This window comes from Eulemur rufifrons, chromosome 30 (genome assembly GCF_041146395.1).
Source record: "Eulemur rufifrons isolate Redbay chromosome 30, OSU_ERuf_1, whole genome shotgun sequence".
Lineage (NCBI taxonomy): Eukaryota > Metazoa > Chordata > Mammalia > Primates > Lemuridae > Eulemur > Eulemur rufifrons.
Genome location: NC_091012.1, coordinates 115,081,442 through 115,153,530, shown reverse-complemented (window position 1 = coordinate 115,153,530; position 72,089 = coordinate 115,081,442). Strand labels below are relative to the sequence as shown.

At 36.2% G+C, this 72,089-nt stretch overlaps 1 protein-coding gene across 1 annotated transcript; it reads right to left on the bottom strand.

Moving 5' to 3' along the window:
- Positions 1–18,659: 18,659 nt before the first annotated feature.
- Positions 18,660–43,661, bottom strand: TMEM47 (transmembrane protein 47). Its single transcript, XM_069463821.1, has 3 exons — positions 43,436–43,661; positions 28,933–29,073; positions 18,660–19,317 (listed from the first exon to the last, which is right to left on the bottom strand). Exons 1-3 carry the CDS (start codon positions 43,659–43,661, stop codon positions 19,139–19,141), a joined length of 546 nt encoding a protein of 181 aa, XP_069319922.1. The 3' UTR covers positions 18,660–19,138.
- Between the last annotated feature and the right edge of the window lie 28,428 nt (positions 43,662–72,089).

The following is a 72,089-nucleotide window of genomic DNA, read 5'->3' as shown; positions in this document are numbered from 1 at the left end:
ATAATAAAAAATACAGAATGCCTATGCATAATGGAAACAGTATTTTATAAATAAACTTTCCTGCTTTTTATGAGTTTAAATTTATAAAAATATCAAATCCTGAAATCTATACTATTAAAATGTCTAAGTGAATCTCATTCCATGGTGATGTTTTTTTCCAAAAGACTTGCAATTAAGCACAGAGCATGTAAGTGATGTTATTAATGGAATTTCCTCCTAGTCTAAAGCTATTCCATTCTTAAGGCTGCCTGAACACTTTATAAGTTACAAAAATATTTTTAAAGATTTCTTCATGGAAAAGCAACTAAAATAGGTTAGATCAAAATAAACTTCACCTTTCATCGGAAACTAAGCATGAGATATATCCATTCAGAAGGAGAATTGTTTGGCTTAGAGTCACCTGATGAGTGAGATATGAAAGTCATGTTTCTAGGTTAGCTAGGGAATTTCATTTGGGAGACTATATTCCTCTCATTTCTGTTCATTAGCATACCCAAGTAAAAACAGAAACATTGCAATTAAATAATCATCCAGTTTCCTTATAAAAACACATTATGTTTCAGATGACACCAAGAGGACATGATAAGCAATCCACAGGACATAGAAGCATAGCTTACCAGCAGAATGTTTGTCAAACCCATTGTCAACAATATTTACCAGACATGACAAAAGAGGGTAGAGGAGAAGAAAACAAATAATAATGATAGAAAAGTTCTGTTAGCAAACACCTGTATATTGCCATTTGAAAAGACATTTTCTTACCATTAGGAAGAAATGAATTCAGTAAGCATGTAATTTGTTTCCCTGTAAATATCTCCACTGATTCATTTCTCTGGATTGTTAGCCAACAGGGTCCCAGTTGCACTGTGCACTGTAGCATCTATAGTGCAGAATATGATAATCTGCATTACTAAATTAGGAAGAAAATACTAATTGAATTAAGCTGAAATTCTGCTTCTCACAATGGTAGTAAACAGGGGAAGGTCTGGTTTGAAATTGTGGGATTTGATTTGGGCCAAGTATTCTAAGCCCAAAGAGAAGTAAGTGGCTAACAACAATACAATTTTCTAAGACACATTTGGAAGTTTCAGATAAATTTAAAAATTGAGTCATGTTGGGGAAATGAAATGGGGTGAGGATGGAAAAGAGAGAACAAGATGACATTGCAAGCAATCGTACATTGGCATTTACAAATGTTGGCCTGGATTTAGAACTTTTGAAGACAGAGTTAAATTATACCAGGCCAGTCTCCTGAATGGCTTTGAGCAGTGTGGCACTTGACAAGTTCCAGAATGAGGTTTCCAAAGCATTCACAGCCTTTTCCACCAAACTAGGTCAGTGGTGTTTGGATATGAAGTTTGTTTTTTCAGGGACATTAAAGAGCCTAAAGTAATCTTTGATTTCTCTCTATATAAAATTGTCAAGGGAGAAATAAATTTAAGGTTCTAAATTGTCTAGATTGTCTAATTTTCTGAATTTAATAGACTACAAATATATTTTAACTCTATCTGTTATGCAACTGAAGATATGATTTGAAACCTCCAAAATAATGAGCATTTACTATGCTTTATGCTTTACATTAATTATCTGATTTAATCTTTACTGTGTCTCCATGAAATAAGGTATACTTTTTTATAATTCTCATTTTACAAATAAGGAAATTGAGATTTTAATTTGCTCACAGTTACTATGTTAACAAGTGGATGATTCAGGACTTAAATTTCTGATCTGCTTTACTTCGAAATATTTTAAAATAAATGTGACACAAACTGGGATATTCATCAACCTTTTTAAAAAATAAAATAAATGACATTAGAACAAGGTAGAGGAGAAAATATTAGACAACAACACAAGTAGCAAAGATTCATGAAACTTTTCTTTCAGATGTGTGTGTAGGTACACAGCATGTGCATATTGAGTTATAATAAAAAGGCATTTTTCGTTGTATCACAGTAAAAAAGGTTTAAAAAAATACTGCAGTCTACACTCTTGAATGAAAATTATCTGTGGCAATTATAATATGCAAAAAGACCCTAAAATAAAGTACTATGACTGGCAGATTTGATTGGTAACTTCCTCAGATTTAAAGGTTATCTGGGCTATTTTTCATTTTCTCCTTCATTAGATACACAAGCAGACATCTCTCAAATGGTTCTCTGGATTCTGTTGTTCAGACCCTGATCAACAACTGTGTGGCACTTAAGCATACACAGTATCTTATTTGATGCCAAACAACACTGTGAGTCGGGGGCTCATACAAATAGTAAAGACAAGGACACAATTTAAATATGTTTCCTAACATCACCAATAGAAGACAAATATGACCTTGTGGTGTCATGTCCCCTTATCCTTATACTTCCTTTAGATGGCGTATGGCAGGTGGGTGCTCCATGTACACACAGCTTTCAGGTTCAAAGCAGAAAACAGGATGCCTAAAAAGTGTGAGTCCTTAGGGCATGACTAGTGCAGATAAGTTGCTATGGCTTTTTTTACTAGTATGAAATATATTTCCTTCTTGATTTGACAGCATCAACAAAATAAATTCACATGATCATCCAAGTTATAGAACAATACATAACACAAAGTTCTGCAGTCTCAAAATAAGTAGTTTGTCAGGAATGAAGAATCCTTTAATGCTCCAACCTTAGTGGGAACAGGAAGGGGGGAAAGAAATTGAATCTATTTTGGATAAGATGTTAATTGACAGTCCAGGAAACTTAATTTAGCAGCAATATATGAAAATGAGGAACTTCAATAGTTTATTGCTCTTTATAAATATGCTCTTCTTCTGAGCTATATGAAGCATTATTTATAATTGGAAGAATAAGTTGATTTGGATGTTCATTTAATTGGCTTATCTAAATGCACATATAGGGAAATCTATTGTATTGCAACTATCTGTCTATTGATTAATCTAGTCAATTCACTGAATAGAGGCCATCTGAGAGACAGCAGACAAGACAACTCTAGGAACATCTTGATGCATAGTTTAGTGTTAAATATGTTATAGGTATATATGTAAAAAGATACATATTTATACATAATGTAGTTTTTCAACTGGCTCAAATATAATTAGATATACAAACAAGAAATAAATGTGAAAAATACCATAGCCACCATGTTTAGGGAAATACAAATGAGGTAAGAATGAAATACTGTATTTTGAACACTGTTAGTGAGAATGTAAATTAGTACAACCATTATGGAAAACAGTATGGAGGTTCCTAAGGAAACTAAAAATAGAATTACGATATTATCCAATAATAGCACTTCTGGACATTTACTTGAAAGATTTAAAACCAGTATGTCAAAGAGATGTCTGCACTCCCATGTATTTGCAGCACTAGTCACAATAGCCAAGTTATAGAATCAACCTAAGTGTCCATGGTTGAATGAATGGATAAAGAAAATGTGATGTTTATACACAATGGAAACCTATTCATCTTTAAAAAAAGAAAGAAATTCTGTCATTTGCAACAACATGGATGGAATTGGAGAACATCGTGCTAAGTGAAATAAGCCAAATACAGATAGACAAATATCACATGTTCTCATTTATATATGGAATGTAAAACAATTAAACGCATAGAAGTAGAGAATAGAATGGTGGTTACCAGAGGTGGGGAGGTAGGAGGAATAGAGAGATGATGACCAAAAGGTACAACACCTCAATTAGGAGGAATAAGTTTGATTTTTTTAAAATCAAATCAATTGCACAGTGTCATACATTTAGTTAATAACTGAGTTCTGTACATTTCAGTATTGCTGAGAGTAAATTTCTGATGTTCTTGTCACAAAAAATGTTAAATATTTGAGGTGAAAAATGTTTAATCTTTCCATGTCGTATTAAAACTATAACACCAATTTGTACCCCATAAATATATACAACTAGAATTTGCCAATATATAATAAAAAATAATTTTAAGAAAAGAATGAAAAACTGTATTTAGCCATAACTCATAAATTCTCAAGTGCTTTTGAGATGGCTTTTCAGAGAGTACTAATATAGCATTTAGCTACTACCAACTTCATTTCTATTTCTAGGAGCTAGTAACCAGGAGATGGAATGCTCCACGGTTATTGTTGGCAAAAGTCCAGGTGTTTCAGATGTCAGTATTCACTGGCAATGCATAAGTTTTATGAGATTAAAGGGTTGGAAAATTATGTCTCTCTATTATATATAAAGTCATGTCACAGAATTATTTATCTATCACCAATTATCTCAAAATGCAGTTGTAATATAAGGTAAGACAACTGGATTTACAGTCAGAAGATTATATTGAAATAAAAAGTTAAAATGTACTAGGTGGGTAACCCTGAAATTTACTTAGCCTTCAGTTTCTTCCACTGAAAATTGTAGATGATAATTCCTTTTAACAGGACGTTCTAATAGTAATTTGAGGTCGAATCATATAAAATTGCTGATATTTGGTCATTTTTATCTATAAAAATGATAACTTCATTTAGATAAACCTAATAGTAATAGCTATACACTTAATCCTTCTTTGTTATAGGCACTTTGCTATATTTTACATGTTATAGTAGATTTCAATGATAGCTTCAATTTTTACCCCTCCTTGTATTTGTGTTTTTTGTAATATACATTTTTAGTGCCTTCCCATTATGAGTGGGCTGACCTGCCCTGTCCCTTGAGTCTAGGCTCAACAATTTGATTTATTTTGGCCAATGGGATGTGTTAGCCTGTGTGAGCAAGCAGAGGCTTGAAATGAACTCGTGCAATGGAGCTTGCTTTCCTGTGCCATGAGCATATGTTCAGGATAGACTGCTGAAGAATGAACCACATGTAGAACAGAGTCAAGGACACTAAGTTATTTTAGCCTATGCCAACTTAGAGTAATGGACATCCAGCCAACTCCCAGACTTGTTAATGAGACCATACATGATTAGCATAGCCAACCTCTAGCCAACCCCAGCTATAAACTTACAGCTATATACCACTGAGGATTTATTTTTGTACATCTATTATTATGGCAGTAAGTAACAGATACAAATGATTATCTCATCTCATTCACACAATGAACTTGTAGGCACCATTATCATTCCCATTGAACAAAAGAAGACACTGAGACCCAAAGAAAAGTTCAGTAAACTGCCCTGGGTCATATTACCAGACATTAAATGATTGAGGCAGGGTTTGAAATTAGGAAGCCTAGCTCCAGAGGCCATATTCTAACCAGCACACTGAATGGCTTTGTTCTCCTGAAGATGAAATGAGATTATTTTTGAAAGTGCTTTGTCAATGTTAAAGCACACTAAAAATATAAGGCATTATTATGAGGCTGCAACTCCTTTTCAAAGATGCTGTAAAATCCCAGCTAAGTTTTTTCTTTGTTTCATAAAGAAAGAAACCCCAGGCAAGCACTAGATGATTTAAAATGCACTATTCTTTGATATGCCAGTTACATAGGGAAAACTGATAAATGGTGAAATTTAACATGCCACCTTCCTTCCGAATCAGTGATAGACCGCTGCTATTTCCTAGGCAACTACCAAGTAAACAGAAAAATAAAGCCACGGTTTTCTTGGCAAATGTCATTAAAAATAGATTAAGTTTACAGTAAATGTAATCTGTGGCATAGATCATACAGACAAAAAACCTGAAGGGGAAATGAAGGCATTAATAAGATATTTCTTAATTTTATGAAGCGTTACACACATCAGACCACTGAACCAAAATAACCTCAAGGAATAGCAATGAAACAGGGCATTTATTCCTCAGCTTCCAGGAGGCATGCAAATACAAATGGTGCAAAACAAAAAGCTGATTATGCCTTGAAATTGGAATAAACATAAAAAGAAAAGTCTGGAGATGCTAATAGGCATTAAGTTTATGTTTATGAGGTGTGACTTTATTTACATGGAATATTCTCTATGGGCATGAACTTCTAAAATTCCATTTGGCTTTTCATTTTTCCTGTATTGAGATTTCCCAAAAGTTATTCTTTTGAAAAAATTAAAAATAGAATGCTGCACTGGGTGAAATGAGTAATGCGAAGTATGACTCTGGCAAAGTACAGGACCTAAGCTGAGCAGGGCATGACCAAAAGAGGGACTTCTTGATTTGGAAGGTTTTTGTGTGCAGCATTACTTTTTGAAAAGAATAAATAATAATAAAATACAGAAATTATACTTTAAAATTGGAGAAAGAAAAAAGTGGACCTTAAAGAGGAAAAGGGAAGAGGAAAAAAAAAAAAAAGAGATCCCCAAAGAAGTGGATTAGGCAGAATAGGAAAAGCAAGTTTTGCTTTGGAAAGCATAACTAAGACTTCAATGATTTATACACAACCTCTTGTTTCATAACTGTCTCCAAACAATCCAGGGTTTGATTTAACTGGTTCTTATTTCCATCATTTGCCTTTCTGATAATTGTCACCTAATTTGCTCTGTCCTTTGAATGAAATGGGAATTTAGGGGGAAAGAGAAAGAACACACATGAGAGCATTGCTTTGGCTTGTCTTTACATTCTCTAGTATTCATCTTTGAAAAAAAACCATTCGCTCATTCATTTGTTCACTTATTAACTTAACAAACATCTACTGAGTAAAATGATCACTCCTCATTGAGGGTTGGCATACACAAATTCTACTCACTCTGCTAGGTTAAATCTGGACTGTACTTTTCTAACTACTGCACTTAAGTAACATTCTACCATTTTTATGTGAAATTTTGTGATGCTTAGTCTTCTTGTACTAGACTTGATCAGATGATACAGCTTTGTATTTTTCCTGCTGAATTTTACCTAATTGTCATTGCTCCATTTTCCTGGCCTATCAATGGTTTTGAACACTGAGACTATAATCCTATAATACTATTTAAAAATTCATATTTATTCTTAAAAGTCATCAAAAATTTTTTCAACAGGCTAGATGAATAAAATTTAAAAAATAAAAGAAACCAAAAAAAATTGGTAGTCTATTAGACGGCTACTGGACATGCAAATGGCTACTGCCACGTTGGAAAACTGCTTGGAAATATGTTAAGTTAAACACGTGAATTCCCTATTACCCATCAATTGAATTTCAAGTTATAAATATGCAACAAAATTGTGCCTACAGTTTTATCAAGGGCCCTGTACAAGAATAATCATAGTATAAATATTTGTAATAGTTCAAACTGAGAGCAATATATACATCCAACCATAGTAGAATGAATAAATAGTGGCATCTTAATATAATGGAAAACCATACAGCAATGAGAATGACCAAACTACTGCTATATTCAACAACATGGATGAAGCTCAAGAAAATAATGTTACGCAAAACAAGACAGACACAAAACAAATACTGCATGAGTACATTTTCCTAAGTCAAAAACACACTAAATTAAACTGATATATATGAATGAATAGTTACATGATCGAGCTATTTCAAAAAGGGAGACATGAAATGATTATCTCTGGGGTGAGTGAAACAGAGGGACAGTGATGAGATGAGCATGAGAGATTGCCAAGGTGCTGGCAATTTCTATTTCTTGATATTCGTTAAGGTTATATGGATGATCGCTCTGTAATAAATCACTGAGCCCTCATGTGTATTTGTACAGTTTTGTGTACGTGTTTTATTTTATAATAAACAGGATTTTTTTTTAAAAAAAAAAGCCACTAAACAGAATGGCATGTATGGAAGCCCCCCTTCAAGATTGTCTTCCGGCTCATTTCCAGTCCTTAGCCAAAGCTAACATTAAACACCATCATTTTAAAAATGGTTCTTTTTATACAGAGCAGATCTTTCAAACAAACTACTTAGAGTCTTATCTGATATTTGTTACCATTATTATCTTGTAGATAAGTGACATATTAGGTTGGAATTGCTAGGCTGAAAACGTATTTCAGAAGATACATAGATAACTCTCTCACATTGGCATTGAAACATCATGACTAAGATATATAAGACAACTGGCTCTTCTTAAATCTCAGATATTTTAATCCTAACTAAGAGGTAATTATGAGGTAAAAGTCCTTTAATCACTTACAAATAAATAATATCTATATTTCATTAATCCTAAAACATATTTTTCATACCTATGAAATCACAATGCCTCTTATAATCAATAAATAGTATGCTGAATTTCTGTCAGCCTGGATTGAAGTCAAGGTCTTTCAGAGAGAATTTTTGCTAGCTTTTTTTGCCATCCAACTTCAGGCACTAACCACCTGAGACCACTTTAAATTAAATTCTCTGCTTGAGGTGTTTTGGACCACACGGGTAGTGTGAATTTAGGCTTCAAACCTGCATGAGTACCCACTAGTTGTTCAAATTCTCCACCCAGTGCCAAAGTTGAGATAAAGTTCCCTTGCTATTTGTTTCTCTGTGGCTACTCTATTAGGTCATATCATATAGTCTTAAACTGAGGGTATAGCCTTTGGTGTCCCAGTTATAGTTGGAGAATTCCTATTAGACCACCCCTCCATGACTTCTTGGTTGTGTTTTTTCTTTCTTATTGATACATAAAATTTTACAATAAGTGGTGCCTTAGATCATAAAAAATACATATTATAGATAATTAGAGTTTGCTTTTTTTTTTTTTTTAAGACAGAGTCTCGCTCTTTTGCCCCGGCTAGAGTGCCATGGCGTCAGCCTAGCTCACAGCAACCTCAAACTCCTGGGCTCAAGCAATCCTTCTGTTCTGCCTCAGCCTCCCGAGTAGCTGGGACTACAGTCATGCGCCACCAGGCGTGGCTAATTTTTTCTATATATTTTTAGTTGTCCAGCAAATTTCTTTCTATTTTTAGTAGAGACGGGGCGGGGGGATCTCACTCTTGCTCAGGTTGGTCTCGAACTCCTAACCTCCCGCCTCGGCCTCCCAGAGTGCTAGGATTACAAGCGTGAGTCACCGCGCCCGGCCGAGTTTGCTTTTTTTTAAAGAAAATATTTAGCCTACAATTGGACAGGAATGATCAGACTGATTCTTACATATATCATTTTGTTTAACCATGCATTAAATTTGGTCAAAGTCTTGCTACATACACTGTATTGTTAGTATCAGGTTGCAATAACATTAATGAATTTATTTTGAGAAATATATATCATTCCACAATATAAGAGTTATTTCTATTTGTATATTTGTTGTTTCCAACTTGAATTATAAAACCCTAGAAGAAATCTAAGATTATACCTTTAGTAATGTCCTGCTGCCCTGCAAAGTATTGGGCCCACATTAAAGATGCAATAAAACTTGGTGAATGCATTTGGGAATAATACCAATTGGGTGTCGGACATATGTGGGGGTAGGAGGAGATGGGTGTATACTTACATAATGAGTGCGATGCGCACTGTCTGGGGAATGGACATGCTTGAAGCTCTGACTGAGGGGGATGGGGGGCATGGGCAATATACATAACCTGAACTTTTGTACCTCCATTATAAGCTGAAATAAAAAAAAAAACTTGGTGAATGGTTGAAGGGCTAAAAAACGGGCATATGAAGTACAGTTGTAAGAAACAAACAAACACAAAATTCTGAAAATTGGTGTGTGTGTGTACCCAAATGCAAAGAAAAGGTCAACATCAGGACATGGGAGCAAAGAGAGTTTCTGAGTTGGTCTTCATTATGAAAATGTTTTGGCCTTGCCAGGATTCAATATTACAGAAGAGTACTTGGGAGGAGATTGGGAATCCTATCTACAATGCTTGCTCCAACAGATTCAATTCACAGCCTTAGCAGGCAATAAAAGAAGCCTCTGGACCATGTAAGGGATTGCCCAGGCATAACTAGGTGCATTGACCATTTTATGTATTAATGCCAATCTCAAATAAATCACTTTTCTGGTCTGCTTTGGAAAGAAAGAGGATATTTCTGTCAGTAAGTGAATGGAGGATTACTGACTTGCTGACCTTTCCTGACTGTGATAAAAGATGACTTCTTTCCTTTCAGCAATACTTCAAAAATGAAAATTGCTCTTTTAAACTTACGACGTGAGAATGAGGTAGGGAGCCAGCTATTATTCCATAAATAGATGGTGGCAGAGGGCATCCCTTGGGAAAGAGAGAATTCTCATTAGGGTTATTTTTCTGAGAGCTGTAAGTATGCATGCATTTGCATTCAAAGACTGTGGATAAAGGAGGAAATAAGTCTTGACCGGACGTATTTTTAAGACTCTCTTATTCCTGTAGCACTTAAATATGGCGTGTAAAATACAGCACTCTTAAGTGCCTCCTGCTATGTTTGTTATGTTGATTCTTATGTCATTTTCCTGACGAAGGAGTCAGGCATACAAAATTATTTTGCCCTGCATTGTTAGATCCAAATAATGGAAAATAACAAGACATGTATTTTCCTTTGACCCAGGAAATGTGACAGTTGCCTGATAGTTTAAAAACAAATGGCTTTTGCTGCTCAGGCCATAGGAAAGGGGAATATGCTAAAGGATTTGACTTTTGTTATATGTGCCCAAGAGTCTTTTAGAGGCCTGAGAAATTTAAACAAATGAGAAAACTATGATGCAGAATATTTAGTAGTATAAATATGAAAGAACTAAAATGGCCCATAGGAAGACCCACTGTAACACTCAAGTCTTTTTCTATTAATCAAATCTTATGGGACCCTTCTTTCAGTAGCACAAGTTATCAGAACCACTTTTTTTGTCTCATGTTCTGAGTATATATGGCTTCTCTACAGAACTTGAAGATATTGTTCACAAAAAAGCAGGGATGGTGCATTATACCAGTGGATGCTTCTGGTGATGAATCCATTTGTCTTAAGGGCCTGAAGCCATCTGCTGTCATACAGAATCACAGAGAAATGTCCATCAAAGCTGAAATTCACATCAATCAATAGACCTTTGTTTTTTCTGGAATTAAATAGGAGAGGAAAAAAAAAAACCTCTCCAAGTTGATGCTTTACTTAGCCTGTGGATGAAAGCTGTGGAGATGACAGATAAATTTGATTGCCTATAATACGTTGCAATTAGAGCTAAGAAAATCATCCTACCACATTACTTGAACACCTAAATATTTTTGGTTTCATTGCAAGAAGGAAGTGTCCCTCCTTAGATTGAAATACATACCAGTGGATTTTCACGAATAAGTCATGATCTTTTCTTAAAAAACAAATAGATTTGCCTTTATGAGAACACAATAGCAAGAAGGGGGGATTTTTAGTTCGCGTCTCCTGTTTAACCCTAGGCTAAATTAAGAACACAAATGTACAGATTAGATCCTGACCTTGGGTCCAGTTGTCCATACTTGTGTATAATTATTTTTTTTCATATGTGGAACACTATGTTAGCCAAAGGATGATCCAAGAATAATTGTAACTACTAGGTTGACTTGCTTAAGCAGTCATGTAGGTCAAGTCTCCAGAGGAGTTGGATGATTAGAATCTTTGTCCATTGTCAATTAATATGTCTTCTCCCACATGCTTCACTCACCTGAGCCCAAAGCAGCACTAGAGTGAAGGCAATATAAACCCCAGGGAGGTACACTCTGAAATTCTCAAGAGAAGCCATAAGCACAAAGAAACAGGCAAAGCCAACAGGACTCGTATTCTTGGAGAACACATGCAAATGGTGCTCTCTTCTGGGAGAATGCCAATGTACCCTAGAGGTAAGATGGGGCATAAACTACCATGAATGATTTCAGAGATTCCGGGACAGTTTTCATGTCATTTGATAATGATAGATTTCTCCCTTAACACATAACTTTGATCCTGGATAAAATAAACAAAATGGAGAGTTAACACTAAAATTTTTTCACTTAGTTATATTTTACTGTGTATGAGACTACTAGGAGCAATTTTTGACAGGGGAATAGAGTAGTGAACTCTTGGGTGGGATGGGAAGTTTGTCAAGAAATCTTCATGTACTTTTCAATTCTTTTTTGGAGAGTTAGTATAACCTGAATATTGAAACTGTTAACAAAAGAGTCTTTGTCAAGGTTCTCTTGCATCCAACTAAAACTGGTTTAAACAAAACAGGAAATTGTTTGAAGGACACAGTTTTATTTCATGGAACATAAGGCAGCTTGGCCCTACTAGGAACTGAGACCAACCACTCTTTTACCCTCTCTAGGTCCTACATGGTTCCTCTTGACTGCTTCTCTCTGCGTGTGTGTGTGTGTGTGTGTGTGTGTGTGTGTGTGTATATATTTCATTCCCTTATTCTCTGCAGTTTTTCTTTGGATCTCTGCACACACCCCCAAAACCCATAGTTTATTCATTTTTATACTAGCTACAAACAGAGACCAATTCTAAATTAATGGGGAAGAGAAACAGAGGAGGCTAGCTTAAGGCAGGAACTATCTCTGCTCTAATCATCTCTGACTAAGGGTGCATAGTGATGTGGTGCAAATATGGCCACTTGACAAATCCTCTATTGTTCTCAGAGAAACCATTATGGGTGGAGCATAAACTCCAAAGCTAATCAATTACATCAACCTGTCAGGTTTCTACTCTCTCTCATATCTGCACAGTCTTATAGCATGCAGTTATGACTAAATGGCAACACTTGGATGATGCAACCATTTGATTTCCTTTTCCTTACAGCTAATTTTCTCCAACCTTTACTCTGACTTCAACTTTGTATTTCCACAAGTTATAAACAATTCTAAAAATGCTCCCATTCCAAAATAGATACCACATAAACCAAAGTATATAAATGCATGGAATTTAAACACATCTGTACTTATAAATGAAAACCAGCCCAACTTTAGGAAAATAGCATATTACATGTGCTTTCTTCCTCCAAATAGCACAATAGTCAAACAAGCCTAACTGAAGACAAACACTGCATAAAAAGGCTTCATTGTTGTCTCATTTTTTCAGAGCATTTCTGATTCAAAGATGTCATGCAATCATTGGCAGCAGTAGGTTGTGTTTTGGATCATACTTGAACTTCCTAAAGCTCAAATGCCTGCCTAAATATGTACTAATGTTTATTGACTCTCTGAGACAGATAGGGAAAAATTAATTTTATCCAAGTATGACCAATGGGGAAAGTAACTCAAAGTAGTTCGTGTCTTGCATGCTAAATATTGAGTTTACACAGAGAAAAATTCTGAGTAATGGATTTTCCAAAATTCCTCTTCATTGGGAAGCATTTAAAAACGTTAATGTCTTCAGAGAATATAACTGGAAATTATTTATGAAACATTACGCCTCCATAAGGATTTCTATATTGTCAAATTTGTGCCAATATGTTCCAATGGTAAACAGAATTCATAGCTTGGAGTCAAATAATAAACATGCTTTTCATGATTATAAGTATTAAATGTTTTATTACAACTTCTTATTTTTCTCCTTTCACACATACTGCATGCCTCAAATAATTAACGCAACCATAATAGCTAGATAATGATTAAGAAGAGTAATCATCTAAAAGTTAAAAATAGGAAAACTGTGTTTAATGTCAGAAGTGGTCATATTACCATTAAGCAGTGATATGGACAAAGAAGGACCTACTCTCCAAATTGCTTTGATACAGCAGAAGTTTGCCTGGGAGAGGTTGTCAAGCACAATAGCATTATCTGCTTTTATTTAATGTACGATATCAAAGACCAGAAAAGTAGGGTTTCTCCACTCAACCCTTAACAATTTAACTCCCCATTCATAATAATCTTAAGAGAAATTGTCTCCTGCTCAGGTTTTGAATAATTTCTTTGAAGTCTTCCTTTTGAACTACATTTTTATTAAAAATTAAAGACTATACAGATGATTGATAATCATTTTTTAATTTTACCTTTAAAATGAGTTCAAAGCAAACTGAAGGGCAGCCTACAGTACCATCATCTATGTCATATTTTAACTCTATTTCTATAAGACTGCCTTCAAGTCACCCACAGACATATCCTCATCCATGCAAAAATTAGCACATATATAATCATTTTTTAGAACTGATTTTCTTCATTAATCCTTGTCATATGCAAGGATTGAAATAGTCAAGGTTTCTGGTGGTTTGATGACATTATTTTCCAGTACTTGTTCCAAGCTTCTTTTATAATCATTATTTCTATGAAGTCATTTAACTTGGAAATAATTGCTTGCCAAAACTGAGTTTCTCTGGTGAACCACTCAACACAGCTTTAGTTTTACAAAGAACACCATTCTTTGTGTGCTGTTAATCTTGGCTTAGAAACACCACATATTATCCTTCCCAATTGAACAGTTCAGCTCCTGTTCTCTTACTTATACTTTGGAACCATTAGACTTCTAGACTATAAATGTGTGAGTCACCTAGCTGGTGACTCTTTGGAAACAGATTTTCCAAGTATAGATATATGAATCCTCTGCCCAGGACAACATTCAATAGTTGTTAGAAATGTGAGAACTTCCCAAACAGTTCCCAAACCTGCCTTATACAGGAAAAACTGTTGGCATTTTATTACACAGCTTTGTTATTTAGTCTGATTTTAACTTACTAAGTTTCTAAGACACCATGCGCCAATACTAGACATAGAAGTTAAATTATTCAAATAAATTAGTGCTTCCTGTGAAAATATTCCTAAGTACTTAATTCTAATTTTTATTTGCTCTTTTAATCTTATCTCATTTAACATCACACTTCTGAAAAGCTATTAACAGAAAGTCAGAACATGAAAATTTGATAAATAAATAATTTAGGTATTCAGTGGATTAGCCTACAGAATACAAAATAATTTCACTATCAATTTATTTTCTAACCAAAATTACTTTAAAAATCATCAAAATGGAACATTGTGTTGACATAGCATGGGCCTGACTTCATAAATCAAACTGCTAATAGGCTATATGGCCATTATGGAAAAGTAAATTGAAATTGCTTTTCTGTATTATGTTCACAATGAAACCTCTGAAGGCAAAGGATTTTCCCTTGTCAAATCCTAGTGAAACTATGTCTCCATGTCTTCCAAATTCAGAGAAACTGGGTCATGGATAATTATCAGGAAAGCTATGTTTGCAAAGGTGATTTGCTCATGAGAATTCTGTATAAAAATGAAAGCACTTATACTGAAAATATATCAAATAAATGCTACTTCATCAAATTAGAATAAGGCCACTGAAAAGGAAAATTTCTAAAATGACAGAAAAACTATGAAAATTTTAGTATTTATAACTTAAATATCTATACTTTTGAAAGTGTGTTATTAAATGTATCATAGGCTTACAGGTGATTTACCATATTTTCTTCCCAGCAAAAAAATGTACTGTGAAGCTCTCAATACTGGAGGGCTCATGACACAAGAAAAATGTCTTTATGACAAATACATGTATTTTATATTCAAACTCACTTTATCAACATGAAAAAGTTTGCTCAATTGCCTATGGTTCTATTTATATCTTCAAGAAAATTTTCTATTGTACATACAAGTGAATTTTATTGCATGTCCAATTTAAATTGCTTTCCAAGTATACTCAACATTTATACACGTCAAAGGTGATGTAAATTTTGACTTTAATTTTATCAAGTTCTTCACACACACATGCATGCACACACACACTGAATTTTTAGAGCTTCTAATTAAAAAAACAGATAATGCAGACAAGCTTGCTTTTAACATACTCCGCAAACACTGAAAACTACACAAAACCCAAAATACAATATCCGACTCTTCCATTACTCTTGTTTCAACTGATTAGAAAATAGGAAAATACGGTAGGCTACACTGCATCTCCTATCTGTGCATCTTAAAACAGAAAGTTAAAAAAATATTTAATAGTATTCCTTTATCAATGATTGTTCACACAACTGAGCTTCAGCAAACAGAAAGATCTTGGGAAAGAATTTGTAACAAAAAATTTAAAAATATTTTGAAAACAATGAATATGGTGTCCTTTCCCCAGTGGAAATTTTTGTCTGCTTTGTCAAAAATGAGCATGTCATATTAAGCAGTGCTTTCTAATATATATTGTAAAGGACAGAATGAAATGAAGACATGTAAGTTAGAAGCTTTGTCTAAAGGGTTTACGCAGTAGAGAAGACACAAAGTCAAGCCACATCCGTGAAACCACTTTTATTTTTATTTTTTCCACATAGACAACTTCATGTCAACTACAAAAATCATGAAATAAAGAATCAATCATGAAACCGCAAACTCAAAATCACCAGAGTGATAAACAGGTTTCCCCCCAAATGACTGTTACAAAAAATAACCAGGATACCATGAATTCATATTTAAGTAGTAAACATGTCACATATTTTAAAATAATAAATATTGAATAGCAGTAGAGAAACTAATAGCATAAACAGCATGAAGTATGTATTTTTTTAAGACAGATGAGATTTCTAGGCACAGTTTTAGGCATTAAAGAGGACACAGAGGCATAGGTTAGTGTGCGCTGCTGCTCTGTACAAAAATACAGTCTGAATAAATTACATTGCTAGCCATACAATTAGACGTCACTTACCAGTCAATTCATTGCATGTTTAATAATATATAGGTACATGCTAATCCATATATATCATTTATATTTCAAACACATAGGTCTCTCTATATTTATGTCTTTAAAATTTACATGTTGACTTACAAAAAGCTAAATAGTTGTGCAAGAAATCCGAATAACTAGCCCTGCTGAATACTTGATGCTATATGTGTGTGAGTATATATATTTGTCTCTACGATAAACAATGGGTTTGTGGTTAACAATTTTGCTTAAGAAAACATCAAACAAACCTAAAGCTGCAAAGACATAATACTAATGTAGGTGAAAATTTCACTTGTGTTTATTCTGATAGACAAAATCGTATTTTGGATGAGCAACAACAATTTTCATGTCATACTGAGCTTGTTAGTAATGAAACACTTCCAAATATTAGTGATCATAGAAATATAGCATAGGGCTCTTAACTGGGAAGGGAAAAAGAAAGTTATATAAGAAATCTACTTTTAAGTAAACTGCAAATATGTGTGCCTCAACCTATAACATATTCTGTCACTTTTCAGCTTGTCATATTGACAGAGAATAAAAACTTGGTAAGACTCGAGATATGATATTGGTTTAACAGCACATTGCATCCTCTACTAGGACCAAGAAAAGTGCCTCACTGATGTCAGCACTGAGTACTGTTCTCTCATTATTCAGGAATAAAGAGATCTCATAATAGAGGGTGTTTTGTTGCCCAAATCCCTATCCAAATATCATATTTCTCATGCTGCTCTGATAATACACAATTAACTGAAATACAGGCTGCCCCAGATTTTGCTATTTCTCACGAAAATTGCTTTAAAAGATTCTATAATACTAACATCTTTCTGAAAAATTTCCACTTGCAGTTTCTTAGGATTCATTATAGAATCACATACTTTTATAAAGGTTTCTTTCTATGATGTATTTCATCACTTTTGTCTATCATTGGTAAAGTAAGAATAAGCCTGGTACTTCATATTTGTGAATCTAAGAAATTTTAAGAAAATTCATAAGAGGGCTTTTTTAGCATTTGAATAATAAAATAGTTTTGTTTTGTTTTGGCTATTGTTTTTGGCAACCATTCTTAAGACAAGCTGAAAGTAGACTTCTGCTTTGGGAGGTAAAGCAAATTATTAAATACTATTGATATGGTCCTGGTCTTAACAGATTTTGTAATACAGTGACACACAGGTACGTTTTAAATGATTTTTTCCAATGTTTCTTTCTGCAAGAGGGCCAAAACCAGAACATACTGTTTTAGTATCTTTGTTAACAAAAATAATTATTTATAACTTTTATATTAGAACTGTATATTTGATATAAAAATATGTTTATAATTAAACTATCCAAGTTTGTATATTAAACAAAATTAACCCAAGTTTGCACTATGAGATTAGTTGCAAACTTATTCCCTATCATTGATATTTCCTTCCATTTGAATGGTAAGTGATTTCCTTAACATAAATCTATCATAATTGTGTGTACAAATCAATTAGCCCATCAGTTAACTTCAGAGGACCAGGTGATAACCAGATGAATTCTACTTCTCTACTGAGACATTTATATAAATCTATCACTATTCTTTTTTTAAAAAATGAAGACATTTAAAATACTTGCAAAAAATAGCAGCCTTCTATTTTAATGAATTTTACACAAAATGATCATCCTAATTGCTACTCTATTTTGAACTACAGTGCTTACAGAAGAATCATTAATTTTCAGAATAACACCATTTCAATTTTTCTTCTTAGGCAATTCTATTAACACTTTCCAGTGACACAGTAGAGAACATAGAGCAAAAAGCTTTAAGGTACCATACTTTTGTATGGTTAGTAAGTGTGAATACCAATCTAAGCCTCTTAACAACGTGTACAAGGTTAGTGTTCAAACCACTTCACTAGAGCAAATATTAATTTTATGTATAATAAGCAAATGTATGTGGAGGGTTAGGGAACAACTTATTACCATTTATATTAATGGTTCACCTTCTATAAAAACATTAAGCTTGTTACATATGCACAATTGTTTGCTGCAATGTTTGGTAAATGATTTAAAGGGTACAAAAGCAACTCATGCATATTTCTTTCTGGTTGCCCCGGGGAAAACAGAGACCCTCAATTTTTCCCCATTCTAGATAGAGCTGAGGCACAACTTCTAACCACATAATGAAAAACACATGTCTCCAAGTCTTGACTCCTTTCCCAGGGAGATGCTGATTGCCAAAGCATAACCTCCCATTAAAAAGAGTATTCTTGAAGGTGGAATGTGTACCATTAACTAGTGACATTCACAGCTCCCATTAGATGCTGAGGGACAGTTCACTTTTCAAGGGCTCATTCAAGCAAATAACCAACAGCCAATGTAGTCATTGGGTGGGATAAGCAGGCGATAAGGGCTCTAACAGTGGAATCCTTGTCATTGCAAAGGAACTTCTAAATGCTGCTTATGCCAGCTGCTCCCCTGCAGGCAATAGGAGATTCAGGCAATTCTCATTCCAACTACTTTCTCACAATGGTTGCTGTCATATAGACCCTTCACTTGTCAAGAAAAATGGCATGAACATATTGGAAGTTTGCAGCATTTGCCTACATCTAATCAGCTCTCTTAATTTGTGCAGGTCCCTAAAATGGATGTAAAAGCTGGTTATGATGTTGACAGCCAAAAGGCAAAGGATACTAAATCAACTGAGCAAACTGCTTGATGCTCCACAAGTGTTTTAGAAAATAGTGAGTTACAAAAGATGCAGACATAATCCTTTTGTTGGATGGTTGCTGTTGTTTTTTAATTTGAGACTATTGGTTCTAGTAGTAGTCTTCATAGTTCTTAGGGTTCAGGCAATAAAGGATGGCACCCCCAAATGAAAATATAGTTGCACCCCAGGCCAGGCCATAACCCCAATTGAACTCATGGTAAATTTTCAAGCTCACAGTTTCAATGAACTTGATTGGGTAAAGGACCAGGCTGCAAACCTGTAAAACAACTGAAAGAGAAGCAAATCAAAATTAGAAAATGTTATTTACAGGAAATAAAGGGATACAAACATATAAAGACATATGTATGAGTTAATTTTTAATCAAATAAACATAAAAGCCAAAAAATTTAAAGTACTACGTATTCTAGCTGGTATACTTTAAAATATTAACATTTTTTGTTTAAATATTTTTTCACAATATAGTAAGAATTGCCCTATAATAACTAGTAAATCATTATTAGTATTTAGTGTGATAATTAGTACAATATAATAATTTATATAAGCATACAAAATAGTTACTCTTACCTTACAAACACATATATAATTATTACTACTATGGCAAGTAGTACCAATTAATGCTAAACTGTTCCACTACTAAAACCTCTAAATAACTCCCCAAGAATAGTGACCCTAATGCCAACTAAAATTCTTATTTCTGCTCTTGAGGAATTGGGGAATTCAAACTCCTTTCTACTGATGAAACTGGTCAAAATGTGATTGAAATGTGCTTTTGTTGTTTGTTGTTATTTCACAATACCATCTAATTCAGCCCAATATTCCAGAAAGTCCTACCTTGACGTTTTTGCTTTATATTACTCTAATCTAAAATTACTTTCATTCTTTTCCTCTCATCCAGTCCATGCCTCTGATTTTAAATAGGGCTCAAAAGTCATCTTTGTCAAGAAGTTACAACCCTTTCTATTATAGCTAACAGATGATATTTACATATTTATTTCCTACCTACTTTCACAATAGAATTAAGTCTATGAAGCCACAGGAAATAATGGTACTGGAAAGCCTAGGCTAACGGTGGCTACTACAACAGAGAAAAAACCTAGCTCTTATTTCCTACTTAGATCTTAGTTCTCAGTCAGGGTTAAAGGGGAAATGTGATTAGTCATACCTAATAAAATAAACCAAACTAATTAATTGGGAAGGAAAAATTTATTTTGTTGCTGTTGTTTTGTTTTTTACTATCTAAAACTAAAGTGGCATTTATCCTGCAGATATTTTTTATATGAGATACTGGATTTCATAAGAAATAATGTCTTCTACTTAACATTGAAAACTTTCTATTATAGCAATTATTATATAGGTTTTATTTTATTTAAATCAATTTAACTAGAATTTATGGGATGAATCTGCTTCATTCTATATACCACATGACAGCTTCCACCCTCAAGAAACAGACAATCTTATTCCTAAAAAAAATATGAGGTATAGTTATATATAACATGGGTTGTCAAACTACCAAATCTGGTTTGCTGCTTGGTTTTGGGAAACACAGGGATGCTCATTCAGATATTGTCCATACTACAATGGCAGAGTTGAGTAGCTGCATCAGAAACCATGTGGCCCCCAAAGGCAAAAGTATTTATTTTCTGGCTCTTTACAAAAAAAGTTTGTTAGCCCCTGATATATGAAGTAATTTTTTGGTTAAAATGATTACTGTTTAATTCATCTGAAAAATACTGTCAATTCCTGAACTGCAAGAACAAAAATGTGAACAGTTAAAGAACAGGAGAGAACAAAACTTTGACATAAGAAAAAACTATATACATAATTTTGATATAGTTTATTATATTTTTTTAAAAAGAGGACTAGAATGGATAGTGTGTTTAATTAAACTGGAATTTTATGCTTTAAAATCTACTCTTATCTATTCTCAGCACTTGTAAAGATCATTATTACCAATATGATTAACATTCCTAGAAAGTCTACGTAACAGTTGTCTTTCTCTCTCATACTACAGTAAATTCATGAGGGAATAACTCCTCAAAATCATTATTTTCTACAAGGTCTGACTAGGGGTCAAAAGATCTATATGGAGCTAGATAGAAGAATTCCAAACATCTTTGCCATGTAGCTCAATACTGCTCTGGGCCAGCACCCTGCCTACCATATTTCCATGTTACTAGTGAGAGTGGATCGATAAATAAAGTCATATAAAAGAAGAATCTCCCAATATCCAAAACATAAATCACACCTTGTTTATAGTTTAAAAGTCTCAGAAAAAGTTTTAGGTCATTATTAGGACTCAGATGACAGCATATTACATGACCAACACTTCCTCTATTTCCAGCTAGTAAGTGCTAAAATGTGTATTAATTTAAAACAAATTCAGTTGGTTCTGTGCCTTTATGAGGGAAAGAGAGCTTTCATGTTTTAATTGTCTTAAAACTAAGAAGAGGTCAATTACTATTAACCATGAACTACAAAGAAGAAAAATTCCAAAGTTATCAAGTACATTGAAAAAAAAAGCATTTCTCCTTAGGCTTCTATACTTGGGTTACTAGTCAAATCCTGACTGATCCTGCCAGAATATCATTGAAATATGAATGTGAGTTAGGTATAATAATTCCCTCATCAATAAATGCATCATCCATTCAATATATATCTAAATGTTTCTAAAGTGATACAGTTTAAGGCATTATTGGTATTAAAACAGACAAAGTTGATACTCTCATGTGTAGCAGTCCATTGCTAAGACACAAGAAAATCCAAGAACGCAGGATGAGACAGAGGCATGAGGGCTACTCTTTTAGATTAATAGTGGTAGAAGGCTGCTCTGAGGAGGAGATATTTGAACACAGACCTGAATGAATTGGGGGTGCAGATCAATATGGTGGGGAGTGAGCATTCCCAGGAGGGCACAGTCACTACAAAACTCTAGACGCAGGGGCACACCTAGTGCATTGCAAAGTCAGTCAGAAGGCTATGGCTGCAGTACACAGAGTGGGGAGGGAGCGACATGAGATACACCATGGAAGAGACAGCAGGAGCCATTCACAGTTCATGAACAGTCTGTGAACCACGGCTGGGGTATGGATTTTATTCTAAGTGTGATAGGCAGCTGCTAGAGGAATTTAAGCAGAGAAGTAATAACTAATCTGAATTATATTCTAAAGGATTACACTGTCCCTTTTGTGATTCAGCTAGTCCCTGGAGTGAGGTGTTTATCTAGGCTGCTTTTAATATTCATTTCAAATGTGTTTTATTTATCAAATATTTGGCCTCCATGGTAAAATATAATGACATAATTTCCCGTAGTGGAAAAGTGGAAATACAACTCCATTAGGCTCCACTGGCATACTCTCCTGAATACCTTTCTTAGACCTCAATTGTGTTGGAGCCTGATGAAAATTACCCTTAAATGCTTCTATGCCTCTGAATTATTTTACTCTCTTTGGAATCACATAGAAAAATGAATGTAATAGCAAAATTGAGAAAAAATATAATTCTGCATTTATAAATAATGTTCTCCATTTAATAAAATATACAGATGCAGGTAAAAATGCCTCCCCTTGCATAGATGCTGCATAAGGGGAAAAAAAAAAAACCCTAAAGAGTTCAGAGGTCAAGAAAATGCCACCGTACTATATTTCTATTTTACCACAAATGACGCAAAATAGGCATTGGCTGTGGTGTTCTCTATGCCCTACCTCAGAGATAACATAGGTAAAGCTGTGGAGTATTTTAAAATTTGAAGGGAATTTGGGGTTCATTTTATGCTCCTCACACTTTTTTTTTGAAAATAGGTAATGAAATTGTCCAAGCATGAAATTGTGTGGATAGAGGAATGACAAGAAAATAGACATACTAATTCCTGTGTTTTTTTCTAGCTGTAAGAAGATATTTTTCAATGGTTTCAGTATTAAAATATCCCAAACACTCAATATTGAGAATTTTCTTCTAAGGGGATATTCAATATTTCAACAAACATTGACTGGGTGCCCAGTGTGTTCTAGGTGAACGGGATGAGATAGGTAGGACATGGGCCTTGCCCTGTGAGATTTCATACTGATGGTGGAGACAGACACACAGATTAACTACAAATCAATGTGTTCAACAGTTGTAGAGGCATGTTTATTTATAATCTATTCAATACCCATTTACTGAGCTCCAACGATATGCCAAGTACCAATTCTGCTTAGAGAAAGAGGGGAGGGCTTCAGAGAAGAAGCACCATTTGAACTGGTTCTTGAAGGATGGGCAGGAGTTGGTCAGAAGAGACAGGTAAAAGAAAAAGAAAGATTTCTAAGATGAAGGAGCAGTTTGTATAAAACTTAGAGGTATAAGATGGTGTGACTATAGGCAACTTACATGGGACAAAATGAAGGGTGGATACAAAGGGAGATGTTTAGTTCAGACTATAAAAGACTTAGTATGTCATAAAATCATAGGCTTTTGTATCTCTGGGGAGACATCTGAGAGGTTATTCTAATTGTTATTTAATTTTAATTGTAGATGCTGTTGGTACCCTATCCATAAACTCTCATCTCCATCACTTCTATAAAAATGCCAGCCTGACTTCCAATTGCCAGCAATTGCATGTCTTTGCTATCTTGGCTGCCTCTGAGTCAAACCAGAAGTTTCAGAAAATTGACACTGCTGTATCTTAATCACATCTAACATTCCTTACCAATGACTCAGAATTTGGGGCATAGACACCCCAGACCCCTAGTTCTTCAAGTGAGATAACTCCTGATGTGTGCCTTCTACACTGGTTTCCAGAGTTTCTCCAGGAGGATTAAGCTCCAGCTGCTTTGAGTGATAACTGGCTTGAAAATGTGCCCTTAAATGGTTGCCTTCCCATCCCTGTCATTTTCCATACCCCTTACCATAGCCCTTCTTTTACCTTGAAAACAAAGTATTTTCACTTGATTCCTTGTCTCAGAGTCTGTTTCTGGGGAAACCAGACTGGCCAGTGACAAGACCAGATATGTATTTCAGAAACAGACTTCATGTGTTTGTGCGCAAGACAAACTACACAAGGAAGAGACTAGAGAAGGACAGGCCCCTAGGAGGTCATTCAATGCCTGGGGACAAGTGGGCAGTGATGACTAAGGTGTTGTCAGTAGGGAAAAAAGGTCAGTGAATATAAAGAAAAGACTACAAAGGAAGAACTAAAAAACTAGATTCTTGGAAAAGGAAAGGAAGAAGTCACAGAGTTATTTTATGTCAGATATTACCATAGAAAAATAAAACAAAGTAGGGGAAGATCAAATTTGGGAACTGAGATGTTCCACTTGAGGAACAGTTATGGCCTCAACTAAAGCAATAATGGTGGTGTATGAAAAGAAGGCACAGACTTAGGAGATAATTTAAAGGCAGAATTGTCAGGCCTTATTAGCCAGGTACCTAAATATAGAACTGACATAACGGAAACAATGATTTGGAGAATAAAAACAAAAGCCCATGAAGGGTTAATATGAAGCTATGAATTTTTTTGCTTTTCTTTATTTAATTTAATCTATAACTACTAAAATTAGTAGTAGTATGACATTAATTATTGGGAAGTGATATTGCAAATTGTTCTAGCCAAAGAGTAGCTTGATATCAGTACAAAGAAAGTAACATGGAATCTAAAGATCTGTAAACAGAAGAACTTCCTTTTAGCTTGAAATCTAAGCTGGACACTGAATTTTCTGCCAAAATCTACACTTGAAATGGCAGTAGCCATCTCACTTTCACTGTGACTTATGGGATGGTGATGAGGGGTGCAAAACCCAAGCGTCTAATTGGAGATAGCTCAGAGGTGAAAATCAGTTGCAGGACCACTCCCCCAACCCATCACCTCTATATAAATGATCACTCATAGGAGGCTTTTTGCAGATATAACAGAAAACAAGCATCCTTAATAATGCAATGAATAAGGATTCTGTTACTTAAAATCCTAATTATAAAAGGCTGAGAATTTTCTGCAATTTGTTTGAAAGGCCTTGGGAAAAAAGAAAACACTCACCCTAAGTTCCTATGGGGCACAAAAAATGACCTGCAGACAGTTCAAAACCAGACAATAAAAGAAGAGAGAACCCTAAAAGAGGCAATCCATCTAACTTCACCAAGTCTTTAGTAAGGGAAACTGGATGCCAGTTATCAGAATCATGCCATATATCATCTATCATTGTCAGTTACACACAAAAAAGTATGCTGTAGTCAACCATACTGGAAATGTACACAGCTTACATTATGTGCTATGGTTCAGTCATGCTGCACTGATCAGTTAGTGGTCTTTATGACTTCCTTCAGGTGTTGCTCCTGAGAAATGGCATAACTGTGGTTATAGGATGGACTCCAACTACAGTCCATAATTGGCAGCCGAATTCAAAATCAAGGCTGATTCTGCTCTGGCTTTTCTGTATGTGGTATGTACCCAAGTAAAGGTGACTTGTGAATCCTCATTTGGGATTTCAAGTCAGATAGATGCCCTGAACTTAAATCCTGGATCTTCAACTTACTAGTTGGACAACCCTGGATAATTACTTAACCCTTCTGAGCCTGCTTCTTCATTGATAATATGGGGAAAATAAATACCTACTTTTAAGATTGTTGTATCAGGGATAGCATATGTTAGGTTCTAGCACTGTGGCAGATAGTAGGTTCTCGATTACTTATTATCAGAATTATTATTATAGAAAACATCTAATTCTGAAGTGTAGACTCCTAGGACCAATGAGAAAAAGAGTTGTGGGAAATAGGACAATGTTATAGATGGGCTGCAGTGATGTCTAGCAAGCCTACCCTAAATAAAAGACCTTGGAGAAAAAAAGAAGACAAAAATCTTTAAAATCTGTTTGGACATCTTTACGAGACTTAATCATCAGTTTTCAGTGAAAACATTTAGAGTATATTTTCTAACACTAACACAGTGTATTTGCATAGTGTAGGTGCCCAACACATTTGTTAAATAAATGAATAAAAACATAAATAAATTAAAAAATCATTTTGATAATTATTACTTTTATGAGTGTTTGGGTCCTAGCTTTGTAGTCAGGTCAAACTTGCTGTTTCATAAGTCTCAAAGAGAGAAATGGCTTTAAAAAAATGAATTACAGTTAGTTAGTTGTTTACAAGTCTGTTTCTTCCTTACCAGGTTATGAGCCACATGCCTTAGTCATCTTTTCATCATTCATTCAAAAACTTTTTGTTGAGTACCTATGAGTACCAGGCATAGCACATGGTACTGAATGAATTAAATATGTAGTCTAAGGTAGAGATTTTTCTAAGTGATAATAGCATATCTGTTTTGATTTTATGTACTACATGTCTCAGCAGAAAAAAAAGAATGTTTCTTTGTTGAGATAGAGATCATTATCTGTGTATGTGAACACTAAGATATTGCCTATTTTGAGAAATGAGAAAACATAGAACATTTTCAAGTAGACCAAGATAAGCAAAAGGGGAAATGGCTCCAAAAACACATTTATGAAGAATCACTAAACTAAATTACAAGTTAGACAACCCAACCACTGGAATAAGTATGTTTACTGAGAAGCAAGCAAAATAAACAACTATAACTTTAGCTGGCATTGTTTTAAGTAGGCATATTTTCCAACTTTGTTAATCTTACACCCATCAATAATGGATTACTATGTGTAATGACTATCTTTTCCAGAAATCAGCTATAGGCAACTGTTTAATGGCTTTTCCAAATGGGAAAGAGAAACCCTTTCATGACATGTTACAAATAACCAGTAAGTTTTACCATGCGTATATGCAAAGTTCACACTAAATTAACGGTTATTTCAAAACAACCTTCCATAATCATGGTGTCAAAAAAATGAGTAAAATTAAATCTCAGCACATGTACATTTTTTAAACATAGCAATATAATGCTCATTTTCAGTCTCAGTGGGTAGAACAACACTATATGAATTTTGCTGCAGGGATTCCTTTCATTATGTTATAATTTACTAATAGTTGTGGTAACTAAAGCTAAATCAAAATATTTTGGCCAAGCCCATACCTATAACTTATGTTCATTTACAATACATTTTCTGTTACAAACAGTACTTACTTTCACATTTTCATAAAGTTTGCTATCCTTAGAAAAACATACAGATCTTTTCTTTTAGAACAAAACCTGGAATTTTTATTCTAAGCATGTTTATAATAGATGATATAAACAATGGATGTCTTTATAGATTCTACATATTCTATTATGTGATAAGCTAAAGTGTCCGTAAAATAGTAACTATGCATAATAATATTAGATATTTATAATAAATGATTAGAATGTCTCTATACCATCCTAAAATGAGAAATGTCTATATATTCTAAAAATTTCTCAAAACAGAATTACAGTTTTAAAGAATGGCATATTGTTTCAGAACAATTTATCAAGAAACCATATTACAATTGATTAATCATTGTGTTAATAAATTCTAGCTGTAAAGACATACTACAATTAAAATGTCTAAGCTATTTCATTCTAAAAAAAGAACCATGGTAAATCCATGAACCAAGAAATAAACTAGAGAATAGCAATGGAATCTTTAAGGGAATCTTCATTTTGTACTAAATCATTCACAATAGAGACTTTTATTACACATGAGAGCAATAAAATAGTGATACTAGGGTCACTGCCTAAGACTTCAAAGGATCTTTTGAAATCATGCTTTCTAATCTATTAGAAAGTATCAGTGATGATACCTTGGCCAGTTTTATAGGTGTCTTAACTACAATGTTTAGCCTGTAAAAGACACACATAACATAGTTGCATGAATGAGGGAATCAGTCATGAATGAACCACTAGTTTAAGATTCAGACCCCCCCTACCCCCAGGCCTGATAGTAACTACTATGTGATCTTGAGCAAGTCACATAATGATCCGAATTAGATGTACTTCTGGATTCCTCCAGTCCTTTGGACCCTTAGCTTGTATGACACCTACATTCTGACCCGTCTTCAATGGGTATAAGAAGTTGAACAAGAACAGTAGGGGGCAGCAGAACACTTCTGATTTCACATTTTTAGTTCAAACTACCCTTTAAATCCCGAGAAATTTCATCTATTCCAATCTTTAAACAGCTTTTAAAAATCCATCTAACAGCCTAGATGGTCTTGTCAGTGTCTTCATTATTGACAGTCACAGGGGCTTATTTTGCAGTCTTCAAATCAGATATTACTGACAGGGTAAATTGAGGGTACCATAGAATATTTCAGTTTGAATAGAAAAGAACAAAATATTCAAAGGCTGTCTTATAAATGAAAATTAAAACTCACATCAAATCATGTATTGAGGTTTTAGTCTGCAAGCCTCTTTTCTAAACGCTTCCTGTCTTTTACATTGGTTAATATTTTAATCCAAGTTGTGCTTCATAGAATGATGGTTGTTAAATTAATAAATATACAATTGACTTTATATAATTGACTTGTCTGATGGTTCAACTTATATGTCATTTTGCAGTATAACTATGTTTAGCTTCAAAGAGATGTATGCCTTTAACAGTACATATTTTGGAATTTTTTTCAGTTCCATACCAGAAAAATAACGTTGCCTTAAAATCACCAGGGGACAGTAAAAAGGGGAAAAAAACTACGTGTAAAAAAGACTTGGTAAATACATCTGCTGCAATTCCTAAGGTGATAGCCCTGCCAAAAAATATTATTTATTCATGTTTTAGAGGTTTAGAAGTTCCCATTGTGACCTGTGAAATGCTTAACACACTGAAAACTGATAATATAATAAACTTTTAGTCAATTTACCTTAAAATATAAGAAATGCCTCTCAATCTTTATGTAATGCAGCAAACACGTACCTCTTCTGCATGAGAAGGGATGATGGTAGAAAGGCTCATGAAACTTTAATACCCATTTGAAAGTAATGAACATATTTACCTGCTGCAAAAAGCATGACAGCAACAGGTCTGTAGAAGCGCCTTCGAGATCCCACGCAGATGGAAATCAAACCCACCAAGAATGCAATGAGAATGATGGCAGCACCGCCCAAGAGTAAAGCCAGAGTAGCAATCTGCCAATCTTGAAAGAAAAAAGAAAGACGTCGCTTTTAAGCAGTTAAGTCCTGAAAGAATCAACAGAACTATGCTCTGCAGCCTTCACCTTGCTGTGGCTCAACAGATGTGATTTTACTGCATACTAAGTATCCTTTGGGGTTTAAAATGTTTTGCAACAAAAATTAATACAAATGTCCTTATTCAGAAGAGTCTTCTATGCTAAGCTCAGCAGAGTTTTTAGACCAGGCGTTTGCCAGATTTTTCTTCTAAAGACTTCATTAAGCATTCATGTTAAATCGAGTGTCCCCTCCATGACCTATTTTCAATATTATTATGATTTAAATTTTTAGTGAGCTATAAAGTTCACAAATCTTAAGTATAGAAAGTAGAGAAGTTGATGAATTTTTATAGATATTTATACACCAATGTAACCACACCGAGATTAAGATACAGGACATTTCCATCACCCAGAAGATTCTCCCATGCCCCTTCCTGGCCAATAACCTCACACCCAGGCTACAGAGGACATCTGTCACCATAGATTAGCTGAGTTTTGCCTGTTCTTAAACTTCGTATAAATGGCATGAACTCCTTTGTGTCTGGCTTTTTAAGTCTCTCATATTCACGCATGTTGTGTGTGACAATAGTGTAATACATTCTTTTTTACTGCTGTTTCTTCTTGGCAAGCCTTCCTTCACCGCATAAAAATCCCAATTTTTATTTGCCTCTCCCACCACCACTAAAACAACTCCCAGGCAAATTAGCATCAAGAGGATCTGTTGTTTGCTTTTTCCTCCTCTTTTTTTTTAAAAATTTCATTCCAATCTCACTGTTGTATTTACCACCACAGGGATGGTTTCTGAAGTTAAGTATCCTCAGGGAGCCAGAATGGACTCTAAATGGCTACTCAGCTCCTGTCTTCATTCATATACAGAAACAGTAACCATGTATTGACCACTTACTATGTGCAGGCCTCTGTACATGGGACACTTCAAAAGAGTCTCTTATACACTTAGTGACATGTAAACCTCCTTGAAATGCACCTGTCATTTCTTATAAAATAAAAAATGTAGAACCGGTATGACAGAAAACTGGCCCACTTTCCATTCTTAAGAAGGGTAGAATGTTCTCTCAGAAGAAACAAAGTGAATCTATGCAAGTACTACACATAGCTTAGGAAACATCACATAAAATGATTCTGTGAAGAGTAGTACTCTTCAGTGGTCATTGTTTAAAAGCCCCAGGCTGCCTCTTCTGGCCCTCAGTTCAATGTATGTGCAGCAAATACAAATAGATTTTAATCTATAGTAAAATTGCAATGGATTCTATCCAAAATCCAGAACTCATGGTATTTTAATGCTTTCTTCTGAAATTATCCCTCCAGAAAGCTTCCAAAGTGTACTCTTTGCTGCAGTCGTGGAGGAACCTACAATATGCTAAGATTTTCTTCTTTTATTTATACTTGTATATCCCTGCCTTAAGCATCGTCTCCCACATCCTCTCCTCCCATGAAATTCTGGATGTTTCATGGGCGCTCAACTAAGACCTTCACTGCAATAGGAAAACAAACAAACAAGAGGAAAATAGAACAAATTCACACCTCTTAAAATATAAAGATGAATCACAAGAAAGTGGAGAGCATTTTTTATGCCATCTATTTGTAACAAAGCCATACAACTTCAAACAAAAGTGTATCAGGCTTTAAACTAGCAGTTAAAAGGATAGGCATACTAAGGCTTTTGTTATTCCATAACAGCATGTAGCTTTGAAATAAAAAGCCAAAAGAATAACCCTTACACTTGGAAGTTTCCAAATTTCTTTGGAAGAGTTTATACATAGCACAATTATTTTGTAGTTTAACATAATGGAAATCCTTCTGAAACATGTGTAAGTTGAAATTTCTGAGTTAAAAAAAGTTTAATTACATCTCAGTGTTTGGAATACAAAGAACAAAATCTATCCATCCATCCATCCATCAAATTCCTGGAGAGTTTGATTAAGAGAGCCTAGGCTGAATACTTTCTAGATGGACTTTTACTTTTATAAAAAGATTATTACTTTTAGCAACTTTACCTCAACTGTTTTACATAAGTAAGAGCTTTTAAAGTGTTGGATTTATTTCAATCACGATATAACTATCTATCCACTTTAAAAATATCCTAAAATAGCCATCAGTGGTGGCTCGAGCCTGTAATCCTACCACTTTGGGAGGCCAAGGTGGGAGGATCTCTTGAGGCAAGGGTTTGAGATCAGCCGAGGCAACATAATGAGACCTCATCTTCATGAAAAAAAAAATCCTAAAATAAAAATGCAATAGATTGCTTTTTCCTGATAAGCAATATAACCCAATGTGCATAAAATAACACATATTTGACTATTTTCACTTTCAGCCCAAAACCAAACAGGAATTAATTTTGATCATTTTTCTCTATTTTAAATATCCTCAAAGAATAACTAAAATGCACATGTTGGTTTGCATTTTTAAAAATAGACTAAGACAGAAAAAATAGGCAAATTTTCCCTATAAAGGGCCAGATAATAAATATTTTTGGTTTTGTGAGTCATGGTCTCTGTTGTAACTACTCAACACTGCCCTGTAGTGTGAAAACAGCCATAGACAGTATGTAAATAAATGAGCATGGCAGTGATCCACTAAAACTTTATCTACAAAAACATTTGGTGGGCTGGTTTTGACTTTGTTGCTGGGTTGCTGTTTACTGACCCCTGGTCCATACTTTATATACCATTTTCAAATGCTGAACATTTTTTCTAAGTAAAGGCCTCTCAAACAAGAAAAAACACACAGTGGAGTCAACTTGATAAATGAGTAATACAGGAGTGCAAAGTGATGCTTACCCAATATAGCAACAAAAAATTACAAAAACTCCTAATTGCACATGTTACATTTCCTCAAAATAGCATCACTGTATTTCACATGGAAAACCAGTAAAATGTAACAGGAGAAGGCACCAGGAGAATGGAGAATAAAAGTTATTAAAAGGGACTAGAACCTAATTAGGAAAGGAACCTCTCGTAGAACAAGAAATACAATTGAAAATAAGAGAAACACAATCAGTTCTGGATTTTCTTCTAAATGTTCTATGTTTATTTTCAGTACTAAAGTTGTGGCCAATGAGAAAGTTACTCTAGACGTAAAGTCAACAAGGAGTGTCATTAGCATTACCACTGTTGTGATACTGCTACCCTTCCCTTTGGCCCACAACTAGAGATATGCCTGCTCAAACAGAAAAACCATTTTTTTTTTCAGGAGAGACTAGAAATAAGCCATAACTACTCTGTTCTGGCCAAAACCTGGGGCTTAGACTGGATTATTCAGACTATATCCCTGGTAGATGGTGCCAAGTTTTAGAACTGTTGTCATCATATCCATTTGGAATGATTCACTCGGGCCAGGTGCCCAGAACCAAAACTTTAAACCGCTGACCAGCTGAACCTCAATCAGGAAGCTGAAAAAGTGGTTAGATATGGCTACCATAGTCAAGGAGGCCTGGAGCACTTGTCAAGGCTCAGCATGGGCATTTTGCAGCTGATGAACAGGGCCTGTGGCTTTGTGCCTTTTTCAGTACACAACAAGAATCCATTGTCCAAATAATTGGGCCAGGCTGAGAGGTGAACTAAAGTCAGTGACCACGTAGACTGGCCAGTTACCATTTTCTTCTCTTTTACTGAACGAGACTGGGATACAGGGAATAAAAAAATGAAAAACATTATAAATACCTACTGATAGCCATTAAAATAATAGGTTGGGCTTTGTTTTTATACAGGTAGATAGGTATTTACTTGTCAATCAAAGTCCAATACTAGATTTAATAAGAATATATACATATAAAAGGTTTTATTACATATTGTAAGACTTGGCCAATTTATAGTAATATTATAATAAATGACCAGAAAACTTGTCTGTACCCTAATGATTTTTCCATTAAAAGGTTTACATTCCACAAATACTTGCTATCCCATATTGTGTTTGCAAAACAAATGAAAATGTCATAAAATTCTCCATTTCAAGCCCCATTTCTTTAAAAAAGTCATGTATTTTAAGTTCTGATAATCAGTTAATTTCTATATCAATCTTAGTTCTCCAATTACAGCCCTCACAGTATTTAGTCAGATGAAGTGTTAAGAATCCTTAGAGATTTATTACTCTGTATTAGTATTCCACTTTCTATAAATGATGTACCAATACTGTAGTGGAGCAGTGAACATAAACCAGCCCTGCAGAACACCAACGGCCATGGTTCTCTTTTACAAACTGCAGTGCTCTGCACAATTAAAACTGCCCACTGTTCAATGTCAAGCCAGCTGATTGGAAATCTGAGTTTAGTTTCTAAGACTTGAGAGAACAGGCGATGATCAGTTTTGAGGAAATAAGGTACATCCTTGGTCCATAAATCCATGAAGGCTCAAATGAGCTGAGAGGCATGTTTTGGATCTAGAAACCAAACCTAAAATGAGGCTGCTATATTACATGTCAGGTTCCCTCAAGAGTATTTTGGCAAAATTGACACAGTGACACCCTGGAAGTACTGGAACTGCACCTAGAGAAGCCCAGGCACAAGATAAGTGTATGCTTTTCTGTTAGTGCTTTCCCTAACAGAAAAAAAGTTAGAAAACAACAGGAAAATATATATAGATAATCTTATATTTCCCCCTGTATTTACAGGATAAAAATCAGGCAGTCCCTATATTATAACACCAAGTCCAATGTTAACTTGCAACTCAGGAACTAAATTCAAGTCCTTTTGCAAGGTATTTTTATTAGCTGGCACCACAGTTTCCAATGTCTACAAAAGCTTCAGTATTCTGCAGAATTGTGCTGACTGACTTTAGCAGTTTAATACATGAGACTGGTCTGAAATTGTCACTGAATTATGAAAATTCTATAGGCCAAATTATAATTTGTCCAATTGGAGAATTCTTATTCCCTTAGGGAATTCATGGTCAAAATTCACTTCTGATTTTCAGCAAAGGCAAAATCTTCATGAGGCTATATTTGCTACACTTTTGAGCCAAGGTCAATGGATTACATTGGTGCCTAAAGCTTTCTGCCTTCACCCAACTCATTTTGAAACTTTTAAAGTGTCAAACACTGGCTAATTTATTTACATCTGTAGGTATTGTTTGTGTGCTGAGATTAGTTCTACTGTATGTAAATCCCTGAGCATATAATGGCCACTTCTTTTAGGAAATTAGATATAATTAAAAAGCAATGAAGAAACAAATTTTTAACCCTATAAATTCCAGTCCCACTGTTTGGATGGGTAGTATTTCTCTAAACGTATTCTATTGTTTTAATGGCTGATTCTCACTTTTCTACAATTCTCATCACAAATTAAAACATACAGTTTTGAAAAATTTTATAATCACACTCAAATTTGTCCAAATGGCACTTGTATTTTCATCTTTGAACCCCTCCAAGTAAAATTATGTTAACCAAAATGATATGCATAACTCATCTTGACACTGCTCCTTATAAGTTATCCACAAATTCTCCTAAATAGATTGGATCCCTTTTCACTCATTATCAGCAAACATTCAATTTTTCTAAATACCTTTATTCACTTGTAGGGTATACGTATAGGAAAATATTTAAATTTAATTGAATTGGTAAGAATTTAGAAAGCTAAATTGGTATTACCAATCCCATTCTATCATCAAGATTTGGAGGGCTGGGCGTGGTGGCACATGCCTGTAGTCCCAGCTACTCAGGAGGCTGAGGCAGGAAGATCGCTTGAGCCCAGGTATTCCACGTAGCAGTGAGCTATGATCCTGCCACTGCATTCCAGCCTGAGTGACAGAGTGAGACCCTATATCTAGAAAAAAGGAAGCAAAGGAGGGTAGGAAGGACAGAAGGAAGGAAGAGAAGAAGGAAGGAAGGCAAGAAAATACTGGGATGGTTGGTTTTTGTTTAAGGAATAAAAAACTCAGATATTGAATAATATTTCAAACTCACATTCCCCAAGTTAGCTACCTCTTCACTGAAGATCATGGCTTTCCCCCAACTAGCTCACTTTGTCAGAAATTAATTATGGCATTTAATTATTTTCACCAAATGTAACTGAAGAATTTTTTTTAAGATTAATGCTAAATACTTCTGAGTCTCGATAGAAAGGCTAATATTACCTAATGGGTACCAGTATTTCTGAATAATCATTTCTAATCATGGTATTTCTAAAAAGCTGTGATGAGTTTGATATATTGAACATTTTTCCTTTTCCACTCTTTGAGAAAAATAAAACCTAAGAAGGTTACAATTTAGAAAACTTGATCATTTGGAAAATCAGGAAGAAGAAAACCCACGCCAGGATTAGAAGTGGGTGACCTTCCTCTAAGCAACTAAAATGTTTTTGTGATGGGTTTAGGGCAGCTAAGAATAATCAAAGAGTAGAAGGAAGAAAGCTAGACAGCCACCCACAATCAGTATTAAGACACCCCTTTAGTAAATATGGAGGGATAAAATTGGCAATCTAGTGCTCCCACCAGCTCCTTCAACCCTCTGCAGAAGTAGAGCTTCTGTTTCCTTTTTTATAGGATTTTGTACATTTATTTCATTAATTTGTTTAACAGACAACATTTGTTTCATTCATCACCTGACTCTCACCACTTGACTCTCAGCATAGTGCCTGGCACCCAGGCTGAATTTGTACCAGGATAATATCTACCCTTTTCTAGAACAATCAATGAATATGTTTCAATGAAGTTAACTCATTGGGTATATGTGAGAAGATGGGAAACTGGAGGGTAGACATCATTTCTTTCTCTCTCTAAATCACCTAGAGGTGTTAGGAATAGACTACAGGTTTCATTCACAGAGCACTAAGGCAGAGTTCTGGTGAATATTTGGTTTAGGGGCCTTAAATTTAGGGACAGCAATAAAATCTTCTTTGATTAAAATTTGAGTTCTTTGTGGGTGTCCCTTTTTATGTACAGAGAATAAGTGATTCAGGGGTCCCAACTTCTATTTTTTAAATATCTTTTGGACTAATAAATAGAAATTTTAAATAGTACCAAAATTTGTGATATTATCTTGAAACATGACTCATTAAACTATCACTTTAAACCTCACAACAGTAATAAGTTGATAGAGACAAAGATGATCCAGATATTTTTCCCTGGTTCTTTGGGAAACCATAGATGTCTCCTTGTTGTACTTTTTTTAATGGGAGTCCATAGTGCCAAAGGCAATATTAGAACAGAATAGAAAACTGATGATCTACTAGTATTCCAAAATCCCACAGGAACCTAGGAGCACAAAGGTTAAGGAAAGGTGTCCTTGTCTAATTTTTAAGGGAGTTGATCCAATATTTTGAAAAGATTGATAAGATTTAACTGCCAGTGCCTCTAATATGTGAAGTTAAAATTCTGTTTTAAGAAAAATCAATCTCTTTTGATAAATTAATATTTTTAATAAAGTCAGAATGCAATAAGTTGTTGAATGAAAACTTATATTCATTTAATCAATCTAAGAAACTTACACACCTGACTTCTACATACTTTTGGAATTACTTTTCAACTTAAAATTAGGTTATTGTTTTAATTTAAAGTATCTCATCCTGGAGAAACTTAAAGCAAAAGTGGTGTTTATTTTTAAGAACTAGTCATAGTGAAAATGCAAATTTGATGGTAATAAACATCTAAAATCTAACTGACTTATCAATACACATGATTCTTTTTAAAGACTATTTAAATTCTATGCAAAATAAAGTCATGAATGATGAACAATCTTATAAAAAGTGGGCAGCTATTGCCCATGTGGTCCTTAACCTCTTCATCCATAATTCCATACATGACAGTATTCATTTTCAAACACCAAGAAATAGTTATCTGCAATATTGCAGAAAATTCTGAAAACCAACTTCTGCAAAACTACTATGGCTAAATGTACCCTCTCTATTGGGTCTTTAACGTTACATCTTGCCTCATTTTCCTTATCCATGCAATAAATGTGATTGGACTGGATTCTTTCAAAAATCTTTCTATTTCAAATGTATTATAATTCTGTGATTCAATATATGGGCAATTATCAAGAATTATTATTAAAACAAAGGAAAAGAAAGCAAACAAAAAACAACTCTGTAACTCCGGCACTTCTCTAGCACTACAAAACTTGGCTCCTGCCTGGAATTTTAATGTTTTTGTATTCATATACCAAGAACCTCATCAGATGCATTCAAAAAAATTTCTAAGAAAAAAAAAAGAGTAAGATTTTATCACGCCAACATGCAGTGGCAGATTACAGTACAGATTCCTAATCAGTTTGAGGGCTGGTCATTTGAGACTGCAAACCAAAGATTAAAGAATGCTTTATATATATCTCTATTTGTGGACAGGTTAGGTCCTTGAGTTCATTTCACCAAAATCCAAAGTACAAGGGACCAATCATTAGAGCCATATGTTGGTGAGCGAAGTTTTTGTTCTAGCCAAACGTTATTTATACAATCGATTCAAAGTTCTTAAGTACAGAAGCTATGCAATTGTCTTTGTTCTTCAGGGGCAATAAAGTTAAGAATGCAGATTTTCAGCTAGTCTCAGTGTCAGATTGTATGCTCCAAACACGGCCCAATATCATCTCCTATCCAACATGCTCTTCCACAAACAAGGTGACCTTGCCACTGTTCTATCAAGAGGTAGAGTCCAATTTTCTCCCCTTAAATCCAACCTGGCCATATGACTCCTTTGTAACCAATGGAAATGTGGTAGAAGAGATGTGTGATTTACAAGGCTAGTTCAGAAAGAGCCTGGTTCTCTTGGGACTCTCACTGGCGGGGGGGGGGGGGGGGGGGGAGGGAACCACTGAATTTGTAAAAAGTCCAACTATCCTGAGACAACAATGCTAGAAAGGCCACCTGTAGGCACTCCAGCGAGAGTCCCAACTGAGTCCAGCCTCAAATCTCTTCCTACCTAGGTCCCAAACCCATGAGTGAAAACATGTGGAAAAGGATCCTACAGTTCCAGATGTTCCAGTCCCCAGCCATTCAAGTTATCCTCAGCTATGGCCCCAGACATCCTGGAGCAGAGACAAGCCATTCTCATTATGTCCTATCTGAATTCCTGACCCACAGAACTCATGAACATAATAAAATGGTTGTTATTTTAACTAATAATTTTTGTTATGGTTAGTTTCCCAGCATTAGTAACTGGAACACTGTTGGTAAAAATCTGTCTCTACTACCGATTAACCGAGACCTTGGTAAAGGTCTTACAAAAATCCCTGGTCTCCTCAATAACATATAGGAATAACATTAGCGACCTGGCAAATTTATTGTGACAATGGGAATAACTGAGGTGTCTGATCTATAGTAATACTGAATAAAAGGTAGCTACCTTTGGTTAATAGGTTTAAGATCGTGATCTACCAAGAGCATTGTTAAATACTAGGTAATACATATCAAAATTTAAATTTGAAGTTAACAAAGTACTTCATTATGCAATGCAAAGAAATTTTACTACTTAAGGGGGAAAAAGGCCTCAATTATTGAAAAAATATCACTGGGTTTTTCTGAATATACATTAAGGAAGAAATACAACGCTAATGAGCAGGTACTTTCATATATTTAAACTTTATGACAAACCATTTGAAGACATTAAATAAGTTGTATGAGGTCACATGATTTTAAATGGCCAAGTTCAGGTCAATTAGAATCCAAAGTCCCCTGTATTCTCCACAATACTACTCTGCCCTGCTACAGGCTTACCCTATAATTTAGCATAGCTCATATGGTTTGCTATAATATTTACTTATTTATTTATTATGGGGCAGCCCTCAGAACCAGAAGAGGTTCATAGAGCTCCCTGCTGTGGTATTTAGGTAATGTATTCTAGAGACTTATTTTTGAAACATGTACAACATCCTTTCACTAATATATCTATTAATAGTAGTACTGGCTGTATCTTTGGTCTTTCTAAAGTGGCCTTACTATTAAACAGAGACTTGCAGGAAATTTCCTGAAACGTATTCCTGACGACAGGTAAAATCTATTGCTTCAGATATGCTTTTGTTTGTTTTTGTTTTGGCTTGAAATGTTTTATTAAAGCCAGGCTTTTCCCACACTCACCAAATCCCTTAGCTGCCAAAGACTGATCTAAGTGGCTCCCTGGGGATTACAATCCTTCTATGAATGTGAGCAAAAGAGGAATTATATCTGGCCACAAATTAAAATGTCCTTTGTTGAAGTAAATCTGGAGAACTTAAAAATCTAGATGATATTAAAAGAAAATCATCATGATGACTTTAAGTTACGCTTGGTTTTTCTCCGGTTAATTAGTTGAGAAAGTTTTGGCATTAACCGGTACTCTGTTAATTTTCCACCTGTCTATGCTGTGTAGGTTAATGAAAGTGCATTTGTTCTACTTATGTTCTTTTCCAGGAAGCCAGAAGAGGGTACAACTGTAGCAACTTCCAGACTTGCTGAGCTATTTGTAAACATGCGCCAATATCAACTCATTTCAAACAACAAGCTCAACATTCCCTGGAGCAAATCACATTGTGAGGTTTCCCAATGAAATTCTGTTTCCCAATTAAGGTGCAGATTCAAAATATTTACAGATATAAATGTCTGAACTCAGAATCACTGTATCTCAGATTTTTCTAAGATTTGCAGGTGTTCAGGCAGTTCTGTTTATCTTAAACTACCACCTAAGATAGGTTTTCTTATAAATTCCTTTTAAAGTGGGGTTTTTATACTAAAGTTTTTAAAAAGATCTATGTATAAAGCACTCTAAAAAGAATCTCTTGTCAACTGGAAATAATAATATTCACCTGTGTTATTAGCATCCGGTGCACTGCCATTTCAAAACTACCAGTGACTCATGTTACAAATGCAGCTATTTTTAGGAAAGTACATGAATGATGTTAACAATATCCCTTGAAAAAGGTACTATTTGATCAAGTATTTTGTGGATGAAAAGATGTATAAATGTACTTGTTATATCCCCAAATTACTGTGTCAGTAAAATGTGTTCATTTAGCCATCTGTATGTCCTTGCTTTATGCTTAGTCGATAAATTATACAGACATCAAAAAGCAATCTGCTTTATATGAAAGTCATATATTTATAAATTTATAGAAGAAATGCAAAATCTCCCTAGAGCTTATACAGCACATTTGATGTTGAACTGTAGGGCGTCACCAAAGCCAATCCTATTTGTGCCAAGGATTCTCCAGTATTGCTATGACTGTGAAATCCTAACAACTATGCTCTAGGAAAAAAGTTATCAAAACTAAACGTGATTAAGCAGGAGTCTGAAACATTACTATAATTTTTATAAGATTTAAGATTTATTAAAAGGCTGCCCAAAACAATACTGGGGAAAACCATCCTTAGAAACGAATTCTGTGGCCGGCAGCCATGTGAGTACTGCATATTCCAAACTTCCTAACAAGCGAGTATACTTTATTTTTCTTTTTCTGCTTCCACCACGAATGAGAGTCAATTAGCCGTTTTTTCATTTGTCTTTTTGGAAAACTTATAATTTAAGATCAGTGCCTGGACTGCCCTCCATACACTGAACTGGGACACCAGAGAAAGGGATTAGGGCTGACTGACAATTGGATTACTGGTTGTACTAGAAGTGCTGACGCAACCTTCAATACACCAGGACACAAGAGGCATGGTTCTGCTTTTGCTTAAAACCATAGACGGGTTATAAACAGCAAGCAAACGATGCACATTTGGTACCAAAATTCACATGCAAGTTAAAAAATAATGGCTTAGGGGAAAGTTTCAGTGGAAATTGGGCCTAAGTAGGACATACTATGGTCAGTAGAAAGCATTCCTAAAATCTTCCTTCTGTAAATGCAAGCTTGCCTCTTCACGGCAGTTTTCATTCTAATTAAGACAAAGGTTTTTTAATTAAGCCCTAAAGATCCTGGTGAAGGGCCTTCAGTAAAATTGTCCTTGGTGATTCCTCCCAAGGTAATTTATTTCAAGAGACAATGAAGTGGAGCTCTTAAAATCTTCAGGAAAGCCATTTCCCTCCTTGCTTTCTGCTACTCCACACAGCAAACAGACTGAAAAAAGCTGCCTCTCCTCTGAACAGGCAAGGAAAGCATTGCTGGTTTCGATTCAGGCGTTTCCCTCCCTTTCAAAACACTGGTGGATAAAAGCTTCAGGTTCACGTAACAATTTAAGAAAGGACATTTTGTAAAATGGGGACACAGCAATTTTCCATGTTTTGTTTCCTTTCCTTCACCCCTTGCACCCCCCTACCACCTTGAAGAATAAAATTGAACTACTCCTACATACAGAAAGTCAAGAACTTGTTCCAAATAGCCTCTAACAAAATGATCTCTACTTTTTACTCATTTGCTAACGAACTCTACTTTTTCTAGGCTGAGACTATTTTTTTAAGCAAAATAAGCCTAAAGCTGATTTTCAGAAACCCACATAGAAATACGTGCTGGGGTATGAGTTTCAGCAAGGGGGTGGAATAAGGAATTTGGGGAGAAAAATCATAAACTGTGCCTGCCTTTGATTTTTACTTTGTAGAGTCCTATTACCGCTATATTTGCATTAAGCTTGTGTCTCCCTATTTCCTTGCCTAGAGGGGAAAAAAAGCTGAGATAAATGGGTATGGAGGCAATTAAGAAAAGATTAGCAGACACTGCTTTGAGCTCAAAAAACTCGAGCTGGCTTCTCCCCATTCCCTACATTCCTGGCCAAGAGAAAAGGATACTGGCATGAAAAGCAAATGGGAGTTAAAGCTGGCTTCTTTAACCTATCTGAAAAGTCTTTATGCAATCAGGGGGCTATTATTTGAAGAGACAGAAAGAAAGGGGCAAAAGATTCACGTTGCTAAGGAGATACGCAGAAGCTAGCATTCCTACATAAATTTCCATTTCTATTGAAGAGGGAAAGAAAAGATATTTTCGACAAAGTTTATTTGGATCCCCTGGTTACCAAAGAAAGGAATTTTGCCAATTTATTTTATCTTCAGTTGTAAACAACCAACCCTGAAAGAATTAAAGGACCTAAATGTTGACCTCCGGCTGCCAACCAGTCCCCCCTCCACAGTGAATTAATCAACAAAGATGAAACCCTTCAATGGGAATTTTGGGGTAATATCAAAGAAAATGCCTTTTGCAAAAACAAATTTTCGGAAGAAACTTAACCAAGTGAACTAATCTCTCCTATAACAGGAAGCCAAAGACAAAGGAAAATCAGATTTTTGTGACTTTTTGCGGTATTTCAACTTTGTTGGAACTTGAAACGTTTCCAAGGAAGCTTTATAAATAGTCACAGAAAAGACATGAAACTGTCAGGAAGGAATTTAACCTAATGAGTTTCTCAGGTGCGCGCGCGCGCGCGTGTGTGTGTGTGTGTGTGTGTGTAGAAAATCACGGGCAGGTCTCCTTTATTTCTCTTTCTTTGCGCTAACACCAGCAGCTGAAAAATCCAGATTAGAGAGGAAAGGGTATGCAGCAAGAAACCAGAAGTTGGTAGATTTCTGCTATAAGGGTGTAAATGGGGCGCTTGGGAAGTCAACCGGAGGGTCAGGGAGGGAGTAAACAGTAAAGTGCCCCTGGGACCTGGCAGCCCCAATGGCTACCTCCTTCTCCATCCCCATCCTTATCCCATCCATTTGCAGCTTTCAGGGGCTGGCTGAATAAAGCACAACTTTCCAGGCATCTGTGAGTAGCTCATGGAAAAGAGGAATAAAGGTCTGGAGGAGAGAGGAGTTACTTAGAGTGGGAGAGAAAGAAGGGCAACTCACAACCAACGACGGACGGTGTCACCAAAAAAGGAAAGGAAATTAAGCCTCTCTCCCAACTCTCCATATCCCTCAAACATTTAAGGAAATAAAATTCAAACCGAAGTTCATCGGGGGAAAACGCACATAAGGCAAAGTAGAACAGGCACAAATGTGAACACTAAGAGGTAAACCTAGGCAAATTCCTCCCCCTCGAGACAGAGAGAGAGAGAGAGAGAGAGGGGAAGGGAAAGAGGAGAAAGTGGGGAAGACTGAGCAGAGAACCCGCAGCATCTTGGTGGAGTTGGGGCGTTTTTGCCTGTTTCTTTTTTCACGGGGGTGTGGAAGCCGTTACATTTTTTACACAGCCACATGGTTCTCGCCTTAAATGATAACAATTGCCCAAAATAGCGTACGTGTTACTCCAGAGCGAGAGGAATGGCCACGGGAGGAAGGAGGGCGTGGGACGTCGCTTTAGGTTCAGCGACCAGGAATGGGGAGGGGATGGGGGGTGGACACTAGGGAGCTGGCTGGAGTCCAAGGATCCGCGAAGGGCCGGGATGGGGTGGGACAGACTAGAGGCGCAGGGAGGTGAGGAGAAGCGGTGGCTGTCCTGGCAGCGGGGCACGGGGTAGTACGGGGTGGGAGGCAGGGGTCGCGGCGCGCCGGGCCCTCACCGCTGCTGAGCGTGGAGTCGCAGTGCCAGATGTCCAAGCTGGCGGGTTTCCGGCAGGACTCCCACAGGGACAGGTAGTACTGGTGGTCAGCCGTGACCCAGGCGGGGCTCAGCACGGCCCCCAGGTCCAGACACAGCGCCAGGAAGATGCACACCAGCCCGACCAGCTTCAGCGGGGTCAGCACCGACACGCGCACCTCCTCCATGCCGCTGCCCGCTGAAGCCATGCCCGGGAGCTGCTGCCGCCCGCCCCGCCACAGGCGAGGACACCAGGCGAGTCCGGAGAGCCGGAGCGCGGGGACTCGCTACCTCGGGGCTCCGCACGCCTCCCGCCGCGCCGCGAAGGTAGGTGAGTATGCGGACGCGGCCGGCCGGGTGCGGGTCGTGGGCAGCAGCAGCTACACCGGTCCCGCCGCGGACCTTCACCGCCCGCCTCGCGCCGCTCTCTGGCCGCGCCCGCGCCCGCGCCCGAGCCCGCGCCCGCTCCGCCCCGTGCGGCCCGACTCGCTCCGCCCCGGCCCCTCCCTGGGCTGCAGGAGGCGGTGCCGAGAGGGGAGGGGAAAAGGGTCCGCACCCGGCGGCGTCGGGCTCCGGTTCCAGGCGCCAGAGTCTCGCGCCCGCTCCGCCCCTGCCCCGCCCCTGCCGGCGCGCGGAGCCCAGTGCAGCCCGCCGCTGCTGAGTGGCTGCTCCCGGCAGTTCCTCGAAGCCGCCTGGCCACGGCCCCCCGCCCGGTCCACAGCTGTGCTGGCTCCCGGGTCGCCTCGCTGCCTCGCCCAGTCACGTTGGTCTCCCTTTCTTAGGGAGCAGAGGTGGGTCTAGAAGGCGTTAGATGTTATTCTTAGGTGTCCTAGGCTGTGGCCCTTGGAGCAAGGAGAGGTCCTCTTTCTCAGTGATGTAACCCTCTCCCCCCTAGCCAGTTTCACATAGTGATGGATTTGGAGGAAGGAGGAGAAAAGTGACTAAAGGCATTTTATCCTCTTTTCAAACCCAGGATGGGCCCAGGACCCCTCCCCCCACTCTAGTTTTCCTATCTCTCGACTTCTCCCCCAAGCCCGCTGCCGCTTCACTTCTCTGTGATTGCCTGCTTTTGCGCCCCCTATGAAGGGCGTTTGCTCCAGGAACGCAAGTGCTAAAAGGAGAGCTCCCGCAAAATGTGAAGTAAACCTTATGTGCATCTCTGCTGCTCTGCCCTTTGCATGTTGGCTAAAACCTTTATTCATTACACTTTGCATTATGCCAAACTGGATCTCTTTCCCTCCTGGGTATTAAGATGTCCTTGTCCCTCGACAAGACCTAGCCCAGGGTCTGCAGTAGGAAGCGTGGCATATATTTTTCCTGAATGGGAAACTAATCAATCTGCAAGTAGTTATTGAACACCTATGGGCTAAGGATTCAGCACAATAGGACATTGTCCTTGTTCTTGAGGAGATGCTCCATTTCCTTCCCTATATGTGAGGACGAAATACTGCTTGACTTTAAAATTGTAGTTCTGTAATTGATGAGTTTATAGTGTAATTGGCAGGTTATCTGTCTCATGTATCTCTTTGATTACTTTCCATCTTTTTTATAAAAGAAACAATTTATTGAATTTATTAAATCATGGGGGGGTTATGTTTCCAGGTCTTTCACCATCTGGAAAACTTGTTGGTACACCCAAAATAGTAGTTAAGAGTTGAAGAATGGAACAAACCCCCTCTCCCTTCCATGAAACACCATTCTCAAGCTGCAGGATTTCATACATTGATAATTCTTTCACTTCTAACCACATCTTTCCATAGGCTGATCACATTTTGAATGAAGCAACATTTTGAGTGTAAGAAACAATAGAGTTAGTTTCAAACAAGAATCAACCCCATGTAAAACAAAAACCTGAGATTTTCTAACGTTTACAATTCCACGGAGCTCAGGGGTGATGAGAGCGATGGGGAGCTGCTGTAAATAACAGACAAAGCTTCTTTTTGCTTGCTCGCCCACCGCTCACCTTCTGCCGCGTTCCTAAGTTTCACGGAAGACAATTTTTCCACAGTTGGGGTGGGGGGCGGGCAGCAGAGCTGTGTGGCCTAGTCCCCAAGAGGCCAGGGACAGCAGGCCTAGAGCACACTTAGCTCCCTAATCTCCAACTGTCAGTGGGCTTCTTGGCTCCCCTACTAAAAAGAGGCCTAAGTGCTTCTCCTTGAAAACAGCTCCTCACGAAACATTGGAAAATTTAGAAACCGGGATGGTTAATAGGAGTGACCAAGCTCGTGATACTTTTCTTTTACCTGGACTTATGTTTGTGAGTTTATAATGTACATACAAAAGTAATCTTTAGGAAAATTTCTTGACATGCTTTCAAAGTTATAAAGAAATCTTTATTTTCCTCTGAGTTCTACCACCTTCTCTTTAATAAGTTCCTTTTCCAGCCAGCCAGTATTTTTATCATTATTCCTTTTAATTCAGGCGTCTTCCTCCTCTCCCCCACCTCTAACTTCTCTACACTTGTTTACTTCATTTTTTTCTGGCTTGTTCCCAAGCTGGTTATCTGAATTACTCCATCCTCCTATGTACTACCTACAAAATTGTCTCTATGCTATTTCCAAAATTAGAAAAATAAGCCAATTTTGACAACAAAAAGCAAAATTCTCCTAAAATGTACCATTCCTCTATTAATCATTTATACAGTTTACACAAAACAAGCAGACAAAAGTAATTTATTCTTAAGTTTGTAGCAAACTTAGGAGTGGAGGGAAAGCTTCCTCTCCACCCACTAAAGGGTCACTAAAAATGAACTGGGAAAAGGCAGATTAATAGGAGAAAAAGGCATGAATTTTTGTTTTATGTGCTTGGGGGAAAAAATTACAGAAGTGTGATTACCTAATAACCCAATCAAGTCCAGATGCTTATATACCCTTCTTTATGGGGGATTAGTTTTAAAATAAATATGTTCTCGTTATAATTAAAGAAGTGTGAGTCAGATGGCCAGGACATAGGTATATGGGAAATTTAGAATATTCCCAGTAGGACGGATCCTAAATGCCTTTTCCATTTTTTCAAGCATTTATGTCCTTAAAAATGGTTACCTCTAGGCACAAATCTTCTTCCACATTTATAATTTATTTATCTTCATTTATAGCTAGGTGGAGAAATGACCAGGTTTAAGCACATCACGGCTGAGTTCTAATCTTTCTGTCTCTTTGTTTCTACAAGTTGAAAATTCTGGTTACCGTGAAACAAGTGCATGCCTACCAACATATTCTCATCCTAGTGGAAATTCAGTTATCCTTGGACACCATCTACATGATACATGATTTTCTATACTGTTGCAGAGTGCCCTGTGCTTGGGAAATAAACTGAAAATGGAACACTGAAAGCCTCAGAAATGGTTACCCTGACCAGTCAAAACTTTGGTAAGATGAGCAGGTTTAACCTATGCTTGGTGGAGCTTGAAAGGCTGAGTGTGGAATCGTGACTTAGGTGTTGACTGGAACACAGACCAAGGAGGTGAGAATAGAGAAGGAAGGGGGCATCGGTAGTTGGCTGCCTTCCTCTACTGATATCCTTGGAGATGCTTAGCTAAGCTTCTTCCACATCTTTAAATTTAGTCAAAAGCCATCCCTGTGCACTTCTTGGTGAGTTTTCACAGTTTTTATAGACATCTTTTGCCCTTGCACATTCAAATGAAGATGCTTGTAGCTAGATGGAAAAAGTCTAAGAATTGCCTGTTTAGACACCCCCTTCCAAAATTTGAATGCTGTATTGTCAGTTTTCACCTTTACAATAGGTGTTGATTGACAATGATGACTGGCACTATTGTATGCTCTGCAATGTATGTATTTTTTGTAATATAGACAGTCTGAAAACTGTTGTAGCTAGGAGTCCTTCCCCAGTGTACTCCTGATAGGGATTGTAACTTTAGTGTCATAAAATCCTCCTTCATTGGAAAACGTGAGTCCCTCTTCTCATTCATGGCCTAAAGGAGTCACATGTGCAATGGGGAAAAAATAGGCCCCAAATCATACATTTCAAATATAGTGATGGCTCAATGATAACTGAAGGAAAGGCTAGAATTAAAAAGGGTTAAGGAGAAAGGGTACCCAGAGGAGTTTATACTCACAATTCCAACTAGAAGAATGTAGCTAAGCTGTCTCTCTCTGGAGTTTCCAAAAGGTGATCTTAAATGTCAGCAGTGCCAGGGGATTAAGGGTAGTGGAAAAAAGATCCTCCTAGGAATTTTACTTCAGTGTAGCTCTAACCTCTAGATTTTACCTTTTAAAATTAGTCTGTAATGTGAGTGAGTATTGCTGCATGATACGTCTACAGTCTGTCAAAACTCCAAATGTCAGCTCATTCATGTCCAAACAAATATGGGTGGGCAAATATCAGAACAATATGAAGATCAGTGCTTTATGTCATTTCTGAATCATTTTGTTTTCAACTTTTCTTTATCTTACATGTTTCACTTTTTTTTTTTCTCCTCTCCTTTCAAGCTTTCTGGTCATTGGTATATAAGAATGGGCATCTCTTTTAATCCAGCAAGACAAAGGTTAAAATACTCACTCTGGAATCTAATTGACTCTATGGCTTTGAGCATGTTATTAATATTAACCTCAGTTCACTCCTTTATAAAATGTAGTGATACGTCACTGGATTGTTGTGAGGATTAATTAGGTAATTTACATAAGGTGTAATGTCTGCCATATGGTAAGCACTAACCATGATTATTACATTATTATAATCCAGATGTCAGCTAGGGCCTCCTGGTCCCTGGGAGATTTAGGTAAACTTTGCTCAAATCTCTAATTTCATGATCTTTCAGAGCACAAAGTCCTTTGCCAAATTCTTGCTTCTTCTATTTTTCTGTATATTTGGTTCTGCATTGTGTGCTCAATTCTTCCCCTAATAAATCTAGGTGCAAACATCAGCCTCTTCACCAATCTCCAGGAAAAACCAAATCAAATGGCACTATGTAGTTTTGAATTTACGAAACGTTTCTGACTGCTTTAGAAGTCATGAAGAAGGAGTGCTACACATGCTACACTATGAAGAATATAGCCTTCCAAATCTCACTTACCTTATTGGAGCCTGGGTCTGTCCCCTCTTCTCTCTCTGTCAGTCCCATCCCTCTCTCCTCTCCCCCACTGCTCATTTGGTAGTTTCCATCTCTAGTGCTCTAAACCCTTGCTATCTGAAGTGCAGATGCAAAATGCAGATTTCTGGCCCCACTGGAAATTCAGACCTATTGAATCAGCATCTGTAGTTTAGATGGGATCCCTAGTGACTTGAGTACAGGTTAAAGTTTGAGAAGCGCTGACCACATCATCTTCTCAGGCCTCTTAGGGCTCAACCTCTACCCAAGTAGCCATATCAAAGCAGCTTCCAAAAGAATAAAAATTCACCATTTGATACCCTGATCTTCAACATATTATGTGCTGACAAGGTAAATGGCGTTTCTTTTGTGTCCACTTACCAGCAGTCTCTATTTGTCACTGATTTTGGTCCTATTGGTAGTGGTGAGTCAGCTTATCTTGTTTTAACTGGCATCAGTGTATTGTAGACTCAATTGTTCTAAATCACCTTGTTTTGTTATGCTCCTACTGTGAGCTGTGATTCTCGGTGCCACCCAAGATTCTAATGATGTATTAATTGATGGATGAAGATAAATGAGGATGCCTCTTCAAGTATACCTTTAACACCAACTTTTAAGACTGAGGAATACAAAGAGTGATACTTGGCTTCTTGTGAATTCACTTTGTGACATTCATGTAGCTTCACAATACATAAACAAACTGCTAGAGATTTAGAAGTAAAAGGCAGAAGTTCAATTATCCAAATCTGAAGGAGCATCATGGAACAAAGTACAAAAGAACTGCTAATCCTGATAGAGGGAGACTCACAGGCCTGGTTGTTATATCTCTAGCTAAAGTAAGAGGGTGAAGCTGCATTGTTGTGGTTTCAAACTCTGGCCGCTTTGACACTTGCTCTCTGAGCTTCTTTTAAATTCTTTATCTTTAGGCAACCCAGTTATCAGATTTGGGAATCTCATGTATAGTCTGCTTAATTGACAGACAAAAAATGGTGCACCTGTGAACAGTGTTGAGCATAGAAGCTGCCTAAGGAAGCCAAAGCAAGCCAGAGATGTCATTTGGGAAAGCTGATTCAGGGGGCATGATGTATACACAGAGTGGATACAAGATTTTTAGAATGATGGAGAGAAAATTAAAGTGGAAGACAAGTAAAATTTACTTTAAATAGCATTAGAAAAGTTCAATTATATATGAATGGTTTGTAGGTCAGGGCAAAAAAAAAAATAGAAGAGAAATGAAAGTTATTGATTACTAGAGTTGATATTTAAGACCAAAGGATAGGCTAGTTATGTTGGTAGGGACCAATTTTTCTTGACTGGCATTGAATCAGGGTGATTGACACCACCATTCTACATTTTGACACCACTGCCCTACAGTGAACTAAGTGAAGCTGTGATATCTGATAACCCTTTATTATTTCTTGACAAAATATAACCAATTTTGATAAAGCAAGCAGATAAAGCAGATTCCTAAAAATATTCAGAGAAATACATTTTTTCAATATAATCTATTCAATGCCTACTGTAAATTTTCTCATAACGTTTTGAATCTTTTTACCAATTCACTGTCACTTTCACTTCAATCTCTGGGCACTCCTTTGGTCATACATTTTAATACTTTATGCTCAGGAGGGAAGTACATTGTGTGTGTGTGCATGCTTTGGGCCCTTTTATTTTTTTTAAACGATTTTCTCATTGACTGAATTGATGTGCACTGCTGTTGCTCATGCCTTTCCTGGAATATGTTTCTCTCTTAGAAACAGACTCCCTTTTAAGAGCAAAACCAAATCCACTTTTTATTCTTTGCTCAAGTTTCTGAGTGCAGGATCTAATAATATAAGAGAAAATAAATACATTAAAAATGTACTTTAAAGTCAGCAAAACTAAAATTGTAATTATATTAAAGGATGTGGTTTTAATTATTGATAGACTTGCTGAAAAATACTTTCAGTTATTCCATGTTTAATTCTACATTCATTTATGGTGTCCTTTTAAATTAATGGTATTTTCCTGATGGTTTTCAATGTTTACTCCCAGTCCCTAACCCGAAGTGAGAGAAACAGACACAAACACAGAATAAGAGAGGGATAAAAACAATCAAAAGGCATTCCTAAAGTATGTATACACAGTTTACTTTTTTCCCTTTTAAACAATCTTATTCCTTTTCTTAATTCTTTTTTTGTTCTGTCATATTTAGTCTCTCACATAAGAAAGCAGTGAATCACATTGTCTAAAAACACGCACACACACATACACGGGAACACACACACAAACAAGTGTACCTATAGCTTCATACTATATTGTTGTATGACATCCCATCCTTGTGAATATCTCTGTCTATCCCCAGGAAAGATGTAGAACCATCTTCTTCTGAAATACAGTCACATTTCACCAAGCCAAAAACTATCTGCATATTTTGGGATAATGTTTCTACTGTCATTTTACTGATTATGGTGCTGGTTTTGCCATTACCAAGCCAGATTCACACCAACCAACATGTTTCTTAAACTCAAATTCAGGACACGAAATCTGATAAGCTATGTGTTCTGAAGGAACAACCAGACAAAATATTAAAAATCAGTGGTGTCCTGCCAAATCCAGGGCATAGGATTGCTGAATCTGTAGTGCAGACTGCTCACGCTGTTCTTGATCTCCATTCTCAGTCAGACTTCTTTACTATTGAAGCCAAGCACATATGAGGCTTTGTTGCCACTTCATTTTTCTCTCTCTTCCAAGTGGTTTTCCAACCATGCCCAAATTTCTCATCATACCCACTAATGCTGCACTATTTGGTCTTATGTTTCTTGCCTTCTTTCTATCCCTTCTGGGAAGTGTCAGAACAATGCAAGATAGAAGTAGAGTACGTTCATAAAATAGAATAGTTTGGGTGGTTATCAGTAATAATGCTTAAAATGCAAAGAGGTCAGAAGTATAGAGGTTAGTCTAGATTGAGTTCAAGTTCACTGTACACTGAGTAATGATTTGATGACTTCAACAGAATGAAAAGTTTGGAAAAGTATAGAAAAAATGCAAAACCTTATACGGAACAACCAAGATGTGTGAATGGTGAAAAGTGAAGAGCTGGAAATTATTTCACCAACAACTAATAACTGGTCTCTTTGCAAAAGCATATTTCAAAGACAACTTTATTTTTTTTCTCTTCCCAGATTTCTCAAAACTTCTTTAGTATGAGGTAGTCTTCCCCCGATCCTTGTTGAAATCTCTTACAGAGATCATGGGGATTTGTTCAGTTTCAGGTGATAGAAAGTCCCATGATCACTTTAAGTTGCAAATACAATCTCAATTCAGCAATTAGAATGTCCTACTGCAATACATTAATCAAAACTCCAAACCTGACTTAGTATTAAATCTTCTTTGTGGCTCAGGCCTGATCCAGGTCAGATGTATAAACGTGACTCTTTTTTTTAGGGGGCTGCTTCCTTTCTAGGGCTATTTCATATTATACTTTGATCAGGCTGAGGGGTTGAACTATTTCTACTTTCATTGCTTTGTAAATTCAGCAATTGGAGAAGGAGGTCTCTGTCATCCTCACTCTGGCATCTTGATATCTGTTCTATTTGGCATCTTATTTAATTTGAGGAAAGGGGAGTTCCATTATGACACCCTGTTACAGTGTGCTGCCAAATTTGGCCAGGAGGTTGAGAAAGAGTGAAAACTACTAAGATGACTGTTCAAGGACTGTAAGAGACTTAAATGTTATCACACACAGGTACTACTTACCTCATTTCAGATGTAAATAGCTCCAAATCAGATTTCACTGCGTATCATTTTACTAATATTATTGTTATTTATAATTTATTGAGTGCCTACTATCTTCCAGCATTTTCTAGGTGCTTTACATATACTCTTTTATTTATTGAAGGAATACAAGCACACTAAGAAGTAGGTGCTAGTCCTTTTCAGCTGATGGAACCAAGAAGTAAAAAGTTTGAGTTACTTACCTAAAGCCACATAATTAAGCAGTAAAGTTTAAGTTTCAATCTATGTCATCTGAAATTGGTAGAACATCAAGATTGCTTCATTAGTCCCAACTGTTTTTTTGTTTTCTCGGTTTTTTTTTTCAAGGTAGCCTAAAGCTATGTTATACAGCGAGAACAATGATTGACAAGAACTGCTAATTGCCTTTTGTTTTATTCCTACTATTGTAGTAAACAGGAGCTCAGGAATAATCCCCATTCACCCCTTTTTTCTCCCTGGCATCACCAGTTGCCTTTCTTGCCACATTGAGATTTAGTCTTTTAGACTAAGCAGTATTTACAAAAAAATGCACACCACATTAACTTTATGTAAAACATGATTTGAATACAAATACAAACAAAAAAATTGTGAGACTACTGCAGGTTGAGTATCCCTTATCCAAAGTGCTTTGGACCAGAAGTGTTTGAGAATTTGGATGTTTTTGGATTTTGGAATATTTGCATATACATAATGAGATATCTTGGAGGTGGGACCCAAGTCTAAACATGAAATTCATTTATGGTTCATATATGTCTTATACACTTAGCCTGAAGATAATTTTATACAACATTTTTAGTAATTTTGTACATGAAACAGTTTTGACTACATTTTGACTGTCAACTGTCACATGAAGTCAGGTGTAGAATTCTCCATTTGTGACATCATGTCAGCACTGAGAAAGTTTCAGATTTTGAGCATTTTAGATTACAGATTTTCAGATTAGTGTGCTCAACTTGTACATTAGCCAGGGGTGAGTGAACACATCTTAAGTGAGAGATAATAAAAGTCAGGACAGCTATGTCTCCTAGTTCAGAATTCTTTGGTACTGTAACACTTTATATATCATTTTGATATGTCATGATCTCATGTAAGAAATCTATTTCTATATAAACAACTCACTAAATTAACCGACACTCTCCACTGTCTCTGTAAAGCAAGCCAGGGCATACTTAAGACTCATGGCTAGTAGACTACTCTGCTGTAGGCACACTCATCCATTGAGATGTTTACCAGGAATGATTTGTATTTGTTATGATACTTCTTTGTGATATTTGCATGTATTCTATTAATGGTGAAATTAACTGTGGAAGAAGAAATGGTAAAAATTTGGAAATAAGTAGAAAAAAATATAGATGCAGTCCAAATCCAAAATGACTCCTGATGATCCAAATACTAACTGTCACCTAGGCTGGAGTACAGTGGCATGATCAAAGCTCACTGAAGCCTGGAACTCCTCGGCTCAACTGATCCTCCTGCCTCAGCCTCCTGAGTAGCTAGTACAACAGGCACCTGCCATACCTAGCTTAAGTTCTTTTTTTTTTTTTTTGAGATAGAGTCTCACTCTGTTGTCTGGGCTAGAGTGCCGTGGCATCAGCTTAGCTCACTGCAACCTCAAACTCCTGGGCTCAAGCAATCCTACCTCAGCCTCCCGAGTAGCTGGGACTACAGGCATGCACCACCATGCCTGGCTAATTTTTTCTATATGTTTTTAGTTGTCCAGCTAATTTCTTTATATTTTTAGTAGAGACGGGGTCTCGCCCTTGCTCAGGCTGGTCTCGAACTCCTGAGCTCAAACGATCCTCCCGCCTTGGCCTCACAGAGTCCTAGGATTACAGACGTGAGCCACTGCTCCCAGCCTTTAAGTTCTCTTTCTACTTAAAAATGAAACAAACAACCCCCCCCAAAAAAAGGACACTTGCTCATTCATGAAAGATATTAGGGAACTTCCATTAGTAGACCCTTATTCAAAGGAAGTCTCTTGGGCTTATATCACAAGATTGATCAATAGGTGCTCATATTCCGAGGAACTCTCATTTTACTTTGAAAAAAAAGGCTTGAGGATGGTGAGTGTAACATTAAATATACACACATACACACACAAACACAAACAAAGTGGTACAGTTGGAGCCCTAGACCAGGGTATTCTTGTGTTCCACAAAGAGTCCAAACCACCAAAGGTGTCACCTCAGCAGTGAACAAGCAACTGTCAGACTTTAGAGAACCAAAGTCCAACTGTGACTCCCTATGGCAAGAACACAATTGTATTAGAACTGTATTTTCTGGCTCTCTGTGTTAATAACTTTTTGGAGGAAAACTGATTTCTTTGGACCAAGTAAACTCTCTTTTTGGTTAATGCAAGCTAAAGGCCTCAAAGAGAAGAAGTTGGATGTACTGCTAATAAGGACATGTGCAATTTTAAGCAATCAATCTGAAAAATAAAAGAGACCTTGATACAGCTCAACCTACTGAAAAAAATCATGCACATTAAACCCAGTTTGAGAATATATTGTTAGATTGAATATAAAGTGATCTTGTTATCTTTCCAAGACAAATAAAAAATTATTTAGTACCACTTTATTTGCACATGGGAAAGCTATATATTTAAAGAAACTATGATTTTCATAAAAAAGCATTACAAGTTGAGCATCCCAAATCAGAAAATCCAAAATTTGAAATTTTGCTCCAAAATCCAAAACTTTTTGAGTGCTGACATGCTGCTCAAGGGAAATGCTCATTGGAACATTTTATTTTATTTTTTAATTTCAGTATATTATGGGCTTACAAATGTTTAGGTTACTTATATTGCCTTTGCCCCACCTGAGTCAGAGCTTCAAGTGTGTTCATCCCCCAGACGATGCACACTGCACCCATTAGGTGTGTAAATACCCATCCCCTCTTACCTTCTCCCATCTGCCCAATACCCGATGAATGTTATTACTATATATTCTCTTAAGTGTTGATCAGTTAAAACCAATTTGATGGTGAGTACATGTAGTGCTTATTTTTCCATTCTTCTGATACTTCACTTAGTAGAATGGGTTCCAGTTCTATCCAGGATAATACAAGAAGTGCTCTATCACCATTGTTTTTTGTGGCTGAGTAGTACTCCATGGTATACATATACCACATTTAATTAATCCACTCATGTATTGAAGGGCACTTGGGTTGTTTCCACATGTTTGCCATTGTGAATTGTGCTGCTATTAAACATTTGTGTGCAGATGTCTTTTTTATATAATATCTTGTTTTTCTTTGGGTAGATGCCCAGTAATGGGATTGCTGGATCAAATGGTAGTTCTACTCGTAGGTCTTTGAGGTATCTCCATAATGTTTTCCACAGAGGTTGTACTAGTTTGCAGTCCCACCAGCAGTGTATGAGTGTTCCTATCTCTCCGCATCCATGCCAACATTTGTTGTTTTGGGACTTTTTGATAAAGGTCATTCTCACTGGAATTAAGTGATATCTCACTGTGGTTTTGATTTGCATTTCCCTGATGATTAGAGACGTTGAGCATTTTTTCATGTGTTTATTGGCCATTATTCTGTCTTTTGAAAAGTTTCTGTTTATGTCCTTTGCCCACTTTTTGATAGGGTTGTTTGATTCTTTTCTTGCTGACTTTCCTGAATTCTATATAGATTCTAGTTATCAGCCCTTTATCAGATGTGTAACATGAATTTTTTCTCCCATTCTGTAGGTTGTCTGTTTGCTCTCGTGATAGTTTCCTTGGCGGTGCAGAAGCTTTTTAATTTGTTCAGGTACCATTTATTTATCTTTGTTGTTGCTGTGATTGCCTTTGGGGTCTTCTTCATAAATTCTTTGCCTAGGCCAATGTCTATTGGAGTCTTTCCAACTTTTTTTTTCTAGAATTCTCATAGTTTCACGCCTTAAGTTTAAGTCTGTTATCCACCGTGAGTTGAGTTTTCTGAGAGGTGCGAGGTGTAGATCCTGTTTCAGTCCTCTACATGTGGCTGTCCAGTTTTCCCAGCACCATTTACTGAATAAGGATTCTTTTCCCTAGTGAATGTTTTTGTTTGCTTTGTCAAAGATTAGATGGTTATATCACGATGGTTTTATATCTGGGTTCTCAATTCTGATCCGTTGGTCTATGTCTCTGTTCTGGTGCCGGTACCATTCTGTTTTAGTTACTATAGCCTTGTAGTATAGCTTTAAGTCTGTCAATTGATGCCTCCCAATTTGTTCTTTTTGCTTAAGATTGCTTTTGCTATATGGGGTCTTCTCTGGTTCCATACGAAGGGTAGAATTATTTTTTCTAGATCTGTGAAAAATGATGTTGATATTTTAAAAGGGATTGCATTGAATCTGTAGATCACTTTGGTAGTATAGACATTTTAACAATGTTGATTCTGCCCACTCATGAGCCTGGTATGGCATTTGACCTGTTTGCGTCCTCTGCTATTTCCTTCCTCAGTGTTTCGTCATTCTCCCTGTAGAGGTCTTTTACCTCCTTATTTAAATATATTCCTAAGTATTTTATTTTCTTTGTTGCTATTGTAAAGGGTATTGAGTCTTTGATTTGGTTCTTAGTTTGACTGTTGTTGCCATATAGGAATGCTACTGGTTTCTGTACATTGATTTTGTAACCTGAGACTTTGCTGAATTTGTTTATCAATTCCAGTAGTCTCATGGCAGAATCTTTGGGGTTTTCTAGATATAAGATCATATTGTCATTGGAACATTTTAGATTTTTAATTTTTAGATTTGGGATGCTCATCTACTAAGTATAATGCAACTTTTTTAAAATCAAAAAAAAAAAAAAATCTGGAGTCTGAATCACTTCTGGTCCCAAGCAATTAGGGTAAGGAATACTCACCTCTATAATGTTTTGCATTTAGAGCTATTATCTTTTTTGTTGTTGTTGTTCATCCAATAATTCCACTTATAGGCACATACCTTAGAAAGATTCTTTGTAGTTTTAACATTGACTTTATTGCTTTGGCTACTGCAGTTAGGTCAATATTTGTACTCAGCTCCATCGAAGTTAGTTGTTTTTACATCATAAGAATCATGTAAATTTGCATTTAAAAGAGCTAAAGCAGGTGCACCAGTCCCTTCTTCCCTCATGAAAAAGCAGGAAAAGCAGGGTGAAAATGCTCTGCCATTGGGCCAGAACAATACCTGTTCATAGGTAGTGCAGTGAATGTAGATGAAGGAAGAAATTTCCAGGACTGTATCCTGGGGAGAAGCCAGGCAGACCATGTCAACAGATTTTTAACCCTAATATGTAGACTAGGAAGTTAAATCCAGGCAAATGGCAGCCAGATGGGACTGATGGAGTGAGATGATACCTAGAAGGGCCATAGTGGAGAGTGGAGAGGAAGAATGCAGAAAAATGCTCTGAGAATAGGCAGTAGCTGCCATGGATCTTTAAGGTGTCCAAGGCCTGGCATCTGTTCAAGAGGGAGTTTTCGTGAGTTCTCCATGGCCTGGATGATGGTGGGTAATTTCTCCACTGAATATTTTCTTTCCTAAATTTCCATTGGATTTGTGCACAGGGTTGTAACTTTGTGAAAACACCTTTTAAGCATGGGGTGAGGTGGGATGGGTATTGCCACATGATGTAGGTAGGTTGTCAGAGGGTGGTAGACCCAAATCAGGTTAAATATCATAAATGCATTTCTCTACTCCAGAGAAGTAAGTCCACATCTGATAGCTTCTGCCTCTGAACAAATTGCCAACCCTAAAATTATTTTGCTTCACAATTACAGGTTTTATTATGAAATGCAACATATTTACAAGAGGGAATATGTAAATATAAGCAATAGCAATTAACTGAGCACTCCTGCACCCAACCCTAAATTTGGATAGATTATCAGCACCTTAGAGCCCCTGTATGCTTCTCACTGATCTCCCCTCTGTCTCTTCTACCTAGATATTCTCATGGTCCAAAAATTTGTATTAATTATTCTCTTGATTTTCTTTTATATTTTTTTACCAGAAGAACAATGTAATATTTAGCTTTACCTCACTTAGTGCTATGTGAATATAATACTACAGCATGTCTTTTTCTGTGGCTCTTTTTTGAACTTCATTCATAGTGATGCAGGTAGCTACTATTCATTCTTTTTTTCTGTTGTATAATATTCCAGTGTATATTCGCAATGAATGAATATGTGTCCACTGTCCTATTGAAGGTCATTGGCTGGTTCCGTTTTTCACCTTTAAGAACAATGCTGCTAAGAATATTCTTGTAAGCATTGCTTAGGGAGTATGTGAAAGTGGTATGTACTCAGGAGTGGAATTGTGGGTCATGAAATATGCTTTTGTTTACTTTTGTTGGACAATGCCTGTTTTCCAATTTATACTTTCACCAGAACTGCGTGAAATAAAGTTTTTGTTGATCCATCTCTTCATGGACTTTGGGGTTATCTGAGGAGCTTTTATAAAAATGTCTCAGAACTGTCTACCTGGGAGAAGGAAGGAAGCACTGATTGATCCATGGGCTCTTTTACTCTGTTGGTCAAGATGGACTCATGGGCTGTTAACTGAGCTGTACTTTTAGGTTTCACATGTGTGAATGCAGGTGAGTTCATGCAGACAACCCTTGGCACCTCAGTTTCTGCAAAAGAGAGATATAGGATGCAGCTCCAAGGGAGGGAGCTTTTGAAGGTAGCTCCTGAATAAACTTATTAAAGACAGCATGGAAGCAGCTACTGCAGCAGGGAATGAAGTAAGAGTTGATAGCACATTTAGGAATAACATTGATTGGGTGTCAGGCAGATGTGGGTGGGGGAGGGGATGGGTGTATACATACATAATGAGTGTGATGCGCACTGTCTAGGGGATGGACACGTTTGAAGCTCTGACTCGGGGCGGGGGGAGGGCAAGGGCAATATACGTAACCTAAACTTTTGTACCCCCACAATATGCTGAAATAAGAATAAAAAAAAATTTAAAAAAAAAGAGTTGATACAGAAGAGGGTAAACAAGAATTTTTATAATTCTTGTAGTTTTTGGTTTTATAGATGTCCTTTATCAAGTTATTAGTTCTCTTTTGATTTTGGTTAGCTTTATTGAAATAAAATATGCATAAGTAAAATTCATCAATTTTAAGAGTACAATTCAATGACTTTTGACTAATGTATATGACTATACTGTGTAATCTCCACCATCATGATGATATAAAACATTTTCATCATCCCAATAAGTTCCCTTGTGTTCCCTTGCAGTGAATAACCACCCCCCACCCCAGCAATGGCTGATCTACATTCCATAGTTAATGATAGAGGCCAATGATTCCCTTTTACTTCTAGTTTTCTAAAAATTCTTGTCAGGAAAAGATTTTGAATTTTATCAGATGTGTTTTATTCTTCTATTTTTGCGGTCATGTGGGTTTTTTTCCTCTTCTAGTTTCTTAAAGTAGTGAATTACATTAATACTTCATTACTATTTAAATAATTCCTAGGATACCAATTTGGTAATGATGACTTATCCTTTTTAGTCAACAAGACTATATTCAGATTGTTGTTAGTTTGTTTATGAGTAGAGCATCTACATTCATGAAATGTTCTTATAACTTTCAATACCACACTCTTTGGGAGGAAGTCACTATGCACAGTCCACACTTAAGAAGTGGAGAGTTATGCTCTATCTCCTTGAAGGAGGAGTATTTACATAAGTTATTTGAAATTTTTCTTCACAGGAGACTTGTTTCTTCCAATTATTTATTTATTCAATCATTTATTTATGTCACTATGGACTCATGGATATTTATTTTATACTTTTGGTTATAATCCAATACTACATTATTTATTTTGTTGCTCAAATGTTGGTTCCTGTGCTCCTTTGACAAACCACAATCATTGTGCTTTTTTGTTTTGTTTTGTTTTTTCTTTTCAAACACTTCCTTATTTTCTGGCACTACAAGATGCTCCAGGCTCATCTTATATATTTCTAGCGCCCGTCCTAGAACCAACTATTTCTAAAATAAGCCCGGTCCTATAACTTTTTAATACATTATTCTTTAAAAAATTTTGTTATTAAGTTTATTATGTTATCATCCAATAGGTTTAAGTAATCTTCCTTTTTCTCTACTGGCAAATTTGGTTTATGCTTGGAATTCTTTGTTACTTCATGTTTGCTGGAACTTCCCTGTAAGGCCATCTGACTCTAGTGTGGTTTTTTTTTTGTAGGACGAACTAGTGATTCTGTATTTTAATGGTTTATATTTTTTAATTGAATCAGTTTAGGTGAATTGTATTTTTCTAGAAATTTTCTCCATTTCATATAATATTTTAAATTTATTAACAAAATTATTCATAGCATTACCATATCTTTTATCACTGTAATATCTGTAGTTATGTCATCTCTTTCATTCATAATATTTTCTATTTTGTCTTCTCTATTTTGTTTGATTTATTATTATGACCAGAGATTTATTAGTCTTTCTAAAGAATTGTTCGGGGGTGGGGGGAGGTTTGATTGGCCTCCTATCTTTTATTCCTATTTTATTTATTAATAATCTTTATTATTTACTCTCTACTATTTGGATTAGGTTTATTATGTTGTTCTGTTTTTATTCTTAGGTTGGATGCCTGGTTAATTATTTTTTAATAATTCTTCTTTTCCAATATACATGTTAAAGACTTTAAAAACTCCTCTAAGTACCACGTTAGCTATATCTTTCAATTTTTTTGTGTATAGTTTTAGTTATTTAGTTTGAAATATTGTATAATTTCATTATGATTTTTCCTCACTCAAAAGTTTTATTTAGGTTCTTTTAAATTTCCAAATTCATTCATTCTGTTTATTCAACTGATATTTATTATATACATAGAAAGTACCAGAAACTTTAGTACTGATACACTAGTCGCTAGTGATGAAACAGTAAATAAAACAATAAAAACTGTAGGCTCTAGGAGTTCGCATTCTAGAGAGGAGACACAGATGAAAAAGTAAATATTTTAGATAGTATGAAATGATTTGGAGAAAAATAAAGTATAGGAGAGGGATAGAGATTGAGTTATGGGGAATATGTTTGGTGAAGGCCTCAGTAAAAAGCAACACTTGTGAAATGATCTAAAGGAGATGAGGGAGTAAGTGTTCAGATATTTGCAGAAAAGATTGTGGCAGAAGAAGCAGTAAGTGAAAAGTTCAGAGGTAGAATAAGGCTTAATGTGTTAATGAAACAACAGAGGCCAGAATGCCTGGAGCAGACTGAATAAGGGAGATGGGAGGAGATGAGGTCAGAGACAGAAAGCCAGAAGTCATTAGAGGAAACTGAAGCGGAGTGTAGTTCATCTAGCTAAAATTTTCATAGGATCACTCTAGTTGTGGGGTTGATAATAGACTGAATGAGGGTATAGGGAGAGCAAGAAGACAAAAAAAGTATTACCATTTGCTTTGTAGCCTAGAGCATGGTCAGTATTCACAATGTTCTCCAAGTTCTTAGAGAAAATACACATTCTTCAATCATTAAATGCAATGTTACATATATGTTCATTAGATCAAACTTATTCATTGTGGCATTCCCATCTTATGTTTTGCTAATTTTTTATCTATTTAATCTATTGGTTACTGCAGATATATGTTAAAGTCTCTCTATGTGATAGTGTTGAAATTTCCCATTTAAGCTTGTCAGTGTGTGCTTTGTATAGTTTGAGACTGTATTGTTAGGAACTATATTATTAGAGTTGGGAATCATTATTATCTTCTGGCAAACTGAAAGTTTTCATCGCTATGTAAAACTCTTTTAGTTTGTTAAAGTAAATTAAAATAGAGAACAGGCCTGAAGAATCCCTGAGCAGACAAAACCAGTTAGGCCTCATCACTGACCTGAAACTTGCTTAATTTGCAAACATAAGTGAAACCTAACTTGAGCTATTTCTTGTAAATATCTATGATAAAGTAAAACAGAACTTAAGCTGAACCAATCAGAAGAAGCCAACAAACTTGTAATTATATAACTAGGGACTTTTCAATGGAATAGACCAAGTAAGGCAATTATATAACTAACCAATCAAATATTTTCTTTGCTTTATGTCTGTGTCCATCCTATACCAGCCTCCCTCCTGTGTTTCCTCTGTGGAGCTCCTGAACCACTTCTGATTTGGAGCTGCCTAATTCATGAATCATTGTTTGCTCAAATAAACTCTTTAAAAAATTTTATTGTGCGTGAATTTACCTTTTTAACTAAACCTTTATGTATGCATAATTTATTTAGTCTTTTTCACATTTTGTAGCTCGTTGTCCCTCTGAGATGTATACTGGACAGTTTTTATGGAGCTTTCATTTATTTCTTCTCTCCTCTGCTATCTCATTTGCTGTTTAACTTGCTATCAAATTTTTAATTTTGATTTTATTATGGTTTTCATTTCTACAATTTCTTAATTTTATTTCCAATATGCTTTTGTATTTTTTATTGTTTCATATTTTTTGTTTAAATTTTCAAACCCCTATTCATATTTTGAAATATGTGAACATAGTTATTTTGTATTCTGGGTCTGATGATTCTAACATTGGAATTCTTTGCACATCATATTCTGTCTCTCAGTTACAGTAACTGTTTTCTCGTGGCTTTTGTATATTCCTTTCTGTGAACTCATGTTCCTTAGATTATTAAGTGTGGAAATTCCTTGAGGGATGGGTTGCGATGATTTCCCTCAAAGAGGATTTGTTTGATTCTGCCAGTCATCTGGTGGAGGGGTCCAGAACAGTTATCTTAAATACTCCTCTTGAGGTTTCTGATAATGTGCATTTGGGCTGAAAACTTGTGTGAGGACTGTTTATGTTTAAAAATTCTCAGGGGAGGTTGTTTCCCTGCTCCATACAAGGTGAATGTCAAGACAGGCAAGTTTCCTAGCTGTGTTCGTAGTGTGCCAAGTTTATTTCTCATTACTGTTACATGGAAGGTCTGTCCCTTTTGGGTCCTAGCTTTATCCTTGGAGTTGTATTGGACTCCAGCCTTGGGCAAGCTTTAGGCTCTGCTCTTGTCCCTGTCCCTTTTGTAGCAGCAGAGAATGCTCTGTTCAAGGTCACCAAGGTTTACAGATGCCCTGCGGACAAAGGCTGCCTTTATTTCTCTATTACATTCTGAGATTTCAGTTTTCATTATATTTTTTGTCATTTTTCTATTCTTTATTTCTTGCCAAATCAGTGGTGACATTTAAAAAGACGTTTATATTTTATGCAACTTTTTGTTGTGTTCTTAGAAGGAATGTTCAGGGTCTTGAGCTGGCCATGCTGCTTTAAATAGAGCCACTTTGCACAGGCTCTCCTTCTCTTCATATATATTATTTTCCTCTTATATGTGTATAGCCCATGTAAATATGAAACATATTATTTTACCCCGACCCTCTCCCACAAGATTATAAACTGTGAAGAAAGAGATTACCTGTGACAAGAATTAATCATAATCATTTGATAATTGTTGGTAAAAATTGGAGACAAACATTATTTCACAGAAAAATAACTAATTACATTATCACCCAAGTCTACTAGAAACCAGGCAAATATAAACCACATTTATTAGTATAAAACGTAGACAAATACTTTGCAAATTGGAAATCTGAAAGCTAGAGGTAAAAATCACTTGATAAAATATGTGTTTATTTATTTATAAATATTATTTATTTATGTATGTATTTATTTATTTAGAGACAGGATCTTGCTCTGTCACTCAGGATGGAGTATAGTGGCACAATTATAACTCACTGCAGCATTGAACTCCTAGGCTCAAGTGATCCTCTCACCTCTGCCTCCTGAGTAGCTGGGACTACAGGCATGTGCCAATGCATCCAGTCTAATCTCTATTTTAAAGTAGTATTTCTTCTCATATTTTCCAGTAGTGCTAGGAAATTGGACAGGTGCTATGAGGGAGAAATGGTTAAAACACAATCATTCAACTTCTTTCTAATTTCTCGAGGCATTGATTTCTATTCTGACAACCATGGGATATATGCCTAAAAGCTTATGGAATTTGATCAGTAAAAAATATAATCTTTTATAAAATACTGACAACATAAGCTCCTTGATAAAAGAAATCTATTAATATTGTTAAAATGTCAATACTACCTTAAGCAATATACAGATTCAGTGCAACTCCTATCAAAATTCCAATAGCAATTTTCACAGAAATAGAAAAAATTCTTCTAAAATTTGAATGGAGCCACAAAAGACCCTGAATCTCTGAAATGATCTTGATAAAGAAAAACAAACTTGGAGTTATCATCCTTCCTATTTTGAAATTATTTTGCAAAGCAATAATCAAAAAATTGTAAAGTATGATATTGGCACAAAAACAGACATATGGACCAATGGAACAGACTGGAGAGCCCAGAAATAAACCCAAGAATATACAGTCAACTAATTTTTGATAAGGCCACTAAGAAGATACAATGGGGAAGGAATAATATCTTCAATAAATGGTATTGGTAAAACTGGATATCCACATGCAAGCAAATGAAACGAGACCCTTATAGTTTTATGTATTTATTTAAATCGTAATTGAGAAATAAAATTGTACTTATGATGTACAACATGATATTTTGAAATATGTATACATGTGGAATGGCTCAATTGAGCTAATTAGCATATGCATCACTTCACATACTTATCTTTTTATGGTGAGAACACTTACCATCTACTCTCTTAGAAATTTTTAAAAATATAAGGCATTGAAACCATGAAACTCCTACAAGAAAATATAGGGGAAAAGCTCCTTGATATTGGGCTTGACAAATATCTTTTGGATATATCACCAAAAGCACAGACAACAAAAGTGAAAATCAACAGAAGTGGGACTACATCAAACCACGCACAAAAAATGATAACTATGTGAAGAGATGTATATGATAATTAGCTTGGCTGTAGTAATCAGTTCACTATGTGTATGTGTATGAAAATAGGACATTGGACACCATAAATATATACAATTTTTATAAAAAATTAAATAAAAAGAGTTGGGATTAAAAGAAAAGTAAGATATTGTCTCTGTATTCAAGGAACTCATTGGGTGGTAGTTTAGCCCAACCAGAAAAAACGTAAATTATATTGGTATAGTGAATAAAGAATTTTAAAAAGCACCATGGGATCACATAGGCATGAACCCTGATCCAGTATGATGGGACTGAGGTGTTGAGCCTTAATGGGCTTTGTCAGAAAATGTCAGGTTAGGTATATGAGAAAAAAATTGGTGCCCCAAATTTATCCCATATGTATTTTATAAGCTACTTTGCACTTAAGTTTGGCCATGTGAGTGGTTCTAGCCAATGGACAATGAATATAAATAGCATAAGTCACTTCTTTTTTATTTTTCAAAAGGAATCATATATTCAGTGCTTTTTTATTATTTCAATAGATTTAGGGATACAAGTGTTTTTTGTTACGTGGATGAATTACATAGTACTGCAGTTAGGGCTTTCAGTGTACCTATCACCAGAATAGTATACATTGTATCCAGTAGATTTTTTTTTCTCTCACCTCACTCTCACCCACCCCTTTTCTTAGTTTCCAATGTCCATTAAACCTCTTTTTGACCATATATATCCTCATTTAGCTCCCACTTATAACTGAGAACATGTGGTATTTGGTTTTCCATTCCTGAGATAGGATAATGGCACCAGTTCCATCCAACTTGCTCCAAAAGACATTATTTCATTCCTTTTTATTGCTAAGTAGTACTCCGTGGTGTGTGTGTGTGTGTGTGTGTGTGTGTACCACATTTTCTTTATCCACTCATCAGTTGATGGGCACTTGAGTTGGTTTCATATCTTTGCAATTGTGAATAGTGCTGTGATACACATTCAAGTACAGATGTCTTTTTGTAATAATGATATCTTTTCCTTTGAGAATATACCCAGAAGTGGGATTGCTGAATCTAATGGTAAATATACTTTTAGTTCTTTGAGGGATCCCCACACCGTTTTCCATAGCAATTGTACAAGTTACATTACCACCAATGCCGTATAAGCATTCCCTTTTCACCGCATCCACGCCAACATGTAAATTGTTTTGATTTTTTTAATAAAGACAGTTCTAACGGGAGTAAGATAGTATCTCACTGTGATTTTAATTTGCACTTCCTTGATAATTAGTGAGGTTGAGCATTTTTTCGTATATTTTTTGGCCATTTATCTATCTTCTTTTGAGAAGACTCTGTTCATGTCTTTTGCCTACTTTTTGATGGGGTTGTTTTTTTCTTGCTGATTTCTTTGGGTTCTTTGTAGATTCTGTATATTAGCCCTTTTTTGGATGTATAGGTTCCAAATATTTTCTCCCATTCTATAGGTTATATATGTACTTTGTGGATTATTTGCTTTGCTATGCAGAAACTTTTTAGTTTAATTTAGTTCCATTTATGTATTTTTGTTGTTTCTGTATTTGCTTTTGGGTCTTACTCATAAATTCTATTCCTAGGCCAGTGTCTAGAAGAGTTTTTCCTATGTTTTCTTCTAGAAATTTTATGGCTTCCAGTCCTACATTTAAGTCTTTAATCCATCTTGAGTTAATTTTTGTATGTGGTGAGAGATAGGGATCCAGTTTCATTCTTCTGCACGTGGCCATCTAGTTTTCCCAGCACCAATTATTGAGTAGGGCATACTTTCTCCATTGCATGTTTTGTCTGATTTGTCAAAAATGAGCTGGTGGTAGCTAGATGGCTTTGTTTCTGGATTCTCTATTCTCTTCCGTTGGTCTACCTTTATTCCACTATCATGTTTTGGTTACCATTGTCTTGTAGTATAACTTGAAGTCTGGCAATGTGATGCCTCTAGATTTATTCTTTTTTTCTTAGGATTGCTTTGGCTATATGGGCTCTTTTTTGGTTCTATATGAAGTTTAGGATTATTTTTTCTAGATCTGTGAAAAAAGATGTTGGTATTTTGTTAGGAATTGTGTTGAATCTGCAAATCACTTCGAACAGTATGGACATTTTAACAATGGTGATTATTATTATACAATCCATGAGCATGGAATGTTTTTCCATTTGTGTCATCTCTGATTTCTTTCATCAGTGTTTTGTAGTTCTTCTTGTAGAGATCTTTCGCTTGTTTGGTTAAGTATAGTCCTAGGTACTTTATTTTCTTTGTAGCTATTGTAAATGGTATTGAGTTCTTGATTTGACTCTGCACTTGACTGTTACTAGTATATAGAAATGCTATTGATTTGTGTACATTGATTTTGTAATCTGAGACTTACAGAATTTATTTATCAATTCTAGGAGTCTTTTGGTGGAGTCTTTAGGGCTTTCTATGTATAAATTCATATCACTGGCAAACAGGGATAGTATATTCCTCTTGATTTGGTTGCCTTTTATTTCTTTCTCTTGCCTGATTACTCTGGCTAGGACTTTCAGTACTGTGTTGAATAGAAGTGGTGACAAAGGGCATCCTTGTTTTGTTCCAGTTCTTAGGGGGAATGCCTTCAACTTTTCCCCATTAAGTAAGATGTTGACTGTGGGTTTGTCACATATGGCTTTTTCAAATTTGGGGTATGTTCCTTCTATGCTTACTTTTTAGGGTTTTTATCATGAAAGGGTGCTAGATGTTATCAAATGCTTTTTCTCTTGAGATGATCATATGGTTTTTGTTTTTGCTTCTGTTTATGTGGTGCATCACATTTATTGATTTGTGTATATTAAATCATCCTTGTAGCCCTAGGATGAAACAGACTTGATCATGGTGAATTATCTTATTGATTTGCCATTGGATTCAGTTTGCTAATATTTTGTTGAGAATTTTTACATCTATATTCATCAGGGATATTGGCCTTTAGTTTTCCTTTTCTGTTGTGTCCTTTCCTTGCTGTGGTATCTGGGTGATATTGGTGTTGTAGAATGAGTTACAGATGATTCCTTCTTTCTTGATGTTATGAAAGAGTTTCAGTAGAATTGGTTCCCATTCTTTCAGTAGAATAGGTGCCCATTCTTTGTAGGTCTGGTAGCATTTGGCTACCAGAATTTTTTTGGTCTGGAACTTTTTTTTTTGTTGTTGGGAGATTTTTTTTTACTATTGTTTCAATCTCAATACTCATTATTGGTTTGTTCAGGATTTCTGTTTCTTCATGATTCAAACTTGGTAGGTCATGTGTTTTCAAAAAATTATCCATTTCTTCTAGATTTTCTAGTTTGTGTGCATAGAGGTTATCATAGTAGTCATGGTTAATATTTTGCATTTCTGTGGTATCAGTTGTAATGTCCCCTTTTTCATTTATGATTGAACTTATTTGTGTCCTTTCTCTTCTATTTATGGTTAATCTAGTTACTGGTCTATTGATTTTATTAATTTTTTCAAAGAACCAACTTTTTGTTTTGTTGATGCTTTGCATTTTTTTGGTCTCCATTTCATTTAGTTCTACCTTGAGGTTTGTTATTTCTTTTTTTATGCTAGCTTTTTTTCTAGTTCTTTGATGTGTGACATTAAGTTGTTAATTTGTGATCTCTCTGCCTTTTTATGTAAGCATTTAAGGCTATGATCTTCCCCCTTAGCACTGCTTTTTCTGTATCCCATAGATTTTTGGATGCTTGTGTCATCTTTTTATTCATTTCAAAGAATCCTTTGATTTTCATCTTAATTTCTTCATTGATTCAAGGATCATTCAGCAGAAGGTTGTTTAATTTCCATGACTTTGTGTAGATTTTTGAGTTCCTCTTGGAATTGACTTCTAGTTTTATTCCACTGTGTTCTGAGAGGATACATGGTATGATTTCCATTTTTTCTGAATTTGCTAAGACTTGTTTTTGTGGCCTATCACATGATCTGTCTCAGAAAATGTTCCAAGTGCTGATGAGAAGAATGTATATTCTGCAGTTTTGTGGTAGAATGTTCTTTAAATGTATGTTAGGTTCATTTATTCTAGAGTCCCATTTAAGTTCAGTGTTTATTTGTTGATTTTCTGCCTTGATGATCTGCACAGTTCTGTTAGTGGAGTGTTGAAGTCCCCAGCAATTATGACATGGCCATTTATTTCTTTGCTTAGATCTAATAGAATTTGTTTCATGAATCTGGTAGCTCCTGTTTTAGATACATTTATATTAATACTTAGGATCGTTATATATTCTTGCTGAATTCCTCCCTTTGTCATTATATAATGACTGTCTTTGTCTTTTTTTTTTTTACCGTTGTTGATTTAAAGTCTGTTTTATCTGATATGTGAATAGCTACAACTGCTTACTTTTTCTTTCCATTTGCTTGGAATGTTTTTTTCCACCCCTTTACTTTGAGTCGATGAGAATATTTGTGAGTTAAGGACATTTCCTGGAGACAGCATATATTATTTGGTTTGTGTTTTTTTTTTTTTTTGGTCCAGTCAGCCAATCCATATCTTTTAAGTGGAGCATTGGCACCATTTACATTCAGTGTTAATATTGATATGTGGGATACTGTTCTGTTCATGATGTTGATTGTTACCTAGTTGTTTTGTTTTTTCCCTTGTGTACTGTTTTATAAGAGCTCTGGGTTTTAACTTTTGAGTGTTTTTAAACTGGTGGGTATTGATTATTCCATTTCATGTATACAGAACTTTTAAGCATTTGTTATAGGGCAGGTCTAGTGGTGACAAATTGCCTTAGTGTTTGCTTGTCTGGGAAAGATTTTATTTCTCCTTCATTTATGAAACTTAGTTTTGCAGGATACAAAATTCTGGACTGGCAGTTACTCTGTTTAAGAAGACTAAAAATGGAGCCCAAATCCCTTCTTGCTTGCAAGGTTTCTACTGACAAGTCTGCGTTAGTCTGACAGGTTTTCATTTGCAAGATACTTGATGCTTTTGTCTCACAGCTTGTAGGATTTTCTCCTTTGCTTTAACTTTGGCCAGACTGATGTCTTATTTGCCATGAATCTTCCAGTTGTTCAATGGCCTTCCTGTATTTGGATATCTAGATCTCTAGGGATACCAGGAAGTTTTCCTCAGTGATTCCCTCAGATAGGTTTTCCATCCTTTTTACTTTTTCTTCTTCTCCCTCAGGGATACCTATGATTCTTATATTAGTTTGCTTTGCATGGTACCATATTACTCTGAGTGACTATTTATCCTTCTTTATTCTGTTTTCTATATTGTTGGCTAATTGGGTTAATTCAAAAGTCTTGTCTTCAAGCTCTGAAATTCTTTCTTCTGCTTAGTCTAATCTGTTGTTAAAACTTTCTACTATATTTTGAAGTTCCCTAAATGACTCTTTCATTTCTAGAAGTTCTCCTATATTTTTTCTTACATTATCTATCACTTTAGTGAAATTTTCATTCATGTCCTGAGGTTTGTTTTTGTTTTTGTTTTTTGTTTTCAATGTTCTTGTCAATCCCATTGATATTGCTTGTCATTCATATTCTGAATTCAATATCTGACATTTCAATAATTTCCTTTTGATTGGAGTCCATTTCTGGAAAACTATTATGATCCTTTCGGGGTGTCAAAACAGCCTGTTTTTTCATGTTTCCAGAGTTCTTATGTTGCTTTTTTCTCATCTGAAACCTCTTCTCTCAGCTCTGGACAGAGAGCCTTGTGATATACCTGCTCTCCTCTGCTGGCATCTCTTTTGCTCAGTTAAGTGAGGGAGAAGTCCCTGGATGGTACACTTGAATCCTACTCTGGAAAATTGACCAGGCAAAAGTGGGGTGGATGCACTGCAAGCCTTTAACACTGCTGATCTACTGCTTATCCCCATTCCCTTGTGGTTGTCACAGACTGTGGGCATGCACAACATGAGCATTCACCCTGCCCAGGTCTGGCAGCTGAAGTGAGGGTCAGCTCACTGTGGTGTGAATGTTTGCCCTACTCAGGTCTGTTGGTGGTGGCACTACCCAGGTGATGGTGGCAGCAGCTGTGCCACTCAGATGGCAGCAGTTGGCACCTGGAGTCACAGAAGCCCTCTCTGTGTGGGTCCTGCCACATATGTGACTGGGTGGGGCTTCTCAGCCTATGGCAGTGGGCACCAGGTCCATGGATTCCAGCTCTGTCTGGGTCCCACAGTCGTGGGGCATATGACATCCACCCATGGGGCACAGACAAGAGCACCCAGCCTCCTCCTCCCTCCCCAGCCTGGCAGGGATGATGGGGAGGCAGCAGCAATGGATTTGACTCCTGGGTAGATGCAGCACTCTGGAGCTGGGACCCCAAAATGGTATAAACAACACATCCAGGATTCATAACCCAGCAGGACCCTGCTGTGCCATCTCTCCAGAGCAGTGTTGCTCCAGAGTCTCAAGTCAGCTCCTGTGTCAGTTCAGTGGCCTACTTCAGTGAAGGGGCATTTTTGTAGCTCTGATTGCAACATTCATGGGGGAAGTGTGGAGTCCTGGGATTTTTTCCTCTGTATCTTCCCCTCATGCATGCACCTTTCCTGTGTACCTCTGATCCTGCCATGTGAGTCACCCCACTTCCCTCTCCTTCACTTTGGGAGCTTCCCATCAGCTCCGTTGATTCTCAATGCTCTCTCTTTAGTGATTGATCCAAAGGTGAATATATGCTCACCACTTTTGATCCTCTCCATGATAGAAGCATGTGTAGGCTGCTTCTAGTCTGCCATTTTGGTCATGTCTCTCCCACTTCTTAACTAAGGCAGTTAAGAGTGAAAGTGCCTCTTCCATCCTATTCTGCCTGCTTATATGACCTAGGAAACTGTGTTCTCGAGATAGTGTGTCTACAATATGGAGAAGGATTGACCAGTCTTCATTAGACTTCACAAAAATGAGAAACAAACTTTGATTGTGCTTAGTGATAAGATTTTTGGACTCTGGCTTTATTGGTAGATAAAGTTATTTACCTGGATTAATGCAATAAGTTTTTAATTTGAGATCCCCCAGAAACAGATCTCAACATTATGATTCAAGAACAAATAATTTATTTGGGAGGTGATACCAGGACATACTAGGGAGGAAGTAAAAT

Bases quoted from the DNA above. Each gene is read 5' to 3' on its own strand.
- TMEM47 (XM_069463821.1), bottom strand. From the start codon at position 43,661: ATGGCTTCAGCGGGCAGCGGCATGGAGGAGGTGCGCGTGTCGGTGCTG. The intron at 29,074-43,435 runs GTGAGGGCCCGG...TTTTCTTTCAAG, and splicing joins CGACTCCACGCTCAGCAGCG to ATTGGCAGATTGCTACTCTG. The intron at 19,318-28,932 runs GTAAATATGTTC...CTTCTCTTTCAG, and splicing joins TGTCATGCTTTTTGCAGCAG to TTGTTTTACAGGTTTGCAGC.